This window comes from Haemaphysalis longicornis, unplaced genomic scaffold (genome assembly GCF_048455015.1).
Source record: "Haemaphysalis longicornis isolate Haplotype H1 unplaced genomic scaffold, Haemaphysalis longicornis Haplotype H1 scaffold_11, whole genome shotgun sequence".
NCBI classification, from domain to species: domain Eukaryota; kingdom Metazoa; phylum Arthropoda; class Arachnida; order Ixodida; family Ixodidae; genus Haemaphysalis; species Haemaphysalis longicornis.
The window spans coordinates 9,055,851-9,127,939 of NW_027526214.1; the positions used below are offsets into that span (position 1 = coordinate 9,055,851).

General features: G+C 45.3%; 1 pseudogene; it reads right to left on the minus strand.

Annotated features, from left to right (window-relative positions):
• Nucleotides 1-10,828: 10,828 nt before the first annotated feature.
• On the minus strand, nucleotides 10,829-36,363 carry LOC144161017 (uncharacterized; annotated as a pseudogene).
• Nucleotides 36,364-72,089: the final 35,726 nt, after the last annotated feature.

The window sequence follows — 72,089 nt, forward strand, 5'->3', positions numbered from 1 at the left end:
GTGGGTGCGTGGGCTTGACAACATCCGACACGCGATACTTTGTACCCGCCAATAACAGACGCCACTCCGCCCCCCGGCGAGCTGTGTCGGCGTACCTTCCCAGGGAAATGGAGGCGAACCTATTCCGCACCTTTGGGGAGGTGATGTTTTCTGTGGCCTTGATGTAGTATATTTTTTTGAAGTTGGAACTTTTCACAATTTCTGGAGTACGCCGTGTGGGTTCCCTGACAGCTAACGCAGAGGAGTAGTTCTGAACTGCAAAAATTTCTGGGATGGCACTTGAAACGGCGCAGCGGGTTCGGGATGTACGCTCGGACGGAGCACCGGATGAAACCAGCATTGATGTGGACTGGAAGGACAGAAAGATCAAATATCAGGATGCCATGTCCTGTGCGCAGCGAAATTTATCGTCTCTTCTTATGGTTATGCGCCTGACAGCCGTCAAACCTTTACTATCATGCCTTCAAGAAGATCGGCCTCTGTCTCGTTTGCTAGATCTGGCTCCCACATCACGCCCTGCGAGCTGTTGATGCTTTGGGGGGGGGGGGGGGGTCTCCTTGATGTCGAGATTGGCAATTCGTGTCTGCATCAGGAGTTTTCTGGCCTGCTGTTGATTGTGTACTTCGACCAAGATTTCGCCGGTTACTTGCATCTTAGCTTTATAAGATTCATTTATAATACCTTCTAAGAACTTCAAAGTCAAGAACACGAACTGTGAAGCAAAAGGTCTGGTTTGTTCAAGAAATTCTATTACCAAAAAGTGTGAGTAGTTATGAGGCTTAGGAATTGTCATGGTCAGAAGGGGGGTGATGATGATGATGATGATGGTTGGATGGTAATGGCGCAAGGCCAACTGGAGCAAAGATTGCCAAACGAGTGGTTAAATATGAGGCGTGAGAACGTAAACATTAAATTCAGCAAGCAAGAACAAAAGTAAAACCCATAAAAGACCCGGAGGATGGCTGGTGTATAGGGCCAGGTTGTGATCATGCGTGGTATGAAATTAGGTCGAAGAATTTAACTTCTGCTAAATATTTAAAAACGCGCTTGACAGAAAATGTAGGATCATCAGAAAGAAAAAACACTGGATAGAAAGGGGTGTGTTGCTTGCAAATTTGGGTAAAGTATTTGTGTCATGTTGTGTCGAGTGCTTTGCATTGGAGTAATACGTGGATTACGGATAGGGCCTTTCCACACCCGCTAGACAGGGGTCTTGAAGATTCTGTGAGTAGGTGGGAGTGTGTTATATGAGTGTGGCCTATTCGTAACCTAGCAAGGGTAACTTCAGTGTGTATGTTATGTGTGTCAGTGGTGTACCTAAGAGTGGCTTTTTTATGTGTAGTTGTCTGTCTTGATTCCAGAGTGCTTGCATGTTTTGCGAATGTGTTGTCTGTTGTGTGGCTTCAGTTCATTGTAGGGTACTGTTGCTATGTCCGGTGTGTTTTTATGTGCAGCAGGAGCGGTCATCTCATCTTCGGTCTCATTTCCAGCAATCCCATAGTGGCGTGGAACCCAACACATGACGAACTCGAGATTTAATGCATACGCTGACATATTCGTTTTATACACTACATATGAACGTGATTTTTAGTAGTGTTTTTGGATGATAATGCGTGTACAACACTCAGTGAATCTGTGAAATTGATAGACTTGGGTATTTTGTGTTTGACTGTGTGATTTAAAACAAGAAAACATCTATGGGCTTGCGCCGTATAAATGCTGGTTTTCGAGTTCTGGGTTTTAAAGTCTCCAAAATCGGGTCCGTGCGCCGCACACAACAGAGTAAGGACAGTTTTGATGCGTCACTATAAAACTCTGCACATTGATGCTTATACCGCAGTGACAAGAAATGCTGCACTATAGCAGATTGTGGTATCCTGGATTTATCAATTTTCATAAAGGACATGTCAGAAGATACAGATTGAAGCTGCCAGGGTGGTAAAACGTCAGCGAAAGACGATGTGTCTTGAAGATTCTGTGTGTCTGGACACTTAAAGGGACATATTGAAATATGAATCTTCCTGCCTCACTATAAATGACAATGGCAACAGAACGGACTGGTTATTTTCAAACAGTCGCGATGTGAATCTATCATTAAAACATGTTTAAAAGGATTGTTATTCAAAGATGAAATTTTAAGAGAGTAGAGAAAGTTCATGTACGTTTGTTGGTCTTCAATGCAACACTTATTAACCTTCGATATATAGACTCTGGGCCGTACTAGTGCGGAACGCCCCCGACGTAGGACGCAGGCCCAGTTGGAGTACTGCGTTTATTTTAATGCCGACCCATACACGACACTGCCGTAGTCTAATGGAGACCCGACTAAGAACTGGAGAAGGAGTTATTTGTATGCAAGATAGGATTGGTGTGAGAGGACCTTAAGAATGTTTAGTGTTTTGAGGCATTTAGGTTTAGGTGCTTTGATGTGTGCGATGAACATGAGCTTTTCATCAAATAAGACACATACAAACCTGTGCTTCCTTTTCACAAGAATAGGTGCACGGTTAAGCGTAATCTCAGGGTCCGCGTAATTCCCGCGCTTGCGAACGCAACATAAGTACTTTTGGCCAGGTTTAGTTTAAACCCGTTAAAGCCCGCCAGCCAGCAAGTGTCTTAACGCCGAGATGTACTCGACATTCGCATATTGATAGGCTACAATATTTAAAAGTTATTTGTACATCGTCTACGTAGATGGAACCGGAAATGGTTGGCGGAAATTTCTTTCGGAGGGAGGTCATCTTAGCTATAAACAATGTGCAGTTTTGAACTCCACCTTGCAGCACACCATTTCCCTGTAAATATACACTGGAAAGGGCACTTACAACCATCACTCGAAAGGTTCGTTTGGCCATATAACTACAGAAACTGTTCATCATGTCGCCGCAGACACCAAATTACTTAGATTCCTGGAGGATGCCATAGCGACAGACTGTATGAAAAGCTTTTTTAATGTAGAAAAATACAGTATGGTAGAACTGGTTATCGACAAATGCATCTTTTATATAGGATTCCAGTGCATCAAGTTGATCATTGGTAGATCGCCCCACCCGGAATCCTGCCTGGCAGACCTCCAGAAGACCGTTGTACTCCAGAAAGTACACGAGCCCATGGTTTATCATCTTCTCGTGGAGATTACACAGGCAGCTTGTCAGGGTGAATGGACTTGTGGGAGAGGAAGGGTCCTTCCCCTCCTTCGGAAAGGCCACAATTATGGCCTCCTTCCAAGACCTTGGAAGCTGCACCGAAAGCCATATTCTGTTGTAGAAGTGTAGGAGTGTCTCAAGAGTGTCTGCAGGTAGAAGTTGTATCATGGCATATGTAATCCTGGCCCTGGAGCTGAAGGCTTACAAATGGCCAGAGCAACCTTCAGCTCATGAAGTTTGAATTCAGAGTTGTAAGCAGTATTCGAATTGCTCTTGTTTCGTAAGAACTTCTTTTCTGCGGATGTTTTGTGTTGCATGAAAGTATAGTGTAGTGTGCTGAGCTAGACACGTGTTGCAGGTGAAGTTTCGTGCGAGTCTGTTAGCCTGGTCTTTCTGTGTGTCCTCTGTTGTACTAACCAGGGGCAGGCTGTGTGTCTGCTGTGCTTTCAGTTTCCGTAATCGTGTCCAGACATTGTGTGTGTCTGTGTATGAATTGTTGGAAGTGATGAAGTTGCACCAAACTCTCTCTTTTCGCAACACGGCGCACTCGCCTCCCAAAAGCCTTGGACCGCTTAAAAGAAATGAGATTATCTGATTTGGGGTACCGGCAAAGTATACCCCCCGCCTTGTTTTAGGCCTCTAGTGCACGAATACAGTCGTCATTCTACCAGGGCCTTTTTTGGGTTGTGCGGAGCCCCAGACTTCTGGGGAATGGACTTTTCGGCGGCGGCGAGGATGTGCGCCGTAAGGAGTTGGGCGGCTTCTTCAAAGTGTAGGTGTGTTATAGATGTGTGGTGTAGTTTGGATGTTTCTTTAAATGTACCCCAGTTCACTCGGGCTTCATTGAAACTGTTATGGGAAGGTGAACTGTTCGGGCCTTTACCTATGTATGTTAATGTGGTTAGGAAGTGGTCATTACCATATGGGATAGTGCCAGCATCACATTCAAGAGATGGAAGGAGTACTGGAGAGCCAATAGCAGAGTTGAGGTGTGAATAAGTGTTGTGTCCTATATTGTGGTATGTAAGCTTGTTTTTTTTGAATAGGCATGCTCCCGAAGATGTTGGATATTTTTCTATAAGGCGACCTCGGACATCCGTGCGGGCAGAGCCCCAAAGAGAGTTATGTAAGTTGAGATCGCCCAAGACAATGAAAGGTGCGCGTAGGTGATCTACAAGGCCCTCGAAATCCGAGCACGAGAGCTGTAAATCAGGAGGGATGCAAACGGAGCATAGTGTTATTACCCTATTAAAATTCATGGTACGAATGGCAACAGCCTCAAGTACAGTCTGTAACTGGATAGTATTACACGCCAAAGAGACGTTTGGGCAACGATGGTCACACGCCCAGAAGATGTACCACAGCCATCTCTGTCCATCCTAAACACCAGGTAACTATGCAAAAAATTTGTATGTCTGGACTGTAAATATGTTTCTTGTAGGCATAGGCCACTTCGCTGATTGGAGTGCAGTATCTCGTTCATATCGCCAACATTTTTAAGAAGGCCTCTACAGTTTCATTGTATTATGTTTTCTCTTCCCATTATTTAGTGTGACAGTTATGGAGTGTGTATGTTTATGTGACGTTTTTCGGGGCTTTTACTCTGAGATTGTGCCTGTTGGGCCTTTCTGCAGGCTTGGACGTCAGAGGACAATCCTTGCGTGGCGTTACAGGAAAGAACACACGACGTCCATTTCGTCCCCTATTGTCCTGGGTGGGCCCGTCGAACCGGGCCTTCCGGACCTGGCCCCCCTTCAGTGGCCCTTCGTTTGAGCCGCCACCGCCGCGGGTTTTGGGGGCACCAGAAGTGAGTGGCACGGGCGTTGCGGTGGCGGTGGGAGCCCATGCGAGGCCCCTGGTGTCCATCCCCTCGGCACCATCTAACACACTGGAGGACGGGGAGGGCGCGGCGTGAGCGGCATCGCTCCCAACAGACACGGTTGGCACCACAACCACTACTGCCTCAGCAACCGGCGTGGTGTGGGGTTGGGCTGAAAGAGGCAAGCCAGGGGGGGTAGCGGGCTGGACCAGGTCCGACTCGCGGTACTGGGTACCAGCCAAAACCAGACGCCGCTCCACCCCCGGCGAGCTGCGTCGGCGTATCTCCCAAGGGGGTACTAGGCAAACGTCTTTCGCGCCTCTAGAAGGTGATGTCATCAGTGACCTTGACGTTGGTGATCTTTTTCTCCGTATGTAATTTTTCAAATTTGTGGGAGTACGCTGCATGCAGCCCCGCGCAGTTCACACAAGTGAGGGTGTCGGATCGCCAGTTGTCGCTGGGGGATCGTACGCCGTGCAATATTGCACAGGTCGTTCAGCCACGGGAGAGTTTGTACCATGCCCGAACCGCTGGCACTTGAAGCATCAGCGCGGGTTCAGAATGTGATGACTTACGGAGCATCGAATGAAGCCTGCATATATATATTTTGGAAGTTCGGAGTGGTCAAAGGTCAGGATAATGTGTTTAGTGGGGATTATCTTGTCGTCCCTGGGCATCGTGATGTGCCACACAGCTGCGAAGCCCTGATCCTTTACCTTCGAGAAGGTAGCATCAGTTTCCGCCAGGAGATCTGTCTCCAAAATCACACCCTGCGAGCTGTTTAGGCTCTTGTGATGTGTGACCCTGATATGCAGATCATGGATGCGGGTTTCTGCAAAAAGAGTGCGGGCTTGTTGTTCGGCAATAAGTTCTACAAGGATTTTTCCGGGCCTGAGCATTTTAGCTTGATATTTACCACGTATGGTGCTTTGACGAAATTTAGAAATTAGGATTACGGACATGGAAGCAACAGGCCTTGCTGAGTGAGCTGACTCAATCACAAGAAAACGAGCATAGTTATTCACGGTTGTGGACAAGAGAGTTGTTGAAAGAGGTGGGAACGAAACTTGGGTGCTACCCCGTTTCGGGGGGCAATCACGTTTGGGTGGGTTTGGAAAATGCCATATGATACATTGGAAAGCATAGAGACGGGGGTACTTTCTTCGTCAGCCTCACCCTGATAACTGAAGAGGTCCCAGAGCTCCCTGCCTTGCAGACAAACAGGGTGCCCATTTGCCGGAGCTTGACCTGGGCTCCGACGGCCACCGTTTGTAGTTTCTACCCTTCACCATTCAACACATTGGCATGATTGGATCCAGCTTATGGTCCGCGGTGGCACCAACCCTGTCACCAAGATTGCTCAAGGTGGCCCGTGCGGAGATGGTCGGAATGGGTGGATAGGATACTTCGGCTCGGCCTCTTTTAGGGGGCCGATCAATGGGTTTGAGAAATTCTATATTAGCAGGGATGGTTTATAATTTAAATTGTATAATAGAATGTATATTAGCAGAGGACCGGGGTACCTTCTTCGTCAGCCTTACCCTGATAGCTGAAGAGCTCCTGGAGCTTCCTGCCCGGTAAAAAGACAGGGAGCCCATTCGTCGGAGGTCGAGCGCGGAATGAGCCGTTAGTAATGATTTGAAGCGGCTGATGTGGAATGTGTTGTAACGGTGCTAGATGACAATCGTAAGTGTTACCCCAAGCAACAGTACCATATATAATAAATATAAGAAGTATATGAACAAAATAAAATAAACAAGTATAAGGGCTTGGAGTGAAAAAATTGCTGTGGTTTTATAAGAGCTCGAATGCCAAAAGCCGTCTTCTTTCAATTGTGATCAATGTGTTTATGAAATTTCAGAACCGAGTGGGCGAACACACCAAGAAAAAGGGCACTGTAACAAGCTGCTATGGTATTGGAACACAGTGAAATGGTTGAATATATTTATACGCGGTTTTGGGTTGGTCTTAAAATCATAAATTTAGTTTTTGGTATATTTATTATTAGGTGGTTGATAAGACACCAATAAACTACTTCAGTCAAAACAATATTTAGGTTAGACACTAGATTTGACAAAATTTTATCAGCCGAATGTACTATGGGGTCGTCAGCATATAGAACACACAGTGCGGCGTTATTAGTGTAAGCATGGTCAATATTTTGATAACAAACAGCAAAAGACCCAAACAAGAAACTTGTGGCTCACCTTCATTAAATATTTTAGATTACGCATTACGAACACAAACCCTACATTCCCGGTTTTTAAAAAATCATTAAGGAAATATAAAGCTGGTACGGTTAATTCATAGGATTCAAGTTTGCGGAACAAAATATCATGATAATACTATCAAAACTTTCGTACAATAAAAACGGGTCTCCATACCATATCTTAGTTAAACCGTTTTTATTGAAACTTTTAAAGACAAAAGTGCGAAATAACTGAAACTGCCGGAACGAAAAACAAATTGACAGGGCCTAAGAATGTGGAATTTATTTTAGATAGTTGGTCGACTAACAAATACCTTCGCGATTGTTTACTAAGTGCTCAAAGGATAGAAATATGCCTGTAGTTCGAAATTACCGCCTGTCTTCCTTATTAAGAACATCAATAATTTTAGCACGTTTGAAAAAGCTTGGGAAAATTCTGAGTGCGGAAATCTTATTGATAATGACGGAGCAACAAACAGAAATACAGTAAGCAACAACTTTTATGTGATATGGATACACATCATTTCATTTCATTTCATTTATTCCACCTTAAAGACCCGAAGGCATTACATAAGGGGGGGCGGCGTACAAAGTATAGGAAACAACGCAAAAACAAAAAAAAACTCAAGGGGTACCAAGGGTTAACATTCAGAGAACAATAATAATACAAAGGATACAAAATGCAAAGTATACAGTAAACATTATAAAGTGCAAGGTAAACGTAAAGTTACAGGGGTAAACATTCAGAGAAATATGAAGCATTTTAAACAGTACTTCAAAATTATTGTAAAAACTGGCAGGAGAATAAGAAATTTAGTTAGATTGTGACAAGTGAATTTTTATTTTATTGCGGAAGGCTTGGCGGTTAATGCATGTTACTAAATTATCGGGTAGTTTATTCCAGATTGTAATCCCATTGGGAAAGAAGGAGGTAATCATTGCAGATGTGTGTCCATTTATGGGTGCGATAGGATGACTGTGGTTTATGCGGGATGAAGTTCTGTGTGATGGTTGAAGCAGGACGTGCCGCGGTTTAGGATGATAATAGAAAGCATGCAGAAGACACAACCGAGAAATGATGCGACGAGATTCAAGTGACGGCAGGTTCAATGATTCTTTGAGTGCAGTAACGCTAATATCGTTAGAGTATTGGGAGCAAATAAAACAGGCAGCGCGGTTTTGAATCCGTTCTATATCATTGGTAAGATAAGTTTGTGAGGGGTGCCAGATTGAGCATGCATATTCTAATTTCGGTCGGACATAAGTTTCATAAGCTAGCTTTTTAATATCTGGTGAGGCTAATTTTAAGTTCCGGCGCAGGTATCCGAGGGTGCGTGAGGCCTCCGAACAGATGATTTGAATATGGTTTGACCATGATAGCGACGATGATAGATGCACTCCGAGATATTTGTAAGATAGCGTAGGGCTAATGGGAAGAGACTTTATGCTATAGGTGTACTGTGCTGGGATCATTTTACGGGTGAATGACATCATTTTGCACTTAGTGAGGTTTAATGGCATAAGAGATTTATCACACCAAGCTACAATTATATCTAGATCATGTTGAAGTTTAGCTCTGTCATCGGGTTTATAGATTGGAGAGTACAGCACGCAGTCATCGGCAAAAAGTCTTAATTTTGTTAGTACGTTATTAGGCAAGTCGTTTATGTATATTAGAAAGAGAAGCGGGGAGAGGCAGGCACCCTGGGGGACACCTGACGTTACGTCAGAGAGAGGTGAGTCATAATCGTTAGCGCTTGTGAACTGCTTCCGGTTTTTTAGGAAATTTTCTATCCAGGAAATTATGTTGAGAGGGATTCCAAGGTTGCATAGTTTAGATAGTAATAGGTTATGAGGGACACGGTCGAATGCTTTAGGGAAATCTAAAAATATGGCGTCAGTTTGAAGATTTTCGCCCATGAAGTGAAGTATATCATGTGTGAATTCCGCTAGTTGGGTTTCGCACGATAGTAGTTTCCGGAAACCATGTTGATGAGCAAAGAAAAAATTGATGGATTCCAGATAAGTCATAAGATTTGAAGCTATGATATGTTCGAGCATTTTAGATGGGATACTGGTTAAGGAAATAGGTCGGTAGTTTGCTGGAATTGCGCGGTTGCCTGATTTAAAAATTGCAATAACCTTAGCCTTCTTCCAATCGTCTGGTACGTTTCCTGTTTGTAATGATTGTGTGAAGATCAAGTAAAGTATCTGGCTAGAGACTGAAATGGTACTTTTTAGTAATTTCCTGTTAATATTGTCGCAGCCGGCCGAAGAAGAAACTTTTAGATCGTTAATCAGTTTAAATATTCCTTCTGGAGAGATTTCAATTCCTGGCATCGCTACAGCTTCTGGATCCGGCAATGCTACGGTATCAGTGGTATTAGCAGAGGAAAACACAGACGAAAAGTGGTCATTCAAAGCAGAAGCGCACTGTGCGGCGTCGATTGGTTCTCCGTCAGCATTAGTGAGGTCTAATCGATTAGATTGTGACGTAGGGGAAAGCATGCGCCAAAATTTGTTAGGGTTTGATTGAAGAATCGATAATAGGTCATCGGAAAAGAATTTAATTTTTGCAGCTTTGAGTTCGGTTAAGTACTGTTTCGCGCATGAGCGATAGCGCTCCCATGCAGTTGGACTTCAGCTTAGGTGAGCCGATCTGTACAAGCGTTTCTTCCGGTTGCAGAGTGATTTTAGCTGTTTGTTAAACCATTGACAGTTGGAATCTGATTTAATGAGGGTAGTAGGAACGTATTTATTTTTAAGGTTAAGCATTGTAGTCTTAAAAAGTTCCCAGTTAGCGTTGACACTACGAGTTAGGTGCGTAATCCTGAAGTTATCTAAGAATTTTGTGAGTTCGTGATTAATGGCGTTAAAATTTCCTCTCTTGTAATCTGTGATTATCTTCTGTGTGGGTGATTTCTTTTTCAGCGGGGAAGAGATGCAAATATGGATTAGTTTGTGGTCACTAAGACCAGGGAGCGTGTTAATTGTTTTTATGTCGTCAGGGCACGAAGTTAGCAGGAGGTCTAGGATATTATTACCCCTGGTAGGGCAGGTTATGGCCTGGTGAAGATTAAAATCAAGTACAGTGTTTAAAAATTGATGTTCTTGAGACGGTGACCCATTCGACACTGAAAGCAACGACCAGATGATTGATGGATAGTTGAAGTCTCCGAATAAAAATATGGGTGCCTGAGGATATTTATTGGTAACTGTAAGTAGGGATTGATGAAGTAGGTCGCAGAAGTCGGGGTGGCTGTCCGGCGGCCTATAGCAGGCGCCAAAAACAAATTTCGAGGCTCCGTTTGAGACAAGTGCCCAGGTTAATTCTATTTTGTCATCATGGAATATAAGTGAAGATGCTAGGGTATTAGTAATGGCTATCAGCACGCCACCTCCTCTCTTGCTATCTCGATCGCGGCGAAAAATTGTGAAGTTCAAGTTGGAGGGAAACACTTCCGTATCTATGTTGTCTTGATGCAACCATGTTTCAGTTAGTATGACTATGTCAGCACTGATATCATTTATGAAACTGTAAAGTTGATCGCGTTTAGGAATTATGCTTCGTATGTTAGTAAATGCGATGTTTAAGTTTAGAAATGCCATAGGGCGGACACACGTGTTACACGAGGCGGAATGATTCGAAACCTGTCATGTGCTGCCAACGGAGGTGGCTTGTGATAGTGGGTTGTTACCCAATGTAATGATGGGTGAGTTTTCAAGCTCCGTAATGCTATCATTTTTCGCGTCATACAAGTAGGTCTTGTTACCAACAAACAGCTTGTCCATTCTCAGCATAAATGCACACTTTTTTGGCCGAATGAACTTAAGCAACTTAGCACGCGCAAGGCGAGTGGCTGCAGCAAAGTCTTCCCTTACGGCGAAGGTCGTATCTTTAAGCTTGATTCCGCAGCCTAAAATCTTTTCTTTTGTTTTGAAGTGAGCAAGCTTTACCACGATTGGTCTTGTTTTGTCAGGGGCAAATTTTCCGATCCGATGAGCCCGTTCAATCGCACTTGGTTCGATCATAATATCAAGTTGGGTGGTGCAAAAATTTAGCACGTTAAGTTCGGATTCTTCCCATGATTCTTTTACAGAGTCCTCAATACCGAAGAAGAGAAGGTTATTGCGGCGCAGTCGATTACTAGCGTCGGTATTAGCAGCTTTTAGTGTTTCTATTTCATGCTTGATTTTGACAGCATCTTCGGGTACGGCGTTCGGTGAGGGTTCAATTTGGACTGTTTCTAGCGCTACAATTCGGTTTGTTAATGTTGAGAGAACTGTTTCATGGTTAGTTTGTACTGCCTTGAGCTGGTTAATATCTTCACGAATGGTTAGGACGGTTTCATCGAGCTTCTTGATAGCGTCAAATATGGCTTCTATCTGAGCTTTAGTTGGCCCGGGGTTTAGTTCCACATCTCCGGACAGCAATAACATCAACTGCGACAGCAATTGTAGGGTGCACACCTTGTAACATGTACATAGCAAGTTGCGGAATTTGAAGTCGTAGGGGCACGACACCGCGACAAGGAAGTAGTTGCTGGTTGAGCATTGTTTAGAATGGGTCAGGTAACTAACCTGGAAGGTCAGGAGCGGCGTAAACATACTGCGCAAACCGGTGTCGTGCCCCGAGATGAGGGTGATGTTCCAATGATTAAGTAGGCCGGATAGGTCCCACGTGATTGGTGACGTCGACGATGAATAGCGTTGCCAGGCGTAGTTGCAGGCGCAGGGTGCTGTCGGCGGGCTGGTGATCGGTAGCAGGATCCGTCATTGATCCAAACAGCGCGTGGGCGCTAGAAGCACTGGTAGGCCACCGGGTGGTGACCAAGCGTAGTCGCCCAGGCGAGCGGTGTCAGCAACCAAGCAGGCCACGATCTGGAAGGTCAGGAGCGGCGTAAACATACTGCGCAAACCAGTGTCGTGCCCCCGATCCGATGAGCCGGTGTCTCAATCTGAATCTCAATCTGAACTAGCTGAAGTATCATTACAATAAGAATCGGGGCACAAACTTCATCTGGAGTGACAGAAAACGATAGAAATTATGTAAAGACCGTAACATATTACCATTTGCTACTGATTCGCCTGTTGTCAGAAGATTTGAGAAATAGTCACTGAGAGCTTTAGGAATATGATTCGGTTGGTAAATGGTATGACCGTATTGAATAACTTTAGACATACGGACATTACGTTATGCATCTTTTTTAATGTTTAAAAGCTTTTATTGCAGTGTTTGATTGTTTTTAAAATAATTATTTAATTTTGTAGTACTGCCCTAATGCGTCTTGTAACATAAAATTGAGGATGTTACAATAGTTTCTGAGGTGATTAGCAAGAACGAAAATAAACGGCTTTATTTTAGTATAAATATACATATTTGTTTCGTTTGTCGCATGCATTCTTTAACCTTTTTGTTACACGTGGATTACTCGAGTACTTGTGCCTTTTCTTACATATATTTATTTTTGTGTTTAACAAAAGAGCACGTAAAGTTAGGTCAGAAAACTTCTTCAGCACTTCATTTGGGTCATGTAAGGAATAAATAACTGAGTAATTACCTTAATAAATGCTGAGGCTATACGAACACAAAATCAGGAATGGAAGAAACTGAGGAGGTGTATATACTGCCCCGAACAATTTTTTGTGACATTCTGAAAAAAAAATGTTTTATTTATTTCCATCCAGACTGTTTCACACCAACGGACGTTCATAGACAGATTCTGCCGATGTATGTATTATATTTCCTTAAAAATATAGATAGCAACGCCTACGTGAATACTTCACACGCGATGGCAACTTTGGGCCTGATAGGACGTGAAAAAATGTAAATTGCAATCGGCGTTGCAAAACCAAGTTTCAGAAATACAAATGAAAAAAAATGAATAATGAAGCGAAGCAATAAATTTAAAATTAGCATCATGGTACTTTCCAATACTTCTGGCACTAAAATAGATTATAGATTTGTTCTTTCCTTAAAGTGCATTTTAAGTTCATCAGGACAAAAAAGGGACAATTTAAAGGGTGCGACGGAGCGTGTTCGCGAAAAACTGGCTAAGTTCAAGATGCGCAGGTCGGTTTCACTGACGATGCGGTTGATTTTGCATTCCTCATTCATTCGTTCCAAGATCACACAGTTATCCGTCCATTAGAACTGCCATTTGTTTTTCTTGTCCAGAGCCAGTGCTTTCGCAAATAAACTGTTGGTCTCAATTGTAAAATGGTCATTCAGAAAAATGGGTTGGTCGTGTTCTCCAGCAAAACCAATCTCTCTTGCATTAGGGTGAGCCTTTAAAGCGTTGCTAATGACATTCTTTTTTTGTCCCCAGAACAAAAACAAGCAATCAGATTTTTGTCTTTAGACTTGGTGGACACACCATGGACACTATCAATGTCAGCGGGCGAAATAGGGCATTCTTTTACGTTAGCAACAGTCTGAAAAAATCGCTTTGCAGTCTTCGCCTTTTGTTGTAGGAATGTACCTAATCTTCGTGTAATTTATTCTAGAATAATTTTCCATTTCGGTCAGTTTTTAAATGCATAGCATTTTAGTAACTCACAATGTCACGCGGTGTTGGCGTGCCTTGTCCTAGTCCGCAGGAGCGCCTTGTCGTAGTCCGCAGCCAGGCCACTACACTATAAAAGAAATAACACTTCCCGGCGCCCAGTTTCGAACCCACGACGCCGCGGGCGGAACGCAAGGTGCCAGGCGCACTACCGACTGAGCCACGAAACCGACACAGATTTCTATGCACCGAACGCGCCTTATATCCTTCACTCATTTCTGGTTTGTTTCGAAAGCGCCACAAGTTGTCCCGCGCCTCCGAAAGATGGCGACACGGGTCCCGCGATCGAGAGATACGACTTTACGGCGCAACGCCTCGGAAATGCTGTGCATTTGATCGTGCCGCTCGCGAGGGGGATGTCTTTTTGGATGGAGGCGCAAAGCAAAAACGCCCTTGTGTACGAGGTTGCGGCGCACGTTAAAGATGCCCAGGTGGTCAAAATTCATCCGGAGCCCAACACTACGGCGCGCCTCATCGCCTGCGTTGCGTCGGCGCGTTAAATCCTACAATCAATCAATCTGACTCGAATGTAGTTAGCATAAAAACAATTCGAGAGTTTTTTTCAAGGGCTGCCGCACGCCACCTGTAGCTTATTGGCCGCTACAAATTCAGAAATGTGCGCTAACACGGCGTCAGACGTGTCGTTCACAAACCCTACTGTATCGGTCAATTGTACGTGCTCGCCAATCAAACTTCTGAAACTTATCATTGCCAATCGCCAATCGAACGCCAATCAAACTTCTGAAACTATTAATCAAACTTCTGAAACATTTTTGTTGCAAGGTCTTTCCCACGAAAATAATGTTGTCATTGAAAAAGATTCAAGAGAATCTAATACTTTGGCAAGTTGTGCGGAAGTAAGCATCGCAAGCAAGCAGATCACAGAGACAATCAAAGGAGTCACGTTGCGGAGCTGTTGCGGCTTTAAAATCAGAAAAGAAGCGAAAAGAACACCAACCAAGCAGCAAAAACGAATGCTAATTGTGTGTGCTTCTTTCACCACGACTGCTTCTGAACAATGGCGTAGAAAGCGTCCATTTCACGCTGATATCCTCCCGTATTTGGTCAGGTGGTCAGCAGGCATTCGACGCAGGCTTGGAAAGGTCTCCAAGAACACTGTTGCTTGGCAAGCCTGCAAGAACAGGCACACGTGAATTGAACCAGTTCACCCACAGCAGCAAACCAATTCGCTGAGCTAACCGCCGGCAGCAGCCTGCCAAAGCGAATGCTGTCAGAGCGTGTTTCTGTCGCCGCAACCACTGATGCACAAGGTAAACACCTGCAGTATTTCTTCTTTGATTGTTGCTTTTGTTGGACATGCAATTATGTTCTGGCAGTGCAACCATTCCTATAACGCGCCGGTTCTTCCGGCTTCCAGATCATTTTCCTAACCATATCCGACGGGAGTTGCGTTATTCGCAGTGGCTTCTTCCTCCGCCGCTGTGCGGTTTTCAAGTTTTATGAGCGCAGGCGGTTGCACCCTGCAATGCGGAGTGAATATAGGCTCGGGGAAACAAAAGTTCGTTCGTCGGCGATGCTGTTTGCTGAAACACTCGCTGGCATGTTCTAAGGGTACTTTTTTATTTTTCGAGCCCTTCCAGTGGCGCGAGCCCAAGCACAGGCGTGGGCAACAGTTTTCTCCCTAATATAAAGCACCTTAACGTGTGTGTCTGTTTTTCCTAGTATTTGTTTTGTTTATGAACGGCGCGTGTAATGACTCGAAGATCTTTGCTCTTAAAGAGCCGTTGTGTGCGATTGGCGTGACTTACCTTGAGCTGAACAAAATCTGAAACGAGCCATACCCCATGCTGCATACTGTCATGAATCAAAGGTATTGTCACGAAAAAGCTTTTTGGAGCAAAATTGTTCTCCCCCATCAACATAAAAATACAAAGACGGCGAAGCAGCAGTCAACAAAGTGACGTGCACAGGTGAGTGTCGGCGAATCAAATGTCGCAGCGTCTGCTCTGCTGGCATTTATCTCTCGATGTGAGATTTTTTCGAACAGTCGAATTGCACCCAGAACCCGGGAGATCAAAGAACATTGCTCTATGCGGTGTTGGCAATTATTCTAGGTGGTGACGTTAGTTTTAAACACTCTCCCTATCAAAGTGGATCAAAAGTGCGACATAAACAATCCAACATGCGCTCCACTTGGCCCTTCAATAAACCACATAACACAGAACTTCAAAGTCTGTCGGTCAAAACAATACCTAAACCCCAAAACATGCTCTTTTGCATTACCCCTCTTCAGGAGGGCATCGACCAGATGATAGAAAAAAAGGACAGTCGAACAAAGAACACAAACGTCCGTCATTTTCATTAGTGAAGTTTCAGGCGAACCACGTGGACGGCTTCGGGCCGCGGGCCGACGTCGCCTACATTCTGGAAACGCCAACGTCCGTGTTCCGTAATCGCCATCGAAGATGACCTCGTAGTTAGGTTGGCCAATACATTGTAGAATCCGATAGGCCCCGCACGGGGCACCTTGAGTATTCATGGTGACGGTGAGCTGCGACACCGCGGACCCCGAGCTCCCAACATAAGCCGTGTCCAACCGTGGCGAGGTGTTTAAAGGTGAAGGGTAGAAGCCGTAAACGGTGGCCGTCGGAGCCTTGGTCAAGCTCCAGCCGATGGGCTCCCTGCCTGTCTACCAGGCAGGGAGCTCCGGGACCTCTTTGACTACCAGGGTAAGGTAAAAGGAGAAAGCACCCCCGTCTCCCTGCTTTTCAATGTATCATATGGCATTTTCCAAACCCCCCCCCCCCCCAGATGTGATCGGCCCCCGAAAAGGGGCCGCACCGAAGTTTTATTCCCACCTCTGTCAACAACTGTCCTTTCAACAAACATGAATAACTATTCTCGTTTTCTTGTGATCGAGTCAGCTGGCCCAACGAGACCCGTCGCATCACTGTCGGTATTCCTTGTCTCGAAATTTCTGCAAAGCACATTAGGTGAAAAGTATGAAGCCAAAAAGCTCAGGACAGGATAAATCCTTGTCGAAATCAACAATGAAAAACAATCCCGCACATTTCTTGCCCAAACTCGCATCTATGATCTCGACACCAAGATCACGCCCCACCGGAGACTGAACAGCTCCCAGGGTGTGATTTCAGTGTCGGATCTCCTTACAGAAACAAATTCCGACCTTCTTGAAGGGTTAAAGGACCAGGGCGTCACAGCTGTGCGCCGCATCACGATGCGCAGGGACGATAAGTTAATCCCCACCAAACACATTATCCTGACCTTCGACCGTTCGACACTTCCGCAATATATAAATGCAGGCTACATCCGATGCTCTATTCGCCCGTACATACCGAACCCGCGCCCCTGCTTTAAGTGCCAGCGGTTCGGGCACAGCACAACCTCTTGCCGCGGCAAAACAACCTGTGCGAAATGTGCAGCGCAGGACCACCCCACTGACAATTGCAATTCTGACAACCTCACATGTGCAAACTGCAGGGGCCCTCATGCGTCCTACTCCAGGAAGTGTGAGAAATTCCAAGTGGAAAAGAAAATAATCCATCTAAAAGTGACAGAAAACATCATCTTCCCCGAGGCGCGAAAGAGATTCGCCTCCTTTCCCCTGGGGAGGTACGCCGACGCAGCTCGCCGGGGGGCAGAGCGGCGTCTGGTTTCGGCGGGGACCCAGTACCGCGAGTCGGACTTGGTCCCGCCCCCGCCCCCCCCCCCCCCCTGCGTTGCCTCTGGCAGCCCAGCCAGCCTCCACACCGCTCGCTGAGCCAGCAGCGGTTGTGGTGGCAACCTCTTCCGTCGGGACCGGTGCCGCTCCCGTCCGTGCCTCCCCATCGTCCAGTGCGTTGGAGGGTGCCATGGACACCACGGGCCCCGGACCGGCTCGCACCGCCACCGCACCGCCCGTGCCACTTCTGGTGCCCCCGACACCAGCGGCGGTGGCGGGTCAAACGAAGGGCCCCCGAAGGGGGGCCAAGTCCGGGGGGACCGGTTCGACGGGCACACCCAGGACATCGGACGACGAGATGGACGTCGTGCCTTTCTTGCCTGCAACGCAGCGCAGGAGCGGCCTCCGTCGTCCAAGCCTACAGATAGGCCATCCAAAAAGCCCAATCCAAGAGTCACAGCCCCGAAAGACGACACATAAACATACACATTCCAGTAGCTCTCACGCTAAATAATGGAAAAAGAAAATATTGTTCAATGGAATTGCAGAGGCCTTATGAATAATCTTGACGACGTGTATGAGATTCTGCATACCAATCAGCCAAGTGTAATGTGTGTTCAGGAAACACATTTAAATTCTAAACACACAAACTTTTTGAATAGTTACCTGGTATACAGGAAAGACAGGAATGGCTGCACACACTCTTCTGGCGGTGTGGCCATAATCGTCCGGAAATCCTTAGCATGCCACCCTGTCTCTCTGAACACTATCCTTGAGGCTGTAGCAATACGCTTGATAATATTTAATAGGTTGATAACGGTATGCTCCATATACATTCCTCCTGATGTATCACTTTTAATCTCTGACTTCGAGGCGTTGGTTGACCAGCTGCCCGAACCATACATCCTGACAGGCGACCTTAATGCTCACAACACTCTTTGGGGCTCTTCTCGTACGGATGCCCGGGGTCTCCTGATACAGAGGTTTCTTACATCCTCTGGAGCATGCCATTTCAACAATAAACAGCCTACATATCATAACATAGGACACAACACATACTCATGTCTTGACTTGGCTATTGGCTCCGCAGTTCTCTTTCCCCTTCTCGAGTGGGGTGTGGGAACTGACCCATATGGCAGTGACCACTTCCCCACCTCAATTACATACATAGGTAAAGGCCCATGCAGTCCATCTTCCCATAATCGGTTCAATGAAGCACGAGCTAACTGGAATACATTTACAGAGACATCCAAACGACACCACACATCCATAGGACACTACACGTAGATGAAGCCGCAAAACTCCTCACGGCGCACATCCTCGACGCCGCCGAAAGGTCCATTCCCCACGGCTCTTGTGCCCCGCGCAACCAGCGGAGGCCGTGGTGGAATGAGGACTGTAGGCGGGCGCGAGAGGCCCAGAACAAGGCGTGGGGTATCCTTCGTCGGTACCCCACGTCGGGAAACCTCCTCTTGTTCAAACGGGCCAAGGCGTTGGGAAAACGTGTGCGCCGTGAGGCAAAACGAGAGAGTTGGCGTACATTCATAACATCAATAAACTCCTACACAGACACAAGGAAAGTATGGACACGAATACGCAAACTCAAGGGACAACAAACACACAGCCTGCCTCTGGTCAGCACTGCAGGGGACACACTCGAAGACCAGGCTGACACACTCGCACAACACTTCCAACACGTGTCCAGTTCAGCACACTACACAAACACTTTCCTGAAACATAAAGCCTGTTGTGAAAAGAAGTCCCTACGCGACAACAACAAATCACAGACCTCTTACAACTCCCTGTTTTCACTACATGAGCTGAGGGCTGCTCTAAGCACGTGTAAACCCTCAGCTCCAGGCCCAGACAACATTACATATACAATGATACAGCACTTACACCCAGACACTCTTGTAACACTCCTTCACCTTTACAACAAGATATTTCTTTCGGGGCACATTCCAAAGTCTTGGAGGGAGGCCATAGTTGTAGCATTCTTGAAAGAAGGGAAGGACCCTTCCTCTCCTGCTAGCTATCGACCCATTGCCCTGACCAGCTGCCTGTGCAAGCTTCTCGACAAGATGATAAATCGCAGGCTCGTGTACTTCCTTGAGTACAACGGTCTTCTCGAGAGCTGCCAGGCAGGCTTCAGGGCGGGGTGATCAACGAACAATCAACTCGTAGCTCTTGAAATATATATAAAGGATGCCTTTGTGTATAAACAATTTTGTCTGACGGTGTTTTTCCACATAGAGAAAGCCTATGACACCGCTAGGCGGTACGGTATCCTCAGTGACCTGAAGTCAATCAGTGTTGCGGGCAACATGTTGAACATCCTTTGTAGTTATATGTCGGAGAGAACCTTTCGCGTCAGAGTTGGTTCTGCACTGTCAAAGGTACATGTGCAAGAAAATGGCGTGCCGCAAGGTGGAGTGTTGAGCTGCACTCTCTTCATAGCAAAAATGAACTCTCTTGGAAAGGCACTGCCACCTACAATCTCTTATTCCATGTATGTAGATGACGTGCAGATATCCTTTAAATCGTGTAACCTGTCCATCTGCGAACGTCAAGTCCAGCTCGGCATCAAGAAACTTGCCGGTCGGGCTGACAAGAATGGCTTTAATCTTAATCCCGCGAAGAGCTCTTGTGTTCTATTCTCCAGGAGGCGTGGCGTCCACCCGGACCCAGACATCACTCTTGCGAAAGTGCCAATTCCTGTGAACAAGGAACACAAGTTTTTAGGTGTTTTATTCGACGAAAAACTTACATTCATCCCACATATCAGACAGCTCAAATGCAAATGCTTAAAAACAATGAATATTCTTAAGGTCCTCTCACATCAATCTTATGGGGCCGACAAACAACTCCTGCTGCGCCTGTACACAGCGTTGGTGGGGTCTCGGCTCGACTACGGCAGTGTCGTGTATGGGTGGGCTACAAAAACAGCACTGAAAATGCTCGACCCAGTGCTGCATCTTGGCCTTTGCCTCTCATGTGGCGCATTCCGCACTAGCCCAGTTAAAAGTCTTTATGTCGAGTGCGACAAATGGTGCCTAGGGCATCAGCGTGAGTATGTTGACCTGTTGTATGCATCCAAGATCGTGTCTCTGACCAACCATCCTTTTAATCCCATCATGAACGATACATCAAATTTACAACTCTTTTTAAACAGGCCATCTATTCCCTTACCGTTCTCTCTCAGAGTTAGGGAAGAGGCTTCTGCACTCCATGTCCCCCTTTCAGACACGCACAAGACACCCATTCATAATTTCATCGCACCATGGCATCTTCGTCCTGTAACATGCGACCTGTCATTCATTCGTGTACAAAAAATAGGGTACCCAGGAATGCAATTCTGCAGCACTTCCTGTTCCTACAGGACAAGTACACGTGCGCAGAATTCTATAGCGACGCGTCCAAAACTAATTCTATTGTCTCTTGTGCAGCGCATGGACCAAATTTTAGAGTTATCAAAACAATGAATTTTCACAGCAGTATTTACATGGCAGAAGCGTATGGTATTTTACTCGTGTCAAAACACATCCTCGAACATAAGATTCCAAAGACACAGATTCTCTAAGCGTTGTGCAGGCATTGTCATCAGAAAGGTCGTCAAAAAACTATGTAATCAATGTTCTTTTAAAGGTCATAATTACTGCATAGGCTTCAGATTTAGAAATAACCATATGCTGGGTACCAGGTCACTGTGGGATCCCTGGCAATGAGGCCGCCGACCATATGGCTGGTGATGCTGCTCTCATGACTACAGTTGACATTACAACAGTACCTTACACCGACCTAAAGACACACATCAGACGACAGCTTCGTAACACATGGCAATTACACTGGAGTCAACAAACAGACAACTAACTACACGTAATAAAACCACAACTGGGATGCTACATAACTGACTCACACAACAGATACACTGAAGTCGCCCTGGCTAGGCTGCGGATAGGCCACACACATGTTACGCACTCCCACCTGCTCACTGGAACTTCGGGACCCACGTGTAGCAGGTGTGGAATGGGCCTATCCGTAGTCCACATACTAATCACATGCAAGGCACTTGACACAACACGACACAAACATTTCCCTGAATTATACAGACGACACATTCCTTTGCACCCATCATACTTTTTAGCCGACGAACCAATGTTTTCTAGTCAACGTGTTTTTAAGTTTTTAGCTGAGGTAAACTTTCTGCAGCTCTTGTCATATCATGTGTAATCACCCTGGCCCTATACACCAGCCATCTCCATTGTCTTTTGTTTTGCATCACCTTTACTTTTAGTCGCATGTCTTAGTATGTACGGTCTTATCACAGTTAAGTAACTTCTTCTTTGGCGCTCTTTGCCCATAGTCGGCCTTGCACCAATAAAACTCAACTAGCATCATCATCAACAGAATCCGATAGGGTTCAAAATACTGTCGCAGAACCTCCTTAGTGAGTCTACATTGTCGGATGGGATTCGAAACTCACACATGATCCCCTGGGCGGTAGTCGGCCTTTCCGCGTGCGAGGTTGTACCGTCCGTCATGCACGAGCTGCTCGTCTATTGTTGGATCTCGACTGAGCCGGCGGGCCTCCGCACCCTCAAGTTATCCTTGGACGTCTGAGTTGAGGTCGTCGTCTTACACGGGTGGAAGCATGGCGTCAAGCACCAAAGTCTGCCGTCTTCAGTAGCCACGCTGGAAGTGCGTCATCTCCGTAGTTTCATGGATACCCGTGTTGTACGCAAATGTGGCAAACTGATGAACTTCTTCCCAAGTCTTAAGTTCAACGTCGACATGCATTGACCGGATATCATCGAGAGTCTTGTTTAGGCGTTCGGTATTCCGCTAGTTTGGTGGTGCTACGCCGTCGTTCTGCGGTGGTCCGTTTTGCTAAAGCGTAAGGGTTCTTGCATAGGCTCCGTAGTGAACGCCATCCGCGATCTGATATTAGAAATTCAGAGGTTCCATGCCGCAGCACAACTTAGGGTATGGAGAACTGTGCGACTTTCTGTGCAGTTCTCCCCGGAAGAGCGGCGAACTCAGTGTACAGCGTCCCGTTATCTGTTGCTACGACAATCTACTTCTTCTCGGATGGAGATGTCGAAAACAGGCCCAAGAGGTCTATACCAATCTGATGGAAGGGCTTCAATTGGACTGCGATCGGCTGCAAAAGCCCGGTGCGGTTCGTCGGTGGCGTTTTTGGTCGCACTCAGTCACGGCAGCTCCGGACGCAATGGATGGCGTCCGAGTTACGGCGGAGTCAAAACACTTAGTTTTGATTTTTCCAATAGTGCGTGCTGTGCCGGGGTGTGCGGAAAGCAGATCATGGTGTGATGCTTCCAAAATTAAGCATGGATGAGGGCGAGGATCACAGGAAGGTAATTTGTTCAGCAACAAGCATTACTGGGCGAGTCGTTTCATAAAACAGGAAAATTATTTAGCACAGCGAGAGACACGGACGGAGATAAGAACGGGATAGCGCCCGTCCCGGATTTTTCACCGTCTGCATCTCTCGCTGCGTTAAGGATTTTTATTCCATCCCGTTCTTTTCACCGTGCGTGTCTTTCGCTGCACTAACTATTATTGTAGGTCAATATTTCTCGTCCTTGGGCTGAAGTTGTTTACGAGAACACGTTTTTTCGGGCTGTATTCTGGTAAATTTCGTTTGAACGCCCTAAAAACAATGACGTTGCGTCTTTCGAGGTAGTCGATCATAACACATAAGTCGGGGACGTCACGCTGTCGGTCGCTCTCTGTCACGACTATGAACAATCTGTTATGATCGTCACAGTCTTGTGGGGGTGGGTCGGTGGGGTTCTTACAGGCAGTCGGCGTCGGGGAGTTTACTGCCGGATTTGTAAACGATGGTAACGTCAAACTCTTGCAGGCAGAATCTCTACAACCCGAGATGGCCAGTCGGGCCCCTGAAATAGGAAAGCCAACACTGCGCAAGGTGGTCGGTCACAACCTTGAAGTGACTTTTATACACGTATTGGCGAAATTTGAAATCCCCAGATAATTGCGAGGCACTTTTTATCTGAGGCGGTGTAGTTTTTCTCCTCCTTCGACAGACCACGGCTGGCATAGGGGAGTACTTTTTCGCGCCCGCTTTGCTTTTGGTTCAGGACAGCACTCAAGCCTATATTACCAGCGTCCATGTGCATTTCCGTTTCGGGATTTTCGTCGAAATAAGCGAGCGTGGTCAGGCTTTGCAGTGGTTGTTGCGGCACGCAGAATGCTTTTTCTTGTTGTTTTTGAGATAAAATAGGTGCTAACGTTTGTCAAGCGGGTGAGTGCCTCTGCAGTTTGCGAGGAGGGGCCGGTAGTATGAGCACAGTCCGAGAATGTTCGCCCGCCCTTCGTTTCTTCTCGGTGTCTGGAAGTTCGCTATGATTTTAGTTTTGCTGCGTAAGGCAGGACAACCCCGGCAATGAACACATGGGCAAACATCATTTTCTTTTTCGCGAAGCGGCACTTTCCAGGCTGCAACGTTAGCCCCTTCGAGCTAACAACCTCGAACACAGACTGCAACGTTGCTAGGTGTTCGTGAAATGTTCCGGCGAATACCACAACGTCATGAAGGTCAATGATCCATGTGTGCGACTTCAGGCCAGGTAGCATGGTGTCCATGACTTTCAAACGTTGCAGGTGACGCGCACAGACTGAACAGGAATCACCTTGAAGTGGTAAAGGCCGTCCGGGGTTATGAATGAAGTCTTCTCTGAGTCTCTCTCGTCCGCTTTTTTTTTTCAAGTAGCCTGTCTTTAGATCCAAAGATGAGAAGCACTTCGCATGGTAAATGTGGTGGAGGGCATCGTCGATTCGTGGCAGGGGGTACACGTCATTTTTAATAATTTTGTTCAGTAGCCCGATGTCAATGCAAAAGCTGAATGGGACGTCTTATTTCTTGATGAGTAGGATCGGTGCAGCCCATAGGCTTTTCGATGGCTGTATGGGGCCGCCGCTGAGCATGTCCTCACATGTGCCCGGGTGGCTTCCCACCCATGTGAAAGGCCGCGGTATTGTGCGTATAGAGGGGCAGTGCTCTATCTTTGGTTGTAACTCCGTGCTGCGTTAGAGGTGTCTGACGTATTTTGGTTTCCACGAAAAACGCCCCTTGTTACGACGCAGATAAGTCAATAATTTGTCTGTTCTTGGTGCCGTAAAGTCAGATTCAGGAGCACGGCAACGCAGCGATTATGTTTGGGTCACCTTCCCTGTTGTTGCAGGCTACAGTGAATTGGATTATGTGCGCTTCTCTTCCCGGCACGTGCCAGCGGTTTCGGAATTACGAGCTTTTCAACTGGTCTTCAAGGGGGCTCCTGGCGCTGAAATTGGATACGGCGAGCCCACTAAACAGGCAAACTGGAACGTCAATTACTACTCTAGGCGTGCACCCCGAGGGGTACAAAAGGCCTTCAGAACATTTCCACTTCAAGCATGGCACCGCAGCAAATATGCACGGCTCACCTTCCCTGTGGTTGCAGGTTAGTTACCTGAAAGGTGCTCCCACAGTAACAAGTCGGAAATATTGCATAATTTTTGTGCCGTGCCCTCCAGAGTGGTTTGAAGCGATGAAGCGATTACTGTTGTGCTCGCTTACCATGTGCTCATGCTTGTTCAGCATTTTACTGATGCTTTATAGATAAATCGAGTCAAAACCGGGCCCGAAGAGCAAAGCCGAGGCTGAGGCTTTCCTGCCGCTTTGTAAAGAATGCGTAAGCTGGAGGAATCAAACGTGACATGATGGACATCAATTACAGACAGGAAGCCTACGTAAACGCAATTTCGGCGCTCAAATGAAATTTGTAACACTAGAATCCCCAAAAATTTCCCAAAGTGCGGCTTATACTAACACTGCTTTTAAAGCCATTCTTCATCTCCGGTAGATTGAACACAATCTCATGAATGTGCAATGACGCAGAAATCGGCAAGGAAGGTCCAACTTGGTGTTTTTTTTTGGAATATCTGACGATCTTGGGGAAGAGTGGGGTAAATCTAAAGAAAAAGTAATCAACTTGTGCTCCCAAAAGTTTTTCATTACAAAACAAACAGGTGCTAAAATTGATCCCGTACATATGCAAGGCAGGTACAAAGAATGCACAAACATGCCTGTAATTGCTAAATTCACGTTCTTCGGAGATAAACAGGAGGTAGTCTTCTCTGCGCGAAAACCTAATAGACTTTTTCAATCCGCGAAAATTTCTCATTATCTAACAGACAAAAAAGGAAAAAGCTCAACGACTTCAGCAAGACCCAAGACCAAAACCAAGCCGTCAGCTCTCTGCGCATCGACAAAAAAAAACTAATGTTGTGGATACCGCTTCGAACAAATTAGTTCTATTTAAGAGATAGCTGAACAATCGTGCATGCACTAGCCAACGCTATGTTACGAACAGAAATCATATGTGCACTAAAGACCGTCCCCAGGATAATCACGTTTCCAACACAACTACATTGTGTTTTTTTCGCAAACATCCCACGCCTCATGCCTAAGCAAGAAAAAGTTGGTTCTCTTGACGACGATAACCAATCAGACGTCATTGTGCTTACTGAGACGTACCCGCACCCCGACATAATGATAGCGAAGTCTTGCCTAACATTAACGCATTTAACATTTACCAGAAAGATTGCACTTACCGAAGAGGTGGTGGCGTTCTCCAAGGAATTAAGAAAAACTGTCATCCCACATTGTATACACCAGGTCCGCCCTTGAGATTACATTTGATAGCATGCACACCTAGCCCTAATGATGTAGTTTTAATCGGAAACTGCTTCCGTCCTCCTGACGCAAATAGTTCTTTCACCGTTGAACTGCGGAAAAGTGTTGCAAATGCTATGCCTCTTTGTACATAAAAAATGTATTTCTTTTTGGTGAGTATACTATTATGTCGATAGACTGCAAGCTTGTGTACTCCCTTCGTAACACATCTAAAGAATTTGTCAGCCTAACCCTCGACTTTCCCCTTATATAGACCGTCACTGTACCTACCCATGGAAGCAACATTTTAGACCTAGTATTAACCCCAGCACCTGAAAATGTCGCAAGGTTCTACCCCTTTCAAGATTTAATGACCAGCGACTCTTTGAAAAAAAAACTCTGAAATTTTCTTTCACTGTCACCGGTAAAACTATCAAAAAATGTGAGAATACAATAAACCTGACTATGCAGAAATAAATAATATACTCGAAAAATTTTTAAATCAGGCATTTGTGCTCTCTTTTATGAGGCGTTCCGTACAGGATAACGGGGCACTTTTCTGTCAACAGATGATCTCCCTGATTCACCAGTACGTTTTCTTGATTTCTATTTGTAATGACAAAAGTCATGCTTGGTTCAGTAAATCACTCAGCCAGCTAAGAAATGGGAAAAAAACGTCTATACTAAAAAGCTAAACGCCTACCCAGACCAATTTCTTTGAACACTTACAAGCAAAGTTTGATGGAGTACCGCTTTTTATGTGCTCCGCCAAATCTACGTCGTTTTAAACAGACCTGGGTTCCTTCTAAAAAGTAATCCAAAAACGTTTTGGAGGCAGATATCTCTTCATCGTGACACAAACCACATATATCTATATGGTGATAACAAAAGCCTCTTCCAAACTGTCAATTCTGTTCTGCTTCTAAAACTTTTCTCACGTCCATATTCACTCAGGAAGAACAATCAACTCTTCCTGGCATGCGGGAATATGACTGCCAATACATGCAGCCCATCAAACTAACCATCGATTGGTATTGTATGCCTCATAAATTAGTTGACGGTGTTCAGCTCAGCCGGCGTTGATGATAATATTGCAAAATATAAAATTACAATTCCCATTACAAGTAAAATATTTTGCCTAATTTTTCAGCATTCATAATTGTCTGGTAAATTCCCAGATGACTGAAGAATTGCCAAAGTGTTAACTATTTTTTATTCTGGAGACAAGCATTTCCCCGAAAATTGCCGCCGCATTGCACTTACATCCATTTGTTGGAAGCTTCTGGAGAACACCATCGCCTCCCATATAATCAACCACCTTGAATCGAACCATTTCTTTTCTCCTAATCAGCATGGGTTTCGGAAGGGTTGGTGGTGCGAAACACAATTACTTGAATTCACAACTGACCGTCGCACTAATATGAATAACAATCTCCAGAGAAACTGGATATTTTGATACTTTTCAAAAGCTTTTGAACACGTGCCTCATTCCTGCCTCAATTCCAAATTCTCTGCTGTTCACTAGTTTCGCTGACCTTATCATGGATCCGAAATTTTCTATCACTCAGTAAACATTTCACTGTCATCGATAACCACCTGTCACCTGTGTCTTATATAACCTTTGTGGTGCTGCAGGGAAGCGTCGTTGCTCCACTTCTGTTTCTCATCAATATACTAAATTGCAAAAAGAGCCTAATATCCTTCATACGGATATTTTCGGATGATAGCTTAATATATAAACCAAAAAGACATGATGGTGATTATATCTCACAGAAAAACCTTGACCTAGTCATTATATGGTGTGATGAACGGCAAATGACGTTAAACACATCCGAATGTACAAAAATCTCCTTTAGTCGTCTGCATGACCCGTCCATGTTCTCTTACCGCTTAAATAATGAAGTGCTTTCCCAGGTGTCTACCTACAAATACCTCGGAAATTATCTCACCCAGAAATTTTCCTGGGCGAGTCACATCACTAACATCTGCGCCAGTGCCTCAAGATCATTAGGATACCTACACCGTAACCTACATTGTACTGCGTCTAACATTCGCTAATTACCATACGAAACATTTGTCCGCCCGCACATTGAATTTGCCTGTGCAAACTGGTCACCTCACCCCAACTACATTATCAATATGCTCGAAGCAATTCCAAACAGGGCAGTCCCCTTCGTTTCCCACAATTACGATTACGGCTCGATTGTAACGCAACTTAAAAAGGATCATTCACTTTAACTCTTAGTCCCTCACAGCAACATCGATCTCTTGTGCCTCTTTTACAGTTATGTACACACCACTAAAATAAATTGGCTGCCTATTCTACGATCCCCCTACTTATCAACTAGGTTGTAAAACTGATTTCGTTTCTCGTGAATCATTTTGAAAATATAATATTTTGCCGCATCCGCATTGCCCAGAGCAATCAGGTTATGGAATGCACTTCGTGACAACAGCATCCGACACTAACCTCAATTCGTTCCGTCAAAAGTTACTCTTACAATTACCCTAATAGTCTCATATTTCAATAGTCTGTTTTTGTTTTTGTATATGTGCAGCACGTGCAGTATGCCATGAACTTCTAAAAACCGCGTTTTGCCCTTCGTTTTTGTTGTTGATTCACTCCTTATCTTGTATTGTCAAATTACATTTGCCCAAAAATAACAGTACCTATCTTCTTGACATCCTTACCTTTTTGTTCAATGTTTTATCATTTTATTAGGCATCCTGAATTATTTGTAAACCGCAATTCACTTCGTTTTTGATCGATATGCTGGCTTATGTATTCTGTTTTGCTACATTGTTTTCCTGTTGTGCATTCTACTTTTTTTGAAGTGATATCCTGGTTTATGTATTTGTTTTGCTTCACTGTTTCCTTGTTGCTAGTATTTTTTCGAACTACTTTTGTATCTTTGCGACAAACGTGTACCTTTTCTTTTTCTGCCCCCCTTACTCAATGCCTTACACAATGGGCCTGCAGAGTACTCATCAATAAAAAAATATAATAAAAATATGAAGAAGCTTGAAAGTATCTCTGAGTGCGCGCTCAAAGACGGCGACCGCTATAACGTCACTTGCTTCTTGCATTTCTTTAGGGAAAGCAATTGTGGCGCCCTTGTATAAATATTAGTACTCCTCGGCAAAATTACTGCCTAAAACGTAAGATCGGCTCTTCTGAAAGCACGCAATGCCTCTTGTGACAGACAGCGCGATTAATAACCAACCTTTTGTCACTCTCTACGATAGCGTCGACGTCAGGAGCGGCATCTTCGCAGTACACGGTGGTCATTAGGCTTGCGGGAGGTGGTTGAGTGACATGATTATCGGCGATCGTTACAGCAGCACGGTGTTCAGGGTTGGGTTGCGGCGTCATGGAGTGATCGAAGGAAACAGATCAATTATTGCACCGTTAGCTATCAAAAGCTAATTGTAACAATTATGCCCTGGGAGCAGTAGGCAGAATCACGAATGTTACATGGTACGAGGTGCCATCTAAGGTGACGTGTGATGTGCCCGTTTCACTTGGCCTTACGAAAAGGCCTCCAGTTGTACCTATTTGGCGAACGTCCCATCTGGGCGTAAGTTTCGTTAGCTTTGACGGGAATCGTGCGCCCTTTACTAAGTAGTCGGCTCCAGTGTCTAAAAGGGCGACTACATCAAAGCCGTTGATGGACACCTTGGCGCCGGTTAACGCTTTCCATTAGTTCTAGGTGCGCCAGGACGTCTAATCCTGCCCCGTACGTCATAACGGTAGGGCACTATGCGTCATGGTTGTGTTCGTGTTGTCACCAGCAGGCCTTTAATTGTCGGTTTACGCGTCGCACCGCAGTGTGGTCGTTGTATTCGGGAGTCACGTCACTGTTGATGGGGGCGTCGGGCTGAGGGCATTGGGTTCGGTGCATCCTTGCGTCGTTGTAGGTTTTGCCGTTTTTCCGCCGTCGTGTAAGTTCACCTCCAGAAGTAGCTTCTTTTAGTTACCCCCACATGGGCTGGGGCACCTTCCCCGTGAGAAGTCAGCAGTGCTACGGCGGTAAACTTACTCGTATGGGTAGGGCGACGTCGAAAGTTTGAAACTGGTTCAGCCACTGCTGGTTAGAAATAAATACCGTCGATGTCACGTGGTCGGTTTCCACGGCAATCGGAAAGGCGCCTCGACAGAAAAACTACGCAGTCCTTTCTTGAGCTTGTCCTATTGGCAGCGATGATATCTGTGGTCGGGCTTTTCGCAGTGGTAGTAAAGAGCACGACTATCGGTGGTTCACCATATGTCCGTCTTCGTCGGTGTCTGGTTTTCGAGAACAGGTGCTAGGGTGGGCCACAGTGCGCGGTGGTACGGCGGGGTCTATCTGCGGTGGAATGGAGCTTGACGGGGTAGGAAAATAGCTTCAGCATAGGTCATAGCTTGCGGCTCACGGGGGGCTTCTGACGATGTAGAAATTCTCAGTGCCTTATGAACCTCATCTGCCATCACGTAGGGAGGCGACTTGGGGTTTCGGTGTTTTTGAGGAAAGTTTCCTTTGTACTTATCCAAAGACGGCACAGGTTGTTCAAACTCTTTCGTCGCCAATACAAGCGCGTTGACGGTGTTTGTCAAACATTTGTGGAGTGGTCGATCGCACTGCCCAGAAAACATACCCAGGGTCATCTGCATAATGGAAACGTCGCTCACATCACCCACGATGGTTTTAGGGGGTTCGAATGACTCCTGTGAAGACCTTTTCTATAACACCCCGGATAATAAAGCGCAAATTCTCTGCTGCCATTTCGGGGTCACCTCGTCGGAACAGCATCTGCAACTGTTTAACGAACACTTCAACACCGTCGTTGGGGTGTTGTATTGGCGTCTGTAACAGCAGTTCAGCTCGTTCATTACGCACCAAAGTGGTGAATGCTTTCAAGAATTGAATTTTGAACATAGCCCATGATGTAAGCAAGAAATCGATGGCATGTAGCAGAAAACAACCTTGTTTTTGTTGATTCCAGTGCATCTTGTTCATGTGACGCATCGCCTCGCAAGATATACCCCCGGTTTTTAAGTCAAAATCTGCCTTTTTAATTTGCTTTTTAACGCAAAAAGAAAAAACTTTCACCTCCCCTCGCCTGAACCCCTGTGTAGATGTGACGCATAGGGGGTTCACGTTGCAGCGTTGGACTGCCGAGGAACGGCGCTGGAACGATGGAGCAGAGTGGCGCAGGCACCACGTTTTATAGCGCGCACAACGGTGAGGGGACACGCCGGCGCCAGTGCATATGCCACGGCTATAACGCAACACAATCCAACACAATCCACATTAATCCAATCCAATCCAAATCCAATCCAATCCAATCCAATGCCACTCGCGAGACAGTGTTTGCATTCGGAGACGAGAGGGGGTGAGCGGCGGAGAGGGTTTCGATTGGATTGGCTTGGATTGGCGGGGTTTGCTTAGCTTGGATTGGATTGTATTTGGATTGAATTGGAATAAAGTGGATTGTGTTGATAGTGGATAGGGTTGATAGTGGATTGATAGAAGTGGATAGGGAGAGCAGTAAAATACCTATAAGGAAGGGTGTCAGACAAGGAGACACAATCTCTCCAATGTTATTCACAGCATGCTTACAAGAAGTATTCAGAACGTTGGATTGGGAACAGGTGGGAGTAAGGGTTAATGGAGAATACCTCAGTAACCTCAGATTTGCTGATGACGTTGCCTTGCTAAGTAACTCGGGGGACGAATTGCAAAGCATGCTTTCCGCACTGGGCGAACAGAGTAGAACCGTGGGCCTGAAAATTAATATGCAGAAAACTAAAGTAATGATCAATAACCTCGGGACAGCACAGCAGTTTGAGATAGGTGGCGAGGCAGTGGAAGTGGTAAGCGAATATATCTACTTAGGCCAAGTTGTGACCCCGGATCCCAACCATGAGGCAGAGATAATTAGAAGGATCAGAGTGGGGTGGGGTGCATATGGCAGACATTCTCAGATAATGAATAGCAGCCTACCATTGTCGCTGAAGAAGAAAGTGTATGACAGCTGCATCTTACCGGTACTCACCTACGGGGCAGAAACTTGGAGGCTCACTAAGAGGGTTCAAATTAAATTGAGAACGACTCAGCGGGCAATGGAGCGGAAAATGATAGGTGTAACATTAAGGGACAAGAAGAGAGCGGAGTGGGTCAGAGAGCAAACTGGTGTTAAAGACATATTAGTAGAAATTAAGAAGAAGAAATGGACGTGGGCAGGGCATGAATTGCGAAGGCAAGATAGCCGCTGGTCATTAAGGGTAACAGAGTGGATCCCTAGAGAAGGCAAGCGTTGCAGGGGGCGGCAGAAAGTTAGATGGGCAGATGAGATCAAGAAGTTTGCGGGGATAAATTGGTCACAGTTGGCACAGGACCGAGGTAATTGGAGAATAATGGGAGAGGCCTTTGCCCTGCAGTGGGCGTAGATAGGCTGGTGGTGATGATGATGATGATTGTGTTGGCTTGTGTTGCGTCATTGCCGCGGCAGACGCACTGGCGCCGGCGCGTCCCCTCACCGTTATGCGCGCTATAAAACGCGGTGCCTGCGCCGCTCCGCTCCATCGTTCCAACGCTGTTCCTCCGCTGTCCAACGGTGCAATGTTAACCCCCTATGCGTCACATCTACACAGGGGTTCCCGCGAGGGGCGGTGAAAGTGTTTCTTCTTTTCCTTGGCAGCATAGGCAGCGAACAGAACGGAAACCTCATAGTCTTTTATATGAAAAGTTCAATAGCCATCCATGAATATTTCTAAAATTCAGCTCTGGTATGTATCCTGCTTGCTGAAATAGGGGCAACTGAATCATCTGATCTATCACTGTTCCCATCTATCAAGCCACTGTTCCCAGAACTTCTTTTTAATTTTGAATAACGTAGTTTTTGTATCAAAACACCCTGGTGGTCATTGCATGGGTTTGGCAGCAAATGCAACGAAGAGAGCAGTGGCCACAGGGTCTTCTTATTTGAAATGTTTGAGAGAGGTTCTGCAAATTTTCTGCGATTGGGCAACGTAAACTTCCGTGCGTCCGACTCCGTTGCATCTGCACCATCTGATGGATCGCCTCACCATAGCCTTTGTTACGGGTACAAGGTGTTCCTCTTGTTCAGTGTCTCTGTATTAAAGCACTCTGTTTTCCTTTTTTTCAAGTGTCATTGAGGCAGCAAACCGAGTATTCCTAATCGAAATGTTTAGGGCTATCCCAGTACTATCTCATGCATTACCTTGCCTATACGGTGATCCCTGTACCTTGCTCGTCCTTTTTATTTTAATAACTACTGAAATGCAGCACTCCAGGCCACATTCCACTCCTTGGCAGTGAACCCAGCCAATAGAGTGGTGGCATCACAGTCCTCTGGGTCGTAGACTGCAGGGAAGGTTTATAAAGGAAGGTTTATAAAAGAAGGTCTACAAAGCAATGTATATAAAGGAAGGTTTAAAGACTGGCGTCCTAATTGGCTACAATTCAGCAATGGTAGGTATCCTGGTAGTTTCCAATTCGGGTGGATCTCCCCATCTTATACATCGCCTGGCGATACGCCCCTTGCAAAAATCACGTGTCCCTTAACACTTGGCAGCGAAGGGAGCGCACACAGCAGTTCCATCCGACTCCCGTTCAAAAGCTTTGAATGAATTCCCCTGAAATTGTGTGCGATTCAGCTTCCTGCTTGCCGACTTACGTATATTAGGACAACCTGATCCAATGCCTCACCATATGCCCTTTGACCACGACGACGTATTACTTATTTTTTCAAGTGGCTCTTATAAGGGAACACTAAGTTCGACTATGCGTCTCTTCACAGTAAAGACCGTGAATGAAGGAGTTGCCTCTCTGTCTTCTTATATGACAGGTTTGAAGGCTGGCCTGACGTTTGTGTACCATTGAACGGTGGGAAGTTTTCAACTCGCTAACTTGGGTGCATCTGCATCATCAGATGCATTGCCTTGCCTGCCCACTGTTTCCAAAACCACGATGACATTTTTTCTTCTCCCCGCACGGGACACCTTGAGTAATCTTTGTGACTGTATTGGCGACACCGCGGACCCCGAGCGCCCAAACATAAGCTGGAAGCAACCCTGGCGATATGTGTTCATTTGAAGAGTAGAACCTCAGAAGTTGGCTGTCGAAGCCCAGGTCAAGCTCCGATGGATCGACTCCATGTTTGTTTACCAGGCAGACAGCTCTGGGACCTCTCTTGGCATCAGGGTAACCCGAGCGAAGGATGTACCCCGTGTTCTGCTTTTTCCTATGTCATATTGTTTATAAATAACTCCCTCCCCCCAAATATAATGCGGCCCTCAAAAGTGTCCGCACCTGAGTAGCTTTTCCACCTCTTCCTGCCAAATATCCCCCCCAAGCCCAACGAATAGCCCTATTTTTTTGTAGTTGATGCTGTTAACCAATCCAAGCCTCTTCACAATTCGTATTCCTCGTATCCAAATGTCTTTACGAAATTATCGGCAAGATATACAATGCTAAAACTAAGAACTGGTGAGATTCTAGATGAGGTCAACACGCAGTAGCAAGCTACAACTATGATGAGCCAAACGCGCTTGCAAGACCTGGATATCAGAGTAACACCCCAACGCAACCTCATCACCTCCCAAGTTGTGATATCTGAGCCAGATCTAACCGAGACAGAGACCGATCTGCTCGAAGGCCTAAAAGAGCAAGGCGTGACAGCAGTAAGGCGCATCGCCATTAGGAGAGACAACAAAAAATAGCCACCAAACACCTGATACTGACTTTTAACCGCTCAACACTGGACGATTATGTAAACACAGGTTTTATTCGTTGTTCTGTCCGGCAGTACATCCCGCCCCCACGGCGCTGCTGCAAGTGCCAGCGGTTCGTGCATGGTACCAGCTCCTGTCGCGACAGAAAAACTTGTGGCAAATGTGGCCACCATGATCACCTATCGGACATTTACAGTGTAACCAACTTCACCTGCCCGCATTGCAAGGATCCACATGCAGCATACTCTCGCGCTTGTGAAAAATTTTAACTGGACAAAAACATTGCAGGAAGCAGAATCTCTGGGGTGCGGTGGCCTGCTACAGTCTATTGGAGAGCTTAGGACCGGCCAGGAGTGGGAGCGGTGCAGACATGCGGCCACCGTGGCGCTCGGTCGTGTTCGATCTGTGTGTCGGTGTCTGCTCACGCCAACGGGAAAGCACCGCTAATGATGACGGTAGGTAGCCGTTCATGATGATGATGACGATGGTGTCGCTAGAGGGCTCTCCGACTAGCGCGTAGCACGTAGAGATGCGTAATAAAGGTCGGATGGTTGGCAAAACAAAAGAGACTAGTACAGATTTGTACAACATAGGTGATCAGTTAAATTTGTCCGCGTTCAATGTGCTTATACGGTTCTAGGCGGTCCAAGGGGGGCATCCGGTGAGTGCATTTTCCTCGGGGGGCCTTGTCTGGGGGTGGCGCAGTGGTCGCGTGCTGAATCGGGCGCCTTGCGATGTGGAAGCTGAGGGGAGCACCCGGAAGCACAGGAGATGCCTCGCAGATGGCGAGAGCACTGCAGGGATCCCAACGGGGTCGAATGGAGATGGCATGTGAGGGTTCGGCGTTCCTGTTATGCAGGCAGCTCTTTCTTTGGACGACTCATGATGACTTCCGCGGCTTAAGTAGCGGCCTCCGCGGCTAAGTGATAGTGCTACTTCCGCGGCTTAAGTGATAATGGCCCTAGTGATGGTTTTTCCAGGGACGAATCCTTCCACGTGTGAAGGAACATGAAGCAGGTGAGTAGGTGGAAAATGTCCTGCGCAGTCATATAAGTAGGCGTCGTTTACAGTGGGCCAAAAGTTGCCTGCGAATAGCTAGTGACGCCAGCACTGTCGTGCAGTGGCTGGTCGATGTGGAGCGATGAGCCGTCCGCGAGAGGCAAGAAGTTTGTGTGCACGGATGTTGCTTTGGCGACTCAGCGTAGAATACGCGACGTGACTTAACGAAGTACCAGGTGTGAACTGTGAGTGAGGTGGACGGCTCAGACTGCGACTATGGTCTTTGTTCTCAACTAATGCACCCAATAAAATTTTGGTCGCAGGTAGTTTGGGAATGTCCATCTTTGATGTGAGAGAATCTACTACCCCACGTGGCTCCTGGTAGTAAAGCAGGTTCCTCGAAGGCACGTCAGTTGCGTCCACAGTCTTTTTGAAGCTAAGGGCGTCGCACAGCGTAGTGGCATGGTGCTGCCATGCTTTCACGAAAACAAGAGCCGAAATTTTGTGACGGCAGCTAGCTGGTGGGTGCGACGAGTACCGCTTCATCGGGGGGCAGTGTGCCTGCCGCACAGTCTGGCATCAAGCTGGCAACGTTGTGAAGCACTGGTCACGGAGCGGTGTCAGGGGAGGGCTCGCAGTAAGTGTAGATGGCGGTGGTGCTAACCCAGGCGGAATGATTGTCACTGCCTCGGTGCTTTCTGCCCCCCCCCCGCAGCTTTTCGCAGTATGTTAGCATCTTTCTACAGGACATACACGCCATCAAATCCAGGTTCAGTGCAATATACAGACCAATACACTCAACTATGGCAGGTAGAGCAGGCCCGGGGTAAGCTCGAAAAGCCCAAGCCCCACGACCCGTCGCAAACGGGCCGAACTAGGGTCGTGCAGAATAGGTATCCAGTGTCGGTGCTTGGCCAACGTCACTACACCGGCATTTAATCAAAGTATTTCGTATTCAATTAACTGCAAGATATTTTTGTTTTGAAATGTTTTGCGAAAATTAACGTCCTCCAGTAGATATCTCTTTACCTTTGGCTGTGTGGCTGAATGGAAGAACGGATATGCAACACCAGGAAACATTTGTTTATGTAGACTTAAAAGACAATATTGATACAGAGACTATAAAGAGGCCTAAGCTATAAAGTGCTTTTCGTTATGAACCCTATTGCCCGGTATGTACTTGTGGAAATGTGCAATGTTGCCTATGCTGCAGTCATCAATACAAGAAAATGATTTCGAAAATAAAAAAAAATCCCTGTTGTTAACCACCCTAATAAAGTTAGTCTAACAAATATGAATTGAATTGTTATGCAACAAGTTCTTTTCACCTTTCAAGGCCGAGTGAAAAAACTTTTTCTCTAACTAGTCCGAAAGAAATATCGCATAATTAGTGTTTCTAGGATATAGAAAATTTCAAAAGTTACGAAAAGGAAGTTATCCTGCTTTTATTTTACTCATTTTGTTTCCTGCCCCGAACTGTCTATAACCATGTAGCAAGTATGCCAATTCTCAGTTGTTCACGCAAGACATTGTTTTGGGTCTCTCATGAACGGCAGGGAACATGGGTCGTGTATGGTTGTTTGAACTTGGTGGTTGGAAGACAAACAAGTGAAATTAAATGGCGGCGATGGGCATGCACTGCATGCTTGGAGTATGGGCCCTGCTCGTGCAGTTCGTCTTCACCTCTTCATGTTCTTTCATCGACGCGGACTGAGGGTGGTCAGTGAGACGCTCAATAAAGCCGCCTGTGGTCTTTGAAGGGCGCCGTCTTCTTGTCAATAGAAATAAGCTCACCTGTGCCCGTGTAAACTACTCAGACAAATCTACTGTCTTTAAATATTTGGTTTTTTTTAGAATGCGCGATCAGCTCACTATAGAATAAAACCCGTTTTGCATTTACCAATTGTGTGATGACCAAGCGTTTTCCTCTGTAGGCTGTGGAGGCAAAATATCTGATTTTTCCGTCTTTCAGCTTTTACAAGTGGTGAGTGTTTTTTTTATTACAATATAAATTTTTATACCTGAGTTGCACTGTATTTCTACTTTCGGTAAAGTACATTGTTTTTTAGGCACTATATAGGCAATGGTCGTAATAACCTGTGTAAACCATCGTGATTTTGGCTTCAATTGAGCTCCACGTCGCACCGTAACAATTGAGCTGGCGTAAAAAAACCAGAACTGTGCCACAATAATTAAGCGACGGTTACCGGAATATGACTACATGGTTCAATCATTCGTCAGCTTTTATTGCCGTGAATAGAAGTATTGCATTTTTCCGTCTCGTCTCATGAACTTTGAGGCCTCTGTGTGCTTTACCCTTTATGTATATCAGAGCACTGCCATTGTTTTCTTTGTGAGAGCAAACAATTGTAGCCGTGGTGTATTGCTCATCGTAACGCGAGCAGAGTGCAAGGGTTACCAAGCATAATATCTGTTTTCGGCCACTTGCAGGTGAAATAAAAAAACTTTGCCTTTCCTTCTGTGCAAATGGGTAACAGCGTTGCCACACACGTTAAATCCAAAATCGTTTTGCATTTTATACATTTTTCATCCGTAAAGTTCCACGTCAATGGGATAGTGCGCACATGAAATCACCATATTTTAAAAAGTATACCGAACACAACCAAGATAGTTTACAAAGGAGAACACAACTCGGATAGCAAAATATGCTAGCGCGGCGCACCCGAATATAAATTCATCGTTATACAACATCAGAATAATTCCTCACTACACCAATGACAAACGACTTAAAGATAATTTTGAAAATGAGTGCACTACGAATACGTGCTGTCAATAACACAGTATTTCGAAAACTATTTAGGAGTACCGCCTTCTTACCGATAGCTGCAGTGACCATTTCGTTTATTCCTATCGCCCTGGATTACATATGCCATTCGCATCGTCTTCTTCAACGTTCCACCGGCTGTACCTCTTACATCCTGGGTCTTGCACAACTCTCAGTATTTTTGTTAGGTATGCCAGTTGCTCAGTTCGGAAGGGTGGAATAAACAGTGACTGGTTTTTGCCGGATTTGTTTATGAAGTGGTACCGTTGCCTGTCGTTCCTGTTCCCTGACCCTCACACTCCCCCCACTTATGCTGGGTTTCAGATTCCGTATCCTTCTACAAACTTCGCCGATGCAGCAAAGAAGGAGGTGAGAATTTTGCACTCCGATAATTTTGACATCAATTCTGAGAAGCAGCCACCGTGTATCTGGCCGTTTAAATGCCGTCGGGTTGACGATTGCGAAGACTAACTTGGGCAGTGCAACAGAAAACTCATGATAAAGAGCTTGGAGGGCGCTTCTATTCTTCAAAATGTACTCTCTGTAGCTCACGTTCGGAAGACCTGGTTTCTCAACCACAAAACCACGAATTACTTGGCCGCCTTCAAGTATCTCCTGCGCAAGATTTGCGACAACCCACAAGATGTGTGTTGTCTTGTATTTCCTATGTTTGCGTCTGTTTTTTGCTGGTTTTTCCGCGACTCAATATGTACTATGTTGGCACAGGTAAAAGCAGGTGGTCAACAATATCATTTGCCTCTTATTTCAATAGTGTTATGGCCTTTTTATGCAGGTTACAACAAAAATTTCAGATGCTGAAAAGGAGTACTTAACCTTCAGGGTGATTGCTTCATTCTGATTTATTGCTCATGCTCTTCAGAAAACATGGGCGTCATCTATGTTCAAACGGTCTGCAACCAAAAAAAAATATTGCGCAAAACATTGCACAAAGTAAGGAACTGCAATACACAGGCGGTGATTAACAACAGAGAGCTTTATTGCACGATAGAGTAAATGCAAATTGTTTTAAGCGCTTCAGGTCAGAAAGAAATGAAATCCGTGTGATATAGAGTAGTCGGTTTCTCTCTTGTAAAGAAAATAGTTTACTTATAATGACTTTTTGACGCCTTATCGCACGTGGGTGACCACGCTTTGACACAGGGTAGCGTTTTCGATGTGACATCTCTTTCGTTCTCTTTTCTCATTCTTATATTTTTTCTATATATGTTCCTGCTTTAAACTTCCATTGTGTGGTTTGTTTGTCCAGCCTCCGCTGTTTTGTGGTACAATGCACCGACTGGCCTACGTGCGAACCCTTCGGCCATTCTCCACACAGTTGCATTCTGCTTTTGCTGTAGCATCACCCTTTGTCAAGTCGCCTTGAATAAAACACGGATATATGTATTCCGTCACAATTTATTATGGGCGAGCTTCTCGAAAACTTTCTCTCGCCGTAAGCGCCAGGTTACAACGTTACCGACACGCCTTACAAGCGGAATTTATTCCCACAGGAGCTTGCGTTCATTACGTCTGTTTCATATGTGTTCTCCGTCGTCCTACAATCTTCTCGATGTCATACTCGGAGGCTATATAAAACCTACTATCCCAGTGGGAAGTACATAAATAGCGTCCTAACACGGACATCTTGCCAACATCATAAAGAATCCGGTGACGCAGACGTACTACGCGAGTTTGCGGACAGGTCGTTTTCTTCCTCATAAAAACCTCCCATTCTTGTATTGCACAGGTGTTCGGGGCCATTTTTATTCCTTTGGAGTACGACGCAAACAGAATGAGCCCTGAAGGTACGCTACTTATGAATAGGATAAAAATTCACTCTACCTAGGGTGTTCAGCCCAACCGGAGTGTTTCCGCCTGTTGGCATGCTTCACCACGTTTCTACTACACCGATCGCAGAGAACTACATAAATTACGATCATGGTGTGGTCGCTCACTGTCGCTAGGAACTATGTAAATTATCGTCGTGGTGTGGTTGCCCCCTGTCGCTTATTGGTATTGGCTTATATGCCACTGACTAGGAATTAAAAAGCAAGAGCCAGCGGTGTCAGAAAACAAGTGTGCATTAATCGAAAAAGAATAACTTCACCGACCATCCGTTTCACATTGAATAAGTAAAACCTCAAGCTGTTTGGACTGATTCGCCCACGCATAACGGGACCCACAATGTCAGTTCGTTTACAGATTATTCATGGTGTGTTGGAGGCACTACTCACTTACAAAGTTTTTTTGGGCTGGTTATATTATCAAAAACGTCAGCGGGAATGTCAACGGAAAGCGTATATGGACCTCACCGGACCAAACATATGCATTTTAGGAGATGCGCCAGTGCACCTGTTGCCACTACCAATAATTCCGTTTTGCCTCCCGATGAAAAAACTATTATCCATGTGCTCACACAATGCTTTCGACGAGGATGTCCCTGCCAATAAGATTGCACAGTCGTTGAAAATGAGTCATAATATTACACGGCTGTCAAACCTTATCTCTGCAGTAACGATTCCTTAGAGCCGATTCTATATATAAAGGCTTTACTGTTTGCAATAGTTGCAACGATGAAGTTGTATCGCCTGTGCTTCCTTTGCTATGTACGTCTAGTCAGCCTGTGGGCCGGAGCTGAAGTATCGATGACTTTATTCCGGCCCAAATACGGTGCTCAGCCTGGAATCGACTTAAGTGGTCCTTGCTTTCCCTAAAAAACACATAGCAGTGTGCTACTTCCATTTTTACAAGCTTAGAGGAAGATCTTTGGCGATTTACTGTAAAGAAATGAATTTCAGGCGTATAATGTGGTGTCGCCAACTCGCCCCCATCAGATTTATTCTTGCGAATTAGAAAAACATTTTCAAGACATTGTGGACGTCATAATTTATGGCATATTTTTAATCCATCACAAAATTTCATGGTCAACGGCAGTGATATTGTTCCAAAAGAAAGACACACCTTCGCTTTTGTGAGTACTATCATGCTCTACGAAATAAAAAGAAACGTGTTTACCCAATGTCAAAATATGTATCGGTCGAGAAAGTTTGAGCTGTACACAATACGTACAGAGCACTAATCTTGGGTGAAGACATTGTATTTTGGGAATAAGGGAGAAAGACGACTACACGTAAGAAAAAACAAAAAACGGTGCTCTGTCCTGTGTTCTTTTTCCGTTCTGTGTTGGTTTTTCGCGCTTAATACCTAATGTATTACCAACTCGCTAAGCTTTAAATTTTGTTAAGATATTGCAAATTCCTTTTAGAGAAGCGTACAAAAGCAATACTTTCCTTATATCGTATGATCTACACGAGTTCAGGGTGAAACAATAGGTAGTGTTGAATGCTCCAACAGCAATGGCGCGCATCACTTACACCACCATTTGTTGCTTCATATAGAACATTTTCTGTACTTCGAAGCTTATATATCTTTGTCCACTATTGTAAACAGCTTCAACATGTTGATGAAGGGATTCCGAGCCTCCGCCACGATTGGTTTCAGCTCAATACAGGAAATTGATAATCTCCTAATAGCTGATCTATGTGCTTGGCCGCGTTGTCAGTAAAAATCGAATATTCCCAATTCCAGACAAGATAGCTGCCATTTTTCGCTTTTCTGAGGCAGGCCCATTATAAAGACTTGAGGTTTTCATGGGCCAGACTTTTAATTTTTCCAACAGCGTTGGTATTTTTCCAACAAACCCACTGTGTCATAAAAAAACGATTTAGGCGTGGAAACTGCTTGTTCATGTCCAAAGACTGTGCAAGAGCTTTCAAAAACCGGATGCAATCTTTTAGGTCCTCCTGTTAAGAGACGTGCGCGCGGACCCCTATTCGTACTGGCATAGTCTTGATGTTGTTCTGCAGTGCCACCATTCCCATTGGGAGCGAGCCTTCAGCTACGCAAGCTGCACTTTGGCGCCAGCTGAGCAAACAACATGAAAGACAGGAAAATGTTTTTTTTTTTTTTCATTTTTATGGCTATGCAATAAAGTCGGCCTCTTTAAACTGTGTGCTGCACTTTGTATTTTATTGTGGTTTTATTCTTGCATTTTATTTTTATATATTACTATGCCCTTCTGGTTATCCTCTTTTTAATACATTTTTGCTACCTTTTTAACGGGGTTTTACTTTTACACGAATACAAACACACTGGAGATTATAATTGGGCCAGAAGTCACAAAGACGCAGAAGCCCTTTCCCGCTGCATCCAACCGTAGGATTTGGGTAGCTCGTCTCTGAAGGTGTCCTCACTGTAGGTGACAATGGCGTCTTTGTGCACCGGGAAACACAATATTCTATCACTCCTTCAGTTTACCTAAGGGAATGTCCCAGGAACACTTTCAATAACCCGTTTAAACCTTTAGAGGCGTCCTTATTGCTTAATTAAGCCTTCCAAAGAACTGCTTTTAAAACTGCGAACACCTTACGAGTAACAAGGAATGCAGTCATCTCGATTTCTTCATAACTAATTTTTTACATATTTACGAGTAGGCTAAGGCTGGCTAGCTTGCTTTCAACAAAACATAAAACACACGAGTTGATTCCTACTGGACGGGAATTCGAACGAGGCATGCTAAAAACGTGGTGGGATGTCCGGTGTGTCAGCGTCATACACCCCTGGCCTCACCACCGGGAGGGTGGCTTCAGACTTCGCGCTTGCCCTCAATTCGAATTGTTTGGCATTGACATCCACGGACCTTTCTTCTTCTTCTTCTGGAACTGATTTTCATTATTCGACTCTATTTCTCGGAAGTGCTTTTCTGAATCTAGGCAGCAGTGCCTAATTCCCAGATTTTATCTGCAGTATACCATTACACATAACGTACCACCAAACATTGTTTTAGGCCACCTCGGACGTACATTTCTCCGAGCCGTTGTAATAAATTTTTTCTTCTTGCTGGTACAACGAAAGATATCACGTTGCAATATCAACCACAAACAAATGCCTTGTAGGAATGATTTTATTATGCCTTGTACCTAGCCGCAGAAACGAGGCGACCATCCTCACCAGCTTAACAGGCAAGCATAACTACGCCTTTAAAAAGATGACCGCTTATATACAGTTTCTTGTTCTATATGGCCGCGATCAATTATTTGTTCTTGGTGCAACTCACTTTCCTAGGGAAGTTTTTTCACAGTCAGACACACTAATTTTGTGAAAGACGAAGTTCACTGTCAGATTGTTTATTGTTAATACCTACCCGGTTGGACATCGAGGCGTTGAGAGTATCGGAACTTTTTCTAAAGGAAGACTGGCGATAAGTACGCTTTCAACAAGGAGAAGTGTTTTGTTTGACGCCTCAATGTCCTGCACTACTGCGTGAAAACTTTATGGCCCGTCTACTAACTTTCTCCAGTGAACCTGTTCAGTGATCTACTTTCTTAATACGACATGTGGTGTAACCAACCACTTGTGCGGTGGCGTTGAAACTGCAGGGTGTGCGTCTAAAGCTCATTGCCCAGCTGTGTATATCCCTTTACCCTACGCTGAGGATGGCCCCTCCGGTTCCCTGGAAAATGTTCGGGCCATCATACTGCATTTCTATTCTTTCACTCCAGCCTAAAACAGTTGTATTATCAAAATCGTCTTCACCCATGTGCCAGAAGCTTCGGCTTCATATCACTCGCCTCGCGAGGTCTTCGTTTGCGTCGCAGGCTCTTTTATGTGCTCGGTTCACGCGAACATAATATGAAGTCTCTGCTATACCATGCCTTCCGCTCTGTACATGAATAAACTGGTGCCTACAAGCACTTAGGGCCACTTCCAACATCTCACTTCCGTTTGAACGTGGACATAACACGCATTGTGTGTTTGGAACAATCGAAAAAAAACGTTGCTAACTTACAAATTCAATATGATAACGAAGGAATCAATAATGATAGCAGCCGTAAAAATATACGAGCGCAGTTTTGGAGTTATGCAGCCACGGTATAAAATCCCCGCAGTTACCGCAGTTTGTTACTCTAAAATACTCAGCGGAAACCTGCTAGATTAAACCGGGGCTCTCACAATTCGCGCACTTACCACCAAGTGTAGCATTCTCTAAAAACGCATAACAATAAAGAACTAATGGTAAAACGATGGTGAAACAAAGCAAAATAATTGTTATTCTAAACGTATATATAAATTTGGCAAGCCAAAACTTCATTAAAAGTATGTATCAGTGCTCAAGGAATTTGTGTCGTTGAAACAACATTGAATGCTCATTGTCATAAAATGATTTAAAAATACTTCTCTCCACGAAAACCATGCGCTTAACCTAATGTGCCTTTGATAACATTTTCTTCTACCCATGCGTGGGTTTTTAAAACAATCAATACATTTTGGTTTGTTCGTTTTTTGCGAAAATGGCCCTCCATTTTTTCTTAATCAACTTTCCAAAAAAATTGTCGTTGTGCTGCTGCTCGTAATATATCAGCATGTTTGTCATTGCAATGTATCGGCAATGTTCTTCGGCAATTACAAACGTTAAGAAACCACCTGAATTCTTTTCTGCATTAAAATCGCTTTTATGGCTTACAATATCCACAACTTCTGATTTATCTCTGACACTAAAGGCAGTATTACGTACGTAAAAATGTACAGCACAGAGTTGCACTGGGAAACACTTTGCAGTTCATAATGGGGTGACACTATCTTTTATAGTATACCTTTTCTGATCAGAGTATCTCGTTAGTATGTGAAAATTCAGCTTCTAAGTGCAAAATATTTTTAAATTTTAAACCTCGAATGCATTGGTGTGTGTAGCAAATCATTTTCGGCAACGGAAATGGGATTTAGTCATTACACTATGACCTTTTCTGTGTAGCAATACTTATTTTATTCTTGTATAAAAATTGCCCAAGCCGATACCTTTGACGGATGTTGCTTTTACAGGTTGGAAAAATTGTAAGAAGTTTAAACACTTTTTTTCTGAAGGGGTGCACGCATATACAATGTTGCAGACATAAGGGCTTTGGGTGTGATTTCAAATTTAGTGCTAGTTGAAGAGTTCGTGAATAATTTGCCTGAGAAATGTACTATGCAGTTTGCTGGATATCGCGATGCTCACATTTGCCTTTTTTTTCTCGCAAGAGCTGGACTGCAATACAAAACAATGGTAATAGTGTGTATGTTTACAAACAACTCACATGTTCTCAAAACGCGCCCCCGAGCAATAAATAACAAAACGATTTATGTGAAAATTTCTATCTACGAAATCCTTTCGTCTCTTCTGTAAATCAAACTTTTTGTCGGGGAAATAAACCATCTACCTCTCTTTTTGGCTTCGGCAATCTTCGATCCGCAGCGCTCTTTTCACTTCCCAGTTATCATGTAATGTACGTCATCGCAGGCGATATCTTTTAAGAACTATTAAACGATAACCTTCCTAAATAAATATAACCGCTTTTACTGTACTGTTTGTCTCCGCAATGCAGTCACACAACGCATTGAACGCAAAGTCTGCAATTGTTCTTCGTGTGCCGAGATGTTTTCTCAAAGAAGAAGGCCTTGGAGGTAATGTGTCTAATAAGATTGCACTCAGCATTGTTTTTAATCCATACAGTCCTCCTCGGTCAGTCATAGAGGTCGAGTGGTAGAGCCGTGTGGCTCAATTTTTTTTTGAAGATTCTCACCTCCAAACAATCGTTCAAGATGTCTATCCTATGCCTCCAGTCCATGATATTGTGGACTGCCAACAAGAATAAAAACTTTTAGTGTCATGATATGGTGTAATAATACAGGGGTCAAATAGCACCTCGCACCAGACCTAACTATTGTTCCTTTGAACATTGCCATCACTTGTATTTCCAAGCACGAAAACAAAAGCAGAAAACGGAAGGCTTGCTAACAGCTCCCGCGACATCACACACGCACGCGTACACTTACATAAAACAAAAATCTCCAGTTAATGTCCTGACGGCGTCTTGCAACATAACAGTCGCGTGTCCATTTCTCTGTGGTCGGTGACTGGCTGAGACAGCGGATGAGGTGGTACTCCTTAGGCCTACGTCCCGCGGCATGCGGGAACCAGGGCTGTAAAGAACGGCTCACGAAAGGGAGTAGAGATGCAAGACCTGCTCGCTGGCATGGAGTTCCAAGAACACAGGGCAAACCATTGATTGAGCAGCAATGTTTTATCTACAGAGACATTTGCTGGGATGAAACAACACACACTTTATATTTTTAGAAATCAAAAGGAAAAAAAATCAAACTCATGACTATGTGATCTTACACACTTTGTCCCACACAAGGCATTCATGTGAATGTCCTTTCCAAAGTTTTTGTATCTGTGAGTCCCAAAAGGTAATGTAAACACTTTGAGTAAATTGCCGCGATCATCGGTGTATAAATCAACAAGGTCCGGTATCGAATAAATTTTTCCAGGCGAAGGCGACGCCCGTTTTATTTTCTTATGGTCTCCCGCTCGGGGCACCTTGAGTAATCTTGGGGACGGTGTTGCCGACACCGCGGACCCCGACCCACCACACGCATGCTCTAACTGACCAAGGTATTGGGTTTTAAGGTGAAGGGTAGAAACCTCGAACGGGGGCCGTAGGAGCCCAGGACAAGCTCCGGCGGATGGGCTCCCTGTCTGTCAGGGAGCTCCGAGACCTATTCAGCTATCAGGGTCAGGCTGACGAAGACAGTATACCCGTCACTCTGCTTTTACACCACGCTATAGAGTAAATTCTAAACCCACCCCAAACATGATCCGCCCCCGAAAAAGGGCCGCACCGAAGCTTCATTCCCGCCCTTGCCAAAAATTGCACCCCAAAAGCAAGATAACTATCCGCGCTTCTTGTTTGTTGAATCTCTTGACAAGTCAAATCCTATCTCGTCTCAGTCAGTGTTCTTTATCACCAAATTCCTTGAAGGCATCCTGTGCAAGTCTTTCGAAGCCAAAAAACTGATAGCAGGGGAAGTCCTGGTCGAGGTGAACACTCACCAGCACGCCACAAGCCTCCTGACCCCGAATCGCATGGCAGATCTGGACCTCACAGTCACACCCCATCGTAGCCTCAATAGCTGTCAGGGTGTGATTTCTGACCCAGATATGATAAATGAGACGGAAGCCCATCTGTTGGAAGGCCTGAAAGGCGAGGGTGTGATAGCAGTGAGGCGAATCACCATGCGGCGAGATGATAAGTGAATCATGACAAAGCATATAATCTTGACATTTACCATTCTACACTCCCTGATCTCATCAAAGCAGTTATCATTCATTGTTCTGTGCAGTCGTACATCCCGAACCCGAGGCGCTGTTTCAAGGACCAATGTTTCGGGCATGCCACCACCTCCTGTCGAGGAAAAAGAAGGTGTGCAAAATGTTCATCTCAAGATCATGAGACAGATAACTGCCAAGCTCAAAAAATGATGTGCAGCAACTGTCATGGACCTCATACTGCGTACTCCCGCACGTGTGAAATATTCAAGATAGAAAAGAAAAAAATAAATCTCAAAATCACGGAAAACATCACCTTCCCGGGGGCGCGGAAGAGGTTTGCCTCATTCCCCCTTGGGAGGTACGCCGACGCAGCTCGGCGGGGGGCGGAACGGCGTCTGCTTTTGGCAGGAAGCCAGTACCGCTAGTTGGACCTGGTCCCGCTCTCTATCACCCCTGGGTTGCTTCGGGCAGCCCAACCAGACTCCGCACTGCTCGCTGGGTCACCATTGGCTGTGGTGGCAACTACCTCCGTTGGGGAGGCTGCTGAACCCACTGTTTCCTCCTCTCCACTGGCCCCCAGCACACGCGAGGATCTGGAGGACATGGAGACGGAGGAAACCGCAGCATTTCTCACTTCCGCCGCACAGCCTGTGCCACCCGCGCCACGCCTGACGCCCTCGGCGGTCGCGGCAAAAACGAAGGGCACGGGAAAGGGTGCGAAGTTCGGGGGGGAGGGGGGGGGCTGGTACGCCGGGTACCCCTTTCAAATCTAATGATGAGGTGGATGTGAGATCTTTTCTCTCGGTTTTGCAGTGGAAGGAGCGGGTCCCTTCATCTAAAACTCCAGAAAAGGGTAAATAACCCTTTCCAAGAGTTAAAGACCTTGAAGACCCTACATAAAGAGTCAAACTCCAGTAGCTCTAACATAATATAATGGGAAGAGAAAACAATGTTCAATGGAACTGCCGAGGACTTCTGAATAATCTTGACGACATGTATGAGATTCTGCATGCTAATCAGCCAAGTGTAACGTGGGTTAAAAACACGTCTGAATTCCAAGCACACAATTTTCTTGAATATTTACCTGGTATAAAGAAAGGACGGGGTTGGCTGCACACATTATTCTGGCGGTGTGGCCGTAATCCCCCGCAAATCCTTAGCATGCAACCCTGTCTACTTAACACCATCTTTGAGGCTGTAGCCATCCGCAAAAAACAGTATGTAATAGGTTGATAGCGGTATGATCCATTTACATTTCTCCTTATCTTGCTCTTTCGAGCTCTGACTATGAGGCGCTTGTTGACGAGCTGCCCGAACCATACGTTCTTACAGGCGACCTTAATGCTCGCAACTCTCTTTGGGGCTCTCCTCGCAAGGATGCTCGAGGTCGCCTGATAGAGAAACTCCTTACATCTTCAGGAGCATGCCTTTGCAAGAATAAGCAGCCTTCATACCATACCAAGAGACACAAAACATACATCTTGACTTGGCTAATGGTTCTGCCGTTCTCTTTCCAAGTCTTGAGTGGGGTTTAGGCACGGACCAATATAGTATTGACCACTTCCCAACCTGAATAACTTATATATGTAAAAGCCCATGCAGTACATCTTCCCAGAACAGGTGCAATAAAACAGGAGCAAACTGGAATACATTTACAGAGATATCCAAACTACACCACACAACTATTAAACACCTACACATTGAAGAAGCCTCCTAAGTACTCACGGCGGACATCCCCGACGCCGCCGAAGAGCCCATTCCTTACGCCTCTGGTGCCCCGCGCAACCAGCGGAGGCCATAGTGGAATGATGACTGTAGGCGAGCGCGGGAGGCCCAGAACAAGGCGTGGGTATCTTTCGTCAGTACCCCACGTCGGGTTACCTTATTTTGTTCAAACGGGCCAAGTCGTTCGGAAAACGTGTGTGCCGTGAGGCAAAACCAGAGAGTTGACCCACCTTCTTGACATCCATTAATACATACACGGACACACACAAAGGCTGGACACGTATATGTAAGCTAAAAGTACAACCGACACACAGCCTGCCCCTGGTTAGCACAACAGGGGACACACTTGAAGACCAGGCTAACACACCTGCACAACACTTCGAACACGTGTCCAGTTCCGCACAATACACAAACACTTTTATGAAAAACAAAACATCTGCAGAAAAAAAGCCCTTACAATGCAAAGACAAATGAAAAACTTACAATTCCTAATTCGCTCTTTTTGACTTGAGGGCTGCGCTGAGCACGTGCAAACCTCCAGCTGTGGCCGCAGATAAGATTACATACACTATGATACCACACCTACACCCAGACACCCTTGAAACACTCTTACACCTATACAATATAATATGGCTTTTGGTTCCCATTCTATGCTGTTGAAGGGAGGCCATAGTACTGGCCATCCTAAAGCAAGGAAAGGACCCTTCCTTTCCCTACAGCTATTGTCGCATTGCCATAAAAAGTTGTCTGTGTAAGGTATTCGAGAAGATAATAAACAGGAGACTCGAATACTTCTTAGAGTGCAACGCTCTTCTCGAGAGCTGCCAGGCAGGCTTTAGGGCACGGCGTTCTATCAACGATCAACTCGTTTCGTTACAGTCATATGTCAAAGATGCTATCCTCCACCTGCTGTACTGTATGAAAGTATTCTTTGATTTTGAAGAGGCTTACTATAGGGCTTTGCGGTTCGGTATCCTCAGCTGTTTAAAGTCCTTTGGCATGTCGGGTAACATTATGAAAACGCTTGCAAGTTACCTGTCCGTGAGAACGTTTCGCACTTTCGCAGTTAGAACTGCCCTTTCTAGTGTTCATGTGTAGGAAAACGGCGTGCCGCAAGGTGGAGTTTTGAGTTGCACTTTGTTTATTGTAAAAATGAATTCTCTTCTGGAGGCGCTGCCACCATCGATTTCCTTTTCAATATATGTAGACGACGTTCATCTCTTATTCAAAGAGTGTAACTTGTCTATCTGCGAGCGGCAAGTCCAGCTTTGTGTGAACAAGCCAGCCGGCTGGGCACATAGGAATGGTTTGAAATTTAATCCAGGAAAGTGCACTAGTGTTTTGTTTTCCAAGAGGCGTGGCATTCGGCCGGATCGAGACATTCAACCCGACGGCGTCTCTAATCCCGTAAAAAAGGAACACGAGTTCTTAGGTGTTACTTTTCACGAAAAGCTCACATTCAACCCACACATAAAACAAATAAAACGTATATGCTTGCAAACAATGACTATCCAGAAAGTTCTCTCGCACATTGCTTTTGGAGCTGACAAGAACTTCTTTGACGTGTTTTTAACAGCCTAATAAGTTCCCGATGGGACTATGGTAGCTTTATCTATGTGTGAGCCACTAAAACAGCCGTCAGAATGCTGGACCCTGTGCTTCAATAGGGCTCCACTTGGCATGTGTAGCCTTCCTGAATTGTCCTCTTGAAAGCGTGAATATAGACGGCAACATATTGAACCGATTACGGCAGCGAGCATACACAGATCTTCTTTATGCTTTTAAAATTGCATGCATGCCTTACCATCTTTTTAAATCAGTTTTTTATGATACCTCGACGACTTAAATCCTGTTAAATTTACCATCGTTCTCTGCGCCCTTCTCTTACAGAGTTAGCAAGGAAGCGTCAGAGCTTTCTGTCTTCTTTTTAGGTACAATCCGAAGATATCTAAGAGATTTTATAGCACAATGGCATCTCCACCCTGTATCATGCGACAGATCTTTCACACACGAAGATAAAAATCGAGCTCCTAGAAATCAATTCTGCAGCATTTCTTGTATTTCCAGCAGAATTGTCAGTGTTCTGATTTTTATACGGACGCCTCTAAAACTGCGACCTGTGTGTCTTGCGCTGCGCAAGGACCTGGCCTTAATGTCACTAAGGCTTTGATCAGTAATACTACTATCTTTGGGGCAGAGGCTTATGGTGTACATTTTGTTGTTAATCATATACTTCAAAGCTACATCCCACTATCAATTATCTATACAGATTTCCTCACTGTAGCGCGGGCGTTGTTATCAACATATTGTTCGAGAAATCACGTTGTAATAATTATAGTAAAGGGTATTATGTATGTGTACGTACACAAATTTGAACTGGTCCTTTACTAGGATCCTGGCCACTGTGGTATAGCCGGGAATGAAGGAGCGGATCGAATGGCTGCTGCTGCTACAATCTTGAAAACAGTAGAAATAACCACATTACCCTACACCAACGTTAAACCGCACATCAGATCACAACTTCGCAAAACATGGCAAACAAGCTGGAGCGTATAAACAGACAAGTTACACGTAATAAAACCACACTTGGGACCTTTCACTACCAACACACGTACTAGATACACTGTAGTCGCCTTGGATAGATTACGGATAGGGCACACCCATGCAACGCACTCACACCTTCTCACTGGATCTCCAACACCGCTGTGCAGCAGAAGTGGAGAGGCCCCATTTGTGAACCACGTCCTTATACAATGTAAGGCACTTGACACAACATGACGCAAGCACTTCCCGCAAATACACACACGACATACTCCACCACACCCAGCATACTTCTTAGGAGACGAAGCCATGTTTTCTTTTCAGCACACCTTAAATTCCTATCAGAAGTTCAATTCTTGCAAGTCATGTCATACCACCCATAGTTTTACCGCTGGTCGTATACACCAACCGCCTTATTTATCTTTGACCACTCATGCTTTTCACCCTAGCCCTTTACACCAGCCGCGCTCAGCGATTAACTGATTTTTTTTGGTTTCCCTCCTCAGCAAATAACTTTGTGTTTGGTGCTATTTGCCCATGTCGGCATTGCGCCATTAAACTAAACGACCATCATTATCATTTTCTGCAGCTCACTTGTGCCAAACCATTTCTCTTATACTTGTAGCGTCGCTGGCCGTGAAGAGTTCTCCTGCAGAGGCACTATCGAGGGCTGGTCACTTCGAGCTTTCTGCTGAACCCTCTTAATGTGCAAAAGCGCCTTTGTGCTAGGAGAGTTTTTTTTTTTTGTTTCACGCGGTTCGTCTCTGCAGATGGTATGCTTAACTCAAAAAAGCAGATTCTGCGTTGAAGCTTTGAATCGGTAAATAGTAAAGCCTGCCGTCTTGCTAGGAGATGCCGTCTTGCCAGAAAATTTCACACTAGCTCTGTGTAGCTAAACTCGCATAGCTTTACCAGGCTGGAGTTATTCTCGACCCGCATCGTAATCTTCCTGGTGAGATATTATGTTTGGATACACTTTACAATAGAAACCGTAAGGTTTATCAGGCTCCTGTTCGAGGACATCTCTTTGCCATGTTTCCAACAACGCTTTTGGTCGTTGTTGAACTCTACCGGAAGCAGTGACTCCATCAGCTCTAAAATAAATGCCAATTCAGGGCAATTCTCTTGGGACGCTTCTTCGCATCCAATGACTATAGTTACCAGCCATGTGTTTGTTCCAAGAACCAAGAGCCGAAGCACCTTCAGGCAGCTCCTGTGGCTCGATCTTGTCCATTTCTCTGTATGGTTTGCCTACCGAAGTGACTATATGGTGCGGTTATGTTCCTTCCTCGGGTTCCTGCTCCGGAAACACTCTGTTCTTTTCTAAGTGAACTGGCTTAAATTTGCCATCGATGCTTTTATTCTTCTAACGATCAACCCCGTCATTGTAAGTGGTTGGAGATACTTCCTTTCCACAAGCATCCACTCACTGTCTCTGGAGCTGTGCCACCCCCGCTTCAATCTGAGAAATCTCCGTCTTTTCTGCTGTTGCCTTTAAATCGAATTGCTGTCCATTTAGTTAAGCGTGCTCTGCCCTTTCAGACTCTCGTGACGCTTTTCTTTTGTCGTGCTCGGCTTCCACCCATTTTCTAAGTGCCTCTCTCTGGAGTCCTAACTGAAAGCTCTCGGCAGTAAGCTTTTCGAGTTCCACTATTCCCATCGTTGCAATTTTAGGCTCTGAACCTTTATTACCGGTCATGGTCTCACTCTACAAAGTGTTAGAGGGGAATGCTGTCTTTGGTGCCACTTTGTGATGATGTTTATGTTGGGAGATGTCACGACGGGAAGTAGATGCCAAGAGCAAGAAATCGCGACACCGGTTGGATGCGCAAGGAGAACGAGCATTTATGTAGGACTGGAAGTTAGGACAAGGTTAGACAGTTTTCGAGAATAAAACGTTTTCGAGAATAAAACGTTCTCGTCACTAGAAAGCGTCTGACGTGGTCGATGGATGGAGATGTCGTTGCGGAGCTTGTATGGGCGAGCGGCGTAGATGTCTTCAGAGGTAACAGCCCGGATCAAGTCGTAGCTGCTGAAGAAGCGAGGGCCAGGTAGAGAAGTCACAGTTTCATGGTCCGGGAAAGAACCGATCAGATGCACCGGAGGACAGGCAATGGCTGGGCTTGCCAGTGGTGGCGTGGTGTCCCGACGTTCTGTGCCAACACTCGCTAAACACCTGGGTCCTCGCCGTCGTGACGAAGGGCTTTCGGAACCATCGAGCCTGCCAGGCAGGTGATCTCCCCAACCCACCTCTTTCTTTCCTGCTTCGTCCTCCTTGTTCCTGTAGCTGCTTCACAATCCACAGTTAGGATGATCCATGGCCACACCTTGCCCTGGTGTTTTTTATCTTTTGTTGCCATTTGATTTTGGGCAACTTACAACATAAGGCTTTTCGCAAACCTCATTGAAGAGTACTCGCTGCATAGACACTGTATGAGACTTCCCACGGTTTATAGGCATTCGGACTCTGCATTGCTAAAGCAACGTGTTATTGGGTTATAAACTCCGTGAGCATAAAGCTGAAAAGAAATACGCTATTCTCCACCGCGAAAAAATCGCTGGCTGCTCGTCCATTTTGTTGAGCATTTCAAGCACCAAGATGAAGTGTTAAACTACCCTGTAGCTTAATCTGAACAAAACCGCCGCGCGAAAGCATAGAAGCATACAATTGCGCCAAAAGCTTCCTCTTTCACAGCCCTAATCAAGAAAAAAAAGGAATAACGAAGAGGCGGATGCAGACAGCATCAGAAAAAAATTGGATATAGTGGTGGCCTCACGGCATGGTCTCTTTATATGCCTTACACGGAACTCTCTCAAAGGTGGTTACGTTTCCACTCAACTTACCAAAAGCACAAGGCTAATGCAGTAAGGTATAACGAGAACACCAAGAAAGCTACTGGTAATTGTTTGGTAACTTGGGATAGCGGGAGATTTACAAAAAAGGTGTTGGCAATGGGAAAAAAAACAATGAAGTATTCCTCGTTGCTACACACCCCACGGGAAGTCCTCTCTAAATATGGTTGCACTTTCACACGTACTTAAACATGTGCATTGTGAATTTAAAAAAAAAGTAAATGCCGTAAAAATATCACATTAAGAAATGCGCAACTTTTGTAAGGGAAGAGGCAGGAAGAGAAGCAGCGGTGATTGCTGGCAAAACAAAGCACTGATCACTGCGGAGATGCAAACACGCATTTTACTTATTACCCTAAGCATCAACGGGAATGCTTTACTCCCCCACGTATTTGGCCTATGGGCAAATCAAACGCATGAATACATTGCAAATACAGTAAATGAAGTTAGCTGTGGGAGTTGTGTGTTCTCTTATAGGGAAAGAAGCGAGACCGAATCCGGCAGTGATCGGAGGAAGAACACAACACTCTTTGTTGTGTATTTATGACAATAGGTTCTGTTTGTTATCTTTTTCGCAACTCCTAAACGAACGTTCTATAGCTGCTACACAATTTTAGAGTACGTCCAAAGCGAATGGAGATGTTTATCAGAAATATAGTTAGCCCTGGGAGTACAATGACCCCCCCCCCCCCCCGCACGGCCACCTTTAATAATCATGCTGATGGCATTGGCGACACCGCAGACATCCCAAACATAACTTGGAATCAACCGTGGCCATGTTTTGTAAAGTGAAGGGTAGAAATCACAAACACTGTCCGTCAGAGCCCACGTAAAGTTCCGGTGGATGGGCTTCATGCCTGTCTACAAGGCAGCGAGCTCAGACACCTCTCTGGGTATGATGGTGGCAACTCGATCGAAGTACCCCTGTCTCCTGCTTTACACAAAGCGTATGATATTTTCTAACCCCCTCCCTTCCCCCCCAAAACAAAATTGCTGTCAAAAAAGTGGCCGGACCGAAGTCTGTTTTCCTTCTTTCCTTCAATTTCGCTCCCAATGCCCGATAATCTCTCCCTCTAATCGATCATAGAATCTTTTGATAAGACAAAGATCTTCTCAGTCCATGTTTAAAACTTCAATTATATGATAAAGATCCCCAGGTGGTCAAAATTAATCCGGAGCCCTCCACTACGGCGCGCCTCATCGCCTGCGTTGCGTCGGCGCGTTAAACCCTACAATCAATCAAAAACTTCAATTATGTTAAAAGCCTTCTCGTCAAGTCGTACAAGGCTAAGAAACTAAACAGGAGAAGTCTAGAGTGAAGTACACAACAAATAGCAGTCCGCGAACCTTCTCGCACAAACGCGCATGGTCGATGTTGACATCAAGATTACTCCCCATCGCAGCCTTTATAGGTGCAGGATGAAGAGGACCCGAACTGGATTTAATAAATGAGGCAGAAACATATCTGCTCGGGGGCCTTCGTGACCGGGCTGTGACGGCCGTGCGGCGGATCACCATACGTCCAAACGACCAATACTGATCAAACACATAGTCTCGACATTTGACGGCTCAACACTTCCCGAGTCGGTCCATGCAGGCTTCATGAGATGTACTCGGAACCTTCATACCGAAGCCGCACAGCTGCTTAAATTTGCTGCAGGGATAGTTGAGCACGGGAAAGAAGCTAACCTAAATTAAGAACGAATAAAGTAACTTCGACGTCATCACAACACTTCATATTCAGTAGCCTTAGCAGCAACTCATGTAAGATTACATTTGAGTCTGTAGAGTGTTCGCAACACAGTAGGAGGTATTGGTAACCGTAAAAAAGTTGGCTAAGGACATTCCACGTTCTTTGGAAAAGGTAAGAAGACCGAGAAAAACCAGAGGCGATGAGTGGAATATTGATTCCTTGGCCACGGTGGCGGCACCATTGTACGTTTGGTTAGGGGCTTTAAGCCCGTTGCTTAGGAATAGGGTTGGGCTTTGAACGGTCTCGGGAATATTTGCAACGCTGATGCTGAGTGCATTAAAAATTATAGAAAACAAACTCTGTTTGGAAATTTTATATTATCTTATGAGGGCATGAAGAGCAACGAAAAATGCGTAGTGTTGGCAAATAAAACAAACACCGTCTACTTTGAGGACAAAAGAACGCTTTATTATTTGCCTTTCGATACAACTTTCGTTGCAATATTGCTTTGCTTCAACAGATATTAAGAATGTGTGCCACGCAAATACATATAAACAAACAATACAGTAAATGATGCTACCAATTAGATTGCTTTTACCCTTCATGAGCACATGAGTAGCGGGAAACCGGGACTGTGAAAATTGGACGAACAAAGCGCTGGTCCCTCTGGCAGCCTTTGTACGCCTTTTGCGTACTGGCCTTAACACATCTATTTCGAATATTTTTAGGATAACACACATAGGCTTCAAGGGCGGCCACCGAAAGATAAAAATTACTGTACACCAAGCTACCTGAGTGAATTTCGTATTCCCTTAAGGCGAAAGGAAGAGAGAAAAAAGGGGGCACAATCGGTGAACGCAAAAGCAGAAACCCAGAGGAAGTAAAAAAAGGTTCCTTTAAATGCCTTACCAAAGATTGTTCTGCAATGTGGTCGGGCTCACACAAGGGTAAGATTGTGCGCATTGGGAATGCAGACAAAGACAAGAAACACACTAGAGGAAATACCTCAGTTAATGTTGGTATTACGAGTGAACAAAGAGAAAGTGAAAAAAAAATACGGCACTGATATGTAGAAGAATGAAAGAGTGCATCACAAGAGTAATGAAGCCGACCTTACTGCGGGGGCACGAGAAGAGAATTTATTTTAAAAATTACGGCAGAGCTAAAGAACAGCGTTGGGTTTTATCGTGTTTTAGCAGCTAATGAATATAATCTCTAATACAAAAACGAAAGATACTTGTTTGAATGACATGACTCTTACGACGAAAAGAATCGTCAGGAAGAATGGCACGGATCTCTGATAGAATCAAGAACAGGTCGTTTATAACCGATCCTTATAACCGATCCCGAAAAGCATAGTTGCGTCTTCAAATATTAGGATGGCTTCCTAATTACAAAAGAAGCGCCAATGCTAACCCAGAAATACCCTTCATGATGTAGGCCATATGTATTCTTTGAACGTTGCTGGGTCCAAAAAGGCAGATTAAAATTTGCATCAATTGGGGGAAGAAGACTACGGTGGCCCCTGTCGTGGCAGAAGAACGAGCTTTTTTTCTTAGCCTAATGTCAAGTGCTCTACAAAAAAGGATATACGTTTGCACATCTTCAAAATATCAGCAATAAAAATATAGAAAAAGAACAAAAATAAAAAATGTTAAGTATAAGATTTTTTATCGCTTCTGGAGGCACAAGGAGCAAAAAAACACAGGTGATTCATACAAGAACAAAGGCGCAACCACAGTGGTGGCAAGCGTTTAGCTGTTTAATGAGAGATTTTTTCCAGGCCCCATAAAATGTGATTTTGATGTGAAATGTCCTAAAATGACGGGTACGCCACTTCAAAATCATATACATACCAGAAGCAAAGTTACGTATGACCATTCCAAGAATTTTGTGAGAGAAAAAGGCTCGAAAATGACGTATGAGTTACATATTGTTACGTGGCGTCAAGGTAAAGATGAGGGAAGGAATATAAAAAATGAGCGGAATCAAACAGAAAGCGTAACAGTATCATTGCAACATGGCACTTGTAATAATTTAGAAACCTTATCAGCATCTACTGTGTGAATACAGTTGCGTTTCTACCCATCGTAAAAATATCCGCAAGCCGATAGCCGAGTAATAACCTGAAAGTGTGAAGTATGGCAGATCGCATTCAACCAGCCGAGCTGTTGAAACGAATTCGCCGATGTAAAACAATTGACATTCGTACGTTTTAGTGCTGTCTTCAAGGAAAACTCTCCAAATGGAGGGAAGCTTGAAAGAAACTAACAATAAGCTATCTATTTGAAAATACCGGATGTACAAACTCAGAAACAAGGAGGGTAATATATCGCAAAACTTGTACAAAATAAAAGTAGCAGGAGGTTTTTACACCAGGCTACGTGCCAGCAATCTTAAACGAGGAGAAAGCACTAAGAGTACAACACAACCTTCCGATGTATTCTTTGTAACAGGAGAAAAGGTAAGAAAGGCTGTCAAAGTATTGAAAAGAGGAAAAGGTTTTGGCGACAACAGCATAACCGCAGTTCTTTTAAAGGAGATAGGACATAATGATCTCGAAAAACTCTACTATTTTTGGATGCTGGGAAGCGCAAATTGAGCGGTAGCCTGGAAAAATGCAAACACTACTCTTGAGATTCAACGACCTCAGGCATTCCAAACCAATAAAGCTACTGTCGTACGTGTGCGAGCTTTTAAAAATTATAGTTAGCCGCATGGGTGGCTGCCTGGATTGAGGAAAACCGAGAGGGCACGCTAGGGATAGGAAAGAATACTCAACCATGGATCACGTTCGTGTTGTCTATAAAGTGATAGAGAATCCGCAGAATACATTAAACCTCTTTTCTTGGCCTATATACACTACGAGAAAGCGTTTGATTCTGTACTGATAGAAGACATGATAAAAGCACTAAAAAATAGGGGAGCACAGGAAACCTACAAAAGAGTTCTAGAACACACAAACAAAGAATTCACGCGAACAAGAACGCTCAACAAGCAAAGCGATAAATTCCCGATCCGGAAGGTCGCAATACAGGGAAATACCATTTCGCCAAAACATTTATCATCATGTCTTAAAGGGGCGTTCAGGAAGATTGACTGTGAGAAAGCAGGATTACACATAAATTTAAATACTTTAGCTATTTGAAGTTTGCAGACGACTGAGTATTGCTAAGTTAGACACTGGAATGCCTACAAACATTGCTTGAGGAACTGTAAGCAGAAAGGATGGCAGTGCGGCCATATTATGTATAAATATTTCTAAGGTATTGAGGAATTGGATAAGAAAAATGCTCTCTTTAGCTTAGGGAACGAAATGCCAGATAAAGTAAAATAATACAAATACCTCAAAAATACTGTTTATTCTCACCGCAACCACATAAGGAAAGCCGGCGGAGAATAGATATCGCCTCAGGAGCACTCGGGGAGCACTCCCAGATTAAGAAAATTAAGCTACCAATGTCAATCAATAAAAAAATCTACATCCAGTGCTTACCGCTGGTTCTGACGTAAGGACCTGAAAATGGATGCCCTACAAAACAACTAAGAAGCAAACTAAGCTAGGCTCTACGGGCCATCAAACGAGTAATGTTAGCAGTAACATGTGCTGGAAACTAGCTGCCTGGACTGGAGAACAAAAAAGAGTACACAGTATTTTAGTTAGAATTAAAAAAAAGAAATGTACGTAGGGGAAGACCAGTGATCACTTGCAGGTATTAAAAAAGAAATTACGTTTAAACTGCTGACCCGTGCAGCACAGGACAGGAGCAGTTGGAGGTGACAGCAAGATGCCTTTTTATGCAGTGGACATGAGTACTCTGATTATGATTACTATTATTATTACGGTGATGATGATAGAATATATCGGCAAAAAGAGTAAACAAAGTTACCTGGGGTATACCATATTCTTTTTTGTGAAAGAAGAGATAGCACAACCGGAAGCAATAGGCATGATAATATACATGTTTCTCGGTCGCAGCTTAACAACCACAGTTTATTTGGTGGCTTTCCCACACATCATTTACATATATGGTCAGTTATAAAACAAATTAGGAATTTCGGACATACAAAAACATCGCAGATAAAAATGCAAACGCGGGAGTTATTTGCAGAAGTTTTATGATTACTTGTGACGGAAGAAAGACCAATTAGGGGTGGGGATTGGTAGGGGAACAAAGCACAGGCATGTGTGATGGATTGAAAACATTTATTTATTTGGTTTATACCAGCTGCTACGAAATATGTTAGGCTTTCACACGGGCTTAAAAAGTGTATAACGGATGAAGAAAAAGGAGAAACACAAAAAATTGCTTAAGCAAATTTTTTGAGCCCTTGCAAGGGAAGGCAGACCGGTGAAAAGCGACATTGATGAGTGAAATAATGCAGCACTATCCACCCTGGCTGCAAGACTACGTGTGTTACTTAGTGGCCTTACAGCAGGTTCTCTAAAATATGGTGTTATTCATATAGATAGCAGGAAATATGTGCATACCAAATGCAGAAAGAGGTATGAAAAAGTCAAAGGTGTTACATAGGGGAAGTGTGTTATCCCAATAGAGGAAGAAGGTAAAAAAGAGACAGCGATTGCAAATAAAATCAAGTTGTGGCAAATGCGGCCACAGGACACCGATTTCATTTACTGGACTTCCCACGGGCACGTTGGGAAAACGATCAAGCTTTCACGCGCATTCTAAATATGGGCGATGAAAAATCAGAAAGAGAAAAAACATACAGTAAAAGAAGGTACCTGAAACATTTAATGCCTTTTGTTAGGAAATGCCAAACTGAAGGGAGAACCATTCCTTCAGTAACAAATTCCTGGTAATGGGGTGACGTCAAATGCGTGTTAGAAATCAGCCTCAGCATATACTGCTCCAAACATTCGGTCACCCTGAAACACATTTACACCGCAAGTGCTCATAAAGTACCAACTGTTAGCTGAGGGCATATTTTCATTGTTTCTGAGAAAACAAGATGAAGAAAAAGCGGCAACGATCAGTCAAAGAACCACGAACTCTTCAATGTTGCGTCATTAAGCGCATTTTATTTTTAGCGCTAATGCAGGACATTAAGGACTGCGGTTTGCCCCTGCATGTCTTAGGATTATGAACAAAGCTAATGAAGAAATTGGTTTATGAAGTAAACAAAATCAACCTTAGGGATGCTCGGATTCATTTGATGGAAAGAAAAGTGACGAATTGTGGTACTTATCTGTGAAAAAATGAACTGGCCAATTTTGTGGTATGTGAATGCCTTGCATTAGAGGCTTTACTCAAGGTATTTTGAAACAGTGTAAGGCTTCCTAGGTTCCTGAATATGCGCAACGCACGAGGAGAAAGCTTTTTCACATAGATCAACAGTTGCCCCTTCGAAAGTAATAAGCAGTTATAAGAAATAAATCAGCAATACAATGTGGCAGCGAGTGCTTTAAAAGGAAAGCACCTGCCAAGGGGCTGCAACGAGAACTCGCTTTAGTTTTTATCTCACGGAGCGTGAATAAATGTATGGTTTGGTTTCACAGATGTTAAGCACACCTGCTTTGGGAATGGCGAGATAGGAAATGGAGTGAACAAATTTACCTTTCAATTTTTTTCCTTCGGTCGGAAAAAGATTACAGCAAAGCGAAAGAGATTAGGTGTAGGACAACGCTCTGAGCACTGTTGTGGCACAAGAGCTAGCAATATTTGATAGCCTCACTCCAGATGCTTGAGGTGTAAAGTTAGGCTTCGATGCATCAAAACATTGTGACGTGGCAGCGGAGGCACAATTTGCAATAAATATCATCACAGGCAAATACAAGCCAGTAGCAAAGGTAGCTCCAAAGTGCATGGCACAACTCAAGTCCGCACAGCTGCTGGTGTCGTCGTCTTCTCTTCCCAAAGCTATGTACGAGCTTCGGTTGTGATCAGTGCTGTGGCGTCTATCTCTGAAGAAAAGGGTTGGCACAACGGAACACCTGCCTTTTATTGGCTCCGTCCTTAAGTCCTTTCCCAAAGTACAAGAGTACGTGACAATATTTCTGGCCGCTAAAGCACTTCTCGGGGAAACCACTCAACAATGTTAGGGGCCGGTTGGGTCGCGGAAATGTTACGGCTACAGTCGGGACATGGGCATAATTTGCAACGTCGACTTAGATAATAAAGGCGAGGGCGTGCGTGAACCAAATTTATTGGTCACCGTAATTACCATACATAAGATGCGATATTGCCCCGTGAAACAACAGAGCAGATTTTCAAGGTCGTCACCGTGGCGCGATGGGGTCCACAGGAGTACTAAAGGGCCATGTGAGAATTACACATCGCGGTGTTGGCAATCATAGCACTGCTTGTAGGTTCCTTGTGCTTCTGATATCCTCGCTTGAGCAACCGTTAGGGCCAATTGAGCGTGCGCTACAGCGTCTCGTACATATTCAATTATCAAAGTCCCCGGGTTAGGCAACACGGTTACTGACGGCAAGGTAGGATCGGTAGGATAGCAGGTTGGAAGAAAGAAAGGAGAGTAACGAGCAATGTCGAGGCTAGAAGTATTATAAGCTAAAGCAATGTAGGGTAGTGCTGTGACAAGGCACGTTTTTTGGCGGACGTATCCGTGACCGCTTCGTTAAATCGTTTGTTAAAGGGTGTGGTAAGGTAGTGTTTTTTCTATGGCAGTAGCGAAGGAGTTCGTGGATAACTTGAGACAACAAGGAGCGCCTACGGTGTCTAAGCAGCTGACGAGGAGGCCCAAGGAGTAACGCTACAGCTTCTAGGAAGACGTAGGGTGCATTGCATAGCAGCCGTTAAAGAGGACACATCTGCCAGCGTAAGGCGTTGCATATTCGGTGGCAACAGCAATCCACTGTTTCCCCACCCCGACAAGGGCAAAGGGTCGAGGAGTTACAATTATATGCAGAAGAATGGTTCTGGGGAAGGTTGAGAGGATTAGGGGGCCAGCTGTTAGGAAATGATTCGCTTTTGTGCGTAGGCAAAGCCCACAAGTCGTGACGTATCACCGCATGAACGGGTAAAGTCCCGGTCAGTAAAAGCGCCGACGCAGGTGGTCGTAAGCCCGAGCTACGCCAAGGTGACCAGCTATAGAGCGTTCTGAAGCTGTAGAAGCTCTTAAGGCCCGTTCTCGGGAAAGTTTCAGCGGAACAAGACGATATCACGGGGTTTACGTGCACGCATAGATGGGTCGACCAGGCCAGCGCTGATACTTTCGATGACCTTGCAAAGCGATAGATCACGGCGCTTATGGGCAGCAACGTTGAGCAAGCCCAAAAGAAAGAATACACAAAGGTCGCCGTCATTTCTGTCGACATTGATAGGCAGGCCGCGTCCCTGTGCATTCGACCACACTTGTAGACGATGAAGTTGTCGTAGTCCTGTAGATGTAATGTCCAACGACCAAGTCGTCCACGGGGATCCTTTAGCACGTAAATTCAGCATAGGGAATCGTGGTCCGTAACTGCAGAGAATGATTTACAGGCGTACGGAAGGAACTTGCTTACAGTCCATATATAAGCGAGGCATTCATGGTCAGTGACCGTACATTTGCATTAGAATGGGCTCAAAAGCGGCTGGCAAACGCTATCACACAGGTGCTACCGGCCTATTGTTTGACTAATACAGCTTCTATGTCATGCCCACGTGGATTAGTAGGAATTTCAGTCAGAGCCAAGTCATCGAAATGTGTCACAATAGAACAATGACTGAGGCGGTCAATGAGAGAGGAAAAAGGGGTGACTTCAGCGAAGCTCCACAGGCACGACGCATCGGTTTTCAGAAGATCCGCGTGCGGGCGGTCTATTTCGGCAAACGTTTCGATGAAACGGCGGCAGTAAAAACATAGGACCACAAAGTGCCCTTCGAAGATAGATGGACAGAAAACTCTAACAGAGCACCGCTTGCCATGGTGACGTCACACGCAACCAGGGTCAACTACAAGTCCGAGAATGTTGAGTTGTTGGATGCCGAAATGGCATTTCAACTAGTTGAGCTGAAAGTTGGCTCTAAGGAACACCGCAAAAATGTCCGAAAAACGTGAAAGTATGTCTTAAATGTTAACGCAAACGCGATGACGTCATCCAATTAGCAGAATAACGTTGTGTAAGTGAAACCACGCAAAACGAGTCGACCACCCTTTGGAATGTTGAAGGTGCATCACAAAGACCAAAAGATGACGTTAAATTCGCAGAAACCGTCCGGCTTCACAAAAGCAGTCTTTTGTCGTTCCATTGAGTCAACAGCAATCTGCAAATACCATGATGTGGTGGAGGCGCAAGTTCCGTACCTGCCACTGAGAAGTTTCGGCACAATAACAAGATTAGTCCAAGATGTAACACCCATCGCGTGAAGATTGCAGCAAAGCGTGAGCCTACATTAGCGGAACAGGTAATGTTTGTCTACGCCGCCCGTGTCCGCTGCTTGAAGCAGCCAATCGTGAACAGTCCTTACACGCCTAGTACATACCAACCAAGGATGCCGCCTCACCACGCCTATCGTCCGACGTTGTTCAAGTTCATCAGACCGTCCGTTTCTGCCTTCAAGACACTGGCGTGCCGGGACCAGCCATCATCAATGATATCTTCGTCATCAGTGCGGCAGGCACATCTTCACCGCATGTTTTCTTAGAATTGCTGATATCTCATGCTGCGTTGGCCTCGACCGATACTGCGGTCATCAACCCGGGGGTTATGTTACGGGACTCCGGTGAGCAATGCCCCACCACTCATTGGTTCAAGAACCATAATGATGATGACAAAAAGCCTGTCCTACACGTTGTTGCTTGCTTTTAAGCAGCTTAGTTCTTTTTTTTTTGCTTTCCTACTCCAGGGGATTGGACAAACTTGGTTTATCAGGGGTCCTATCTCGTTGTTCTTTTGGTCTTTTCCTTTCTTCTATGCTGCTGGTTTCTGCGTCTGGATGTTTTTTGAGTCCACTGTGCGGGGAGTTTCTTCTAAACAACATCTCTTTGTCCAGAGGACCTACAATTGGAAGCCCTAAACGCAGTGGGGTGAACAGAATCCCCGTATTTCTGGTGCCAATGAGTGGTGAATTCATCCGTCTGATGAACCCGTGGGCTGTACAGGTGGCAATTCCAGCAGCTACTGAGAGGTTCGAGCACATGACGGATGTTCCACCCTTTGTAAAAGGTGGAGTCCTGTGCCGATCTACACACGAGACCTGCGCCGCTTACCTCTGGACATGCACTATAGTTGCCTCTCTTCAGGTGATTGCATTTATCCCCCTCACCTTGCTTTCGTGAAGGGCATCGGTAAAGGTGTTGATGTCCAGATCACACCTCAGGAGGTACTTCAGCAGTTTTTGGTAGCAGCGACCACATCAATTTTTATTGCAACCGGGTTGCAGGGACAAACTATGCCAACAGATTGTGCCATCGCGTCATTTGCTGGGATCACATCTCCGCATCTGTAAAAGTATGGCCACTTATTTACGTGTGGAAGTTCTTTCTCTTCTTGACCCCTTCAAAGGCACAGCTTTTGCATTTTGGCCAAACATCCAAGAGATACAAATCGTCTCGTCTGTATCGTGCATTCTCTGAGAGTCATTCTGTCGACCTACGCTCTGCCAAAGCTCCAAATGCTCTTTTTATTAGGCGGGACACCCAGCGAAATATTTAAATTTCTCTGCTTGCGCTGTACAAGTCCAAGTTGTTGAGGACAAGGGCAAGAGTCGCTGCTCTCGCAAGCATGCTGTTGCCATTGTCCAACTATGGACACAAGGTTACGCTGGAGTTACGGCCAAACACTCATAAATCGGTGACCCAGCCGTCATGAGTTCTATTGTTGCGGTGGTTGAAAAAGCGGTAGGGAACAGTTTTTCTAGAGTTTCCCCTTCTGACCCAGGTTTTGCTTCCCTTGTTTCAGCGGCTTATGAGCACGATGTCGCATCAGTTATCACTCAGTTAAAGTCTCGCATATTCAAATTCGTGTCTCGCATATTCAAGTTCGTGCTTCGCATATTCAAGTTCGTGTCTCGCCGTGTTTGCAGCCCGCTCCGCTTTTGTGTACATCTTCACCCCAAGTGATTTCACAAGTCTTTACCGTCCCTCACAGGCCGCTGCTCTGAGCAGCACGTGTAGCCTCGTATTCTGGTAAAGTCTCGCCTACTCTCCCTACTTCTGTGGTGGATCGGAATGTCTTACTTCCGCCGAGACTATTACCACGTCTGTTCTTGGTCCTACGGTCAACACAGAGTATTCGCTCCCCCTCCTTTCGTCCTGTTCAGATTCGGACCTGTAGCTTCAGGCTTGGCAAGCCGACAATCTTCCGTTTTTTTTTGTAAGGTTTGAAAGGCAGAGTTGCCGAAATACACGGTTTCAAGGAGAAGGCAGGTGGGTTTAGTTCATTATCTAACGTTCCCTCAATTCTGCGTTTTCTGGGTTGTTACGTTTTGTTTTCCTGGTCTGAAGAAAACCATGTCAACCGTGCTGCACTGCATATAGTTGCGTTTCCTCACTTTGCAAGCTAATTGTAATTGCGAAGTGAAGAAGTGATCAGAAATAAGTACACAAATTGAACAGTAACAATTAATTATGGCGTGTTAAAGAAGAAGATAGACAAGAAGTGACTTTATTCTTAAAATGAAAGAATTTGCGTTGTGGCAACACCGCAATGTATGTACTGAGTCGATTTACCCAGAGGTCATTTAAAATATATGTAATGATGATGATAGTTGGGTTTTATTGGCGCAAGGCTGACTATGGGCATAGAGCGCCAAAAAAAGTTACGGAATTGTGATGAGACCGTAAATACTAGAACACGTCACTAAAAGTAACAGTGATGCAAAACAAAAGAAAATGGAGATGGCTGGTGTATAGGGCCAGGACGATTACACGTGATATGACAAGAGCTGCAGAAAGATCACGTCAGCTAAAAACGTAAAAACAAGCTGACTAGAAAACATTGGTTCGTCGGCTAAAAAATATGATGGGTGCAAAAGAATGTGTCGTCTGTATATTTCAGGGAAGTGTTTGTGTCGTGTTGTGTAAAGTGATCTGCATGTGATTAATATGTGGACCACGGATAGGCCCTTTCCACACCTGCTACACGTGGGTCCCGAAGTTCCAGCGAGTAGGCGGGAGTGCGTCGCATGTGTGTGGCCTATCCGCAGCCTAGCCAGGGCAACTTCAGTGTATCTGTTTTGTGAGTCAGTTATGTAGCGTCCCAGTTGTGGTTTTACTACGCGTAGTTTGTTGTATGTTTGTTGACTCCAGTGTAGTTGCCATGTGTTACGAAGCTGTCGTCTGATGTGTGTCTTTAGGTGGGTGTAAAGTACTGTTGGCATGTCAACTGTGGTCATGAGAGCAGCAGCACCAGCCATTTGATCCGCGGTCTCATTGCCAGGGATCCCACAGTGACCTGGTACCCAGCATATGGTTATTTCTAAATCTGAAGCCTATGCAGTAATTATGACCTTCAAAAGAACATTGATTACATAGTTTTTTGACGACCTTTCTGATGACAATGCCTGCACAACGCTTAGAGAATCGGTGTCTTTGGAATCTTATGTTCGAGGATGTGTTTTGACACGAGTAAAATGCCATACGCTTCTGCCATGTAAATACTGCTGTGAAAACTCATTGTTTTGATAACTCTAAAATTTGGTCCGTGCGCTGCACAAGAGACAGTAGAACCAGTTTTGGACGCGTCGCTATAGAATTCTGCGCACCTGTACTTGTCCTGCAGAAACAGGAAGTGCTGCAGAATTGCATTCCTGGGTACCCTATTTTTTTCTACAAGAGTGAATGACAGATCGCATGTTACAGGACGAAGATGCCATGGTGCGATGAAATTAGGAATGGGTGTCTTGTGCGTACCTGAAAGGGGGACAATGAGTGCAAAAGGCTCCTCCCTAACTCGGAGAGAGAACGGTAAGAAAATAGATTGCCTGTTTAAAAAGAGTTGCAAATTTGATGTATCGTTCATGATGGGATTAAAAGGATGGTTTGTCAGAGACACGATCTTGGATGCATACAACAGGTCAACACACTCCCGCTGATGCCCTAGGCACCATTTGTTGCACTCCACATAAAGACTTTCAACAGGGCTAGCGCAGAATGCGCCACATGAGAGGCGAAGGCCAAGATGCAGCACCGGGTCGAGCATTTTCAGGGCTGTTTTTGTAGCCGAACCATACACGACACTGCCGTAGTCGAACCGAGACCCCACCAATGCTGTATACAGGTGCAGCAGGAGTTGTTTGGCGGCCCCATAAGATTGATGTGAGAGGACCTTAGGAATATTCATTGTTTTTAAACGTTTGCATTTGAGCTGTCTGATATGGGGAATGAATGTAAGTTTTTCGTCGAATAAAATACCTAAAAATTTGTGCTCCTTGTTCGCAGGAGTGATGTCTGGGTCCAAATGGACGCCACGCCTCCTGGAGAACAGAACACAAGAGCTCTTCGCGGGATAAAGAATAAAGCCATTCTTGTCAGCCCAGCCGGCAAGTTTCCTGACGCCGAGCTGGACTTGACGTTCGTAGATGAACAGGTTACACGATTTAAAGGATATCTGCACATCATCTACATACATATAATAAGAGATTGTAGGTAGCATTGCCTTTCCAAGAGAGTTCATTTTTACTATGAAGAGGGTGTAGCCCAACACTCCACCTTGCGGCACGCCATTTTCTTGCACGTGAACATTTGACAGTGCACAACCAACTCTTACTCGAAAGGTTCTCTCCGACATATAACTACAAAGGATGTTCAACATGTTGCCCGCAACACCGATTGACTTTAGGTCACTAAGGATACCGTACCGCCAAGCGGTGTCATAGCCTTTATCTATGTCGAAAAACACTGTAAGACAAAATTGCTTATGCACAAAGGAATCCTTTATATATGTTTCAAGAGCTACGAGTTGATCGTTCGTTGATCGCCCTGCCCTCAAGCCTGCCTGGCAGCTCTCGAGAAGACCGTTGTACTCAAGGATGTACACGAGCCTGCGATTTATCATCATCTCGAGAAGCTTGCACAGGCAGCTGGTCAGGGCAATGGGTCGATAGCTAGCAGGAGAGGAACGGTCCTTCCCTTCTTTCAAGAATGCTACAACTATGGCCTCCCTCCAAGACTTTGGACTGTGCTCCGAAACAAATAACTTGTTGTAAAGGTGAAGGAGTGTTACAAGAGTGTCTGTGTGTAAGTGCTGTATTATTGTATATGTAATTTTGTCTGGGCATGGAGCTGAGAGTTTACACGTGCTTAGAGCAGCCCTCAGCTCATGTAGTGAAAACCGGGAGTTGTAAGAACTCTGTGATTTGTTGTTGTCACGTAGGGACTTCTTTTCACAAGAGGCTTTATGTTTCAGGAAAGTGTTTGTGTAGTGTGCAGAGCTTGACAAGTGTTGAAAGTGTTGTGCAAGTGTGTTAGCCTGATCTTATAGGGTGTCCCCAGTCGTGCTGACCAAGGCCAGGTTGTGTGTATGTTGTCTTTTAAGTTTACATATTCGTGTCGATACTTTGCGTGTGTCTGTGTACGAATTTACGGATGTTATGAAGGAGCGCCAACTATCCCGTTTTGCCTCACGGCGCACACGCTTTCACAAGGGCTTTGCTCTTTTAAAAGAAATTAAGTTAGCCGAAGTGGGGTACCAGCGAAGGAAACCACACGCCTTGTTCTGGGCCACTCGGGCTCGCCTGCAGTCCTCGTTCAACCGGGGCCTCCTTGGGTTGCTTGGGGCACCGGAGGCCTGGGGAATGGACTTTGCGGCGGCGTCGAGGATGTGCGCCGTGAGCAGTTGCGTCGCCTCTTCTACGTGTAAGTGTTTTATGAATGTGTAGTGCAGTTTAGATGTTTCTGTGAATGTATTCCAGTTTGCTCTTCCCTCATTGAACCTTTTATGAGAGGGGGAAATGATTGTGCCTATGCCTATGTATGTCAATTTGGTGGGGAAGTGGTCATTACTATATATGTTTGTGTCCACATGCCACTCAAGAAATGGGAAAAGAACTGCAGAGCCAAGAGCCAAGTCAAGATGTGAATAACTGTTTTGTCCTATGTTATAATATGTACCTTGGGTTTTGTTAAAGAGGCATGCTCCTGATGATGTTAGAAATTTTTCAATTAGGCGACCTCGGGAATCTGTGCGGGAAGAGCCCCAGATTGAATTATGTGCACTGAGGTCGCCTAAGGCTAAGTACGGTTCAGGTAGTTGATCTATCACGGCCTCAAAATCAGTGTTCGATACTTGGTAATCCGGAGGGATGTAGAGGGAGCATACTGTTATTAACCGATCATAATTAATTGTTCGAATCGCGACAGCTTTAAGCCTGGTGTTTAGGTGGATTTTGTGACAGGCTAAGCATTTTCGGGCTACTATGGCCACACCACCTGAAGAATAAGTGCAAGTGTGCCTGTCTTTTCGAAAAACCAAGTAGCTATTCAAAAAGTTAGTATGTTTACTATTTAGGTGTGTTTCCTGAAAACACAGGAGGCTTGGCTGATGTGAATGAAGTATCTCGTACACATCATCTAGATTGTTGATAAGGCCTCTGCAGTTACATTGAATGATGTTGTCTGTTCCCATTATTTACATTTAAGAATGACTGGAGTGTGTGTGTGTGTGTTCATGTGTCGTCTTTCGGGGCTGTTACTCTGGGATTGGGCTTTTGGGCCTGTCTGTAGGCTTGGATGTCGGCGGCCGCTCCTTGCACTGCGTTGCAGGCAGGAACCGCCTGACATCCATCTCGTCGTCGGATGTGCGAGGGGTGCTCGACAGACCGGGCCCCCCGGACTCGGCCCCCCCTCGGGAGCCCTTCGTTTGAGCCGCCACCATTGAGGGCGTCCGGGGCGCCAGAGGGGGCACGGGCGGTGCGGTGGTAGTGGGAGCCGGTGCGGGGCTCGTGGTGTCCATCACCTCGGTACTCTCCAACGCACTGGAGGATGGGCAGACAGAGGCGGGAGCGGCACCGGTCCCGACGGAAGACGTTGCCACCACAACCGCTGCTGCCTTAGCAAGCGTTGGGGTGGCGGGTTGGGCTGCCAGAGGCAACCCCGGGGGTAAGGGAGCGGGGGGAGGACCAGGTCAGACTCGCTGAACTGGGTCCCTGTGGAAACCAGACGCCGCTCCGCCCCCCGGCGAAGTGCGTCGGCGTACCTCCACAGAGAGAAAAAGGCGAACCTCTTTCACGCCTCTGGGAAAGTGATGTTTTCTGTTACCTTGAGATTGGTTATTTTCTTTTCTATTTGGAACGTTTCGCATTTCCTGGAGTAGGCCGCATGTGGGCTTCTGCAGTTTGCACAAGTGAGGGTGTCAGAATTACAGTTGTCGGTGGGGTGGTCCTGCGCGGCGCATTTTGCACACGTTGTTTTGCCGCGGCAAGAGGTTGTACTGCGCCCGAACCGCTAGCACTTGAAGCAGCGGCGCGGGTCGGAATGTAAGGATGAATGGAGCATCGAATGAAGCCTGCGTTGATATTGCCGCGAACCATACATTAGGTTTGTTTACTTGTGTTTTGCTTTTACTGCCCGGCTGCGCCGGTCTGTGTTATCTCTGCGCCAAGGGAAGCGCGTGTTCC